At 47.2% G+C, this 61,624-nt stretch overlaps 1 protein-coding gene across 1 annotated transcript; it reads right to left on the bottom strand.

Moving 5' to 3' along the window:
- Positions 1-2,409: 2,409 nt before the first annotated feature.
- Positions 2,410-37,438, bottom strand: TGFBI (transforming growth factor beta induced). The gene is made up of 17 exons (XM_024246946.3): positions 36,950-37,438; positions 32,331-32,429; positions 22,041-22,105; positions 19,660-19,820; positions 19,140-19,304; positions 18,734-18,880; positions 16,572-16,713; positions 13,085-13,297; positions 12,124-12,261; positions 11,382-11,527; positions 10,426-10,562; positions 9,446-9,576; positions 7,026-7,150; positions 5,300-5,402; positions 4,657-4,736; positions 3,549-3,573; positions 2,410-3,050 (listed from the first exon to the last, which is right to left on the bottom strand). The coding sequence occupies exons 1-17, from the start codon at positions 37,081-37,083 to the stop codon at positions 3,010-3,012; spliced, it is 2,052 nt and encodes a 683-aa protein (XP_024102714.1). The 5' UTR covers positions 37,084-37,438; the 3' UTR covers positions 2,410-3,009.
- Between the last annotated feature and the right edge of the window lie 24,186 nt (positions 37,439-61,624).

Here is a 61,624-nt window from a genome sequence, read left to right as displayed (position 1 = left end):
TAAGTAATAGAAAAAATAATGCGCATAGGTGCATAGCCCAATACAGCAGGCCTCTCTGGCCCCATGGCTGAGCTGGCCTCTCAGTTGGCCAATGTGGCCAGGTTTAGGCCACCCCTGTCCCCTGTGTGGGAAAGGCATACCCCATCCTGGGAGGCCTCAGGGCCCAATGCTGAGGGTCTTTGCAGTCCTCTCTACATCCCAGAAGGCTTTGTACTCCCAGAGTGACAGCAAAGACAGAAGTGGACTAAGAAGAGCCCATTCCCCTTCTTCCTCTCCTTCCTTTCCTTGGTTGGGGCTCAGTGGTCAAGGCTCAGGCAAGGCCTAGGCGACCTCCTTCTAGCTTGGGCTACCCTCTGGCCTTCTGTTGGGGTGAGGCACACCTCCCTCCCCAAAATCACCCACCCCTGGAAACACACAGTGCTGGCCCCTCAGCTCTAAGGGTCCATCCTCCAGATGGCAGCCCTAGTGAATGCTTAGCCCGAGTCTTCATGAGAAAAGAAGGGGTGTGGGTGGTTAGGAACCAAAAAAGGGAATTTGACCTTCTTTGGTGGGAGGGGAAGGCTGCGCCTGGTCCTCAACCACAAGGAGGATTGCTCTCCAGGGAGAGTTTGGAGAATAGAGTGGAGCCCACATTACTAGGTGGTGGGGCAAAGTCACGGCAGGGAGAGCAGGGACAAATGAAGGGGAGAAGTGGAAACACACATCTTAGTGTTTGGCATTTATAATGGATCCTGTAGTGATTTTTACTTTAAATTTAAGGGTCTTTAAAACTTATGCTGATCACTTCTTTGGTTTCCGAGGTCATCTTGGTAAAGTGCAGTGTGTGTATTTTGGGTGCTCAAAGTGAAGCATAGCATAGGATACCCAGCATGAGCAAGGCCCTCACTAGCCGCCCAAGCCCGCATGGCTGCCGGGGAGGTGGGAACAGCAGGACAGAGCTATGGGAGAGTGACAGGGACCGAATGCACACCCAAGGTTAAGCCTTACCTCTCAGGACACCTTCTCCCTTGGTTTCCTAGCCTGATGCCTTCCCCTTCAGGTAAGTTCCTTCCATTCCTTTCATCTCTTCCCACTTCTGGGAGCTCCTAGGCATTCCTGCTTCCAAATCCTTCATTATCTGTCACAGAACCACAGTGCTATCCTCAGAGTCACTAAGAACACACAGGCTGTAGTGCCATTATCTGGTTGACAATTCTCTTCCCCTCCATCAGTAGAGAAGCCTCATGAGAATGACATGTCTATTCCTCAGGGTCTAACATGGGGATGCACATAGGTAGCCCTCAACAAATATTTGTGGAACCAATGGATGAATGATTTTAATGGATTGATGTCATATCTGTCTTTCCTCAGACTGGAAGCTATTTAAGAGAGGGCCTCTGTCTGCCACTACCATTGCTGTATTCCCAGCAGCAGTGGACTGACCAGCAGTAGTGCTGGGGATATATCTTTGGGTCATTGGTTCTATGAAGTGAAACGAGCTCCGCCTGCTGGAGTGAATCAGCCTTGCCAGAGGGTGGTGTGGGTGGGAAGGAGGTCTGTCCCATTCTCCAGGAAAGTGGGCCAGCCCACCTGTGGGAAAGACACAAATAAAGGCTCTCAGGTGCATTGATCCTGAGCAGTCCCAGACAGCAGGATAAAAATAAGGCCACCTAATGCTGTACCAAGCATTTTATATAGATCATCTCATTTCATCCTCACGACGGACCCATGAAGTAGATGTGACAGTCATCTGCCTATTACAGAAGAGGAGACCCTGGGAGGTCACATGACTGGCCCCAGGCCACACAGGTAGAGGGCAACAGCACCACAGCCACATGATACCACCTCCCAGAGTGCTGAGGATATTCTGGATGCCAGAGATTACAGGAGCCGGGGAAGGAATCTGAACGTGGGTTGGCACAGAGGGGATGGGCCTGGAAAACCTGGACTTGTTCTGTTGTCAGTGGTGGTCCCTGAGAGTCAGGAGGTGTGGGTTCCAGTACCAGCTCAGCTATTTTACATGCTGCCGGTGGTTCTCCCTTCACCGGGCCTTGGTTTCCTCATCTATATAATGGGATTGTGCTGGCAACCACTTCACAGGTTGGTGCTGAGGACTCAAAAGTCCAGCACACAGGCAGGGGATCACCATGCTGGAGGGAAGGGACTTCCAAGTAATAAGAGGAATAAAGTGCGGGGTGAAGGCAACACTGAAAACTTGAAACCCCAAGACCAGAAGAGGGTGAAATGAAAACCTGTTTGGCAAAGACAGGCTCAAACCCCCATGAGTTGTCTGGGTGTCTGAGGGCTGGCTGCTGGAATCTCCCCAAAACCATCCCTCAGGGCTCCTTTCTGAGCTTTTCCAGAGCGGAACTGAGGTGTGGAGGAGCATGACGGCCTCAGGCCAGCACACTGTACCATGCACATGGGACGTACGTTTCTTTGGTTTTATTATTACAAACACACCATGGCTCGTCACAATAGGGAAATCTGAGCTCTACATGCTCTACATACCATTTCTTTTCTACCTGGACAGGGCCCCATAAAAGCCTCCAAGCCATGTGTAGATGCGAGACACATTTGACAGAACAGTTCAACTCATAGCTTATAATGATGCCATTTCTCCAGCTGTGCAAGGGCTTTACAAAAATTGTGCCAGGACTTCCCATGAGGCTGGATTGCTTGATTCATGTTTTATGAGCCCCACAATACTGAAGCTCCTTTTCCAGGGACTTGGCATAGGCAGTCAATTCCACATTTGGGATAGGTCCTCCCTGGAAGCGAATGTCAGGCAGTGACATCCAAGTTTCTGCATGCAGTGGGTTAACAGCCATGTTTAGGGGGAACACGATTTAAAAAGTACATCTCTCTCCCTCCTCCCCCACCTGTACAAGGCTCACATCTCATTATGGTGCGGCCCATGTACATTGAAGTGTGATACTTGGTTTTCAAAACATTCAAACAGTCTCTGTGGAAATCTGAGAGAAATTGGCGGGGAGCTGCCGTGGTGCATCCCTCCTGTAGTCCTTCATGCTAATGCTTCATCCTCTCTAATAACTTCTGATAGACAGGGGCTGAAAAAGAGAAGTTTGTAACGTCAAATAGGTGCAGATCTCCCCATGTCTGTCTAGGACACTGTCAGAATCTCAAGGACCAAGGCCAAGCAGCCTCCTTCTGCCATGCTCTCCTGCACACAGCAGGTGCTTTGTGGTTTGTGAAACTTCACTCTTTACTCAAGGCCCGATGTTCTGGTTTTCTGTACCTATCAACTTGGAACTAGATCCTCACCATGGGCTCCTGCCAAGCCCTTTGCAATATTCTCAGACTTCCTAAGCTGAAAACTCACATTAACCCTAAAAGGTTGTTACTCTTATTATCTCCATCTTACAGAGAAGGAAATGGGGTGCTCTGGGACTGACCCCAATTCACCCTGCTGTTCTGACTCCAAAGGCCAGGCTTGTTTTACTGCACCATGGTGTTCTTATCTATATACAGCAGATGGCAGGCTTGGGCTTGCTTGGGGGTAAGGCCTAAACAGGTCTGCAATGACTTCAAACCCAGACCAGACTTACCTAGTCGCACAGACCTCTGGGAAGCCTGAAAGAAAACACAAGGTGTCAGGTTTTCTAGTGAAAGTTATACCTGCAACTGCTTATGACAATGGCTTTGCCCATTGCCACCCCTACTCAGAAAAAATGCTGGGGCGAGGAAGAGGAAGGGGAAGGTGGAACTTATAGGCACCAGGGAGTTCCTCAGGTGGCCTTGGCAGACATAAGTTGTGCAAGCCCCTATCAAGTGTGGCTTCAGGTGGACATTCCTAGGAGACTCCCAAGCCAGGCTCTCCCACTGAGACTACAGCCTAGAGTTGAGGGAGCTGGGGCTGCACAGAGGTGGCCTCAGGAGGAGGAGATCAGGGCCAAGAATCCTTCTCGAGGGCACTAAGGAGACCCCTGTGTACAAAAGTAAAGTGACACAGTAAGCTCCAGGCCTCTGGGCTCAGGACAGCTCCCTGCAGCCTCTCCTCTTGAAGTGCAATCTTTCTGTAAGGAACCTCACATTCCCAAGAGGCTCCACCTGACCCGAAGCAGCAAAAGAGCCAAGCAGGGCACTGAGCACCAGGCAAGCTGGGGAGCAGGAAAGGAAGCTCAGAAAGAGCCAGAGAGGGTTTGAGAGGGAGGTGGGGCTGGGGCAAGGAAGGGATGGCTCCACACACATAGCGAGCCCAGTATCCCTGTATCCAGAATCCACACAGTGCCCAGGAGAGCCCCAGCCTCACCCAGGATGGGCAATGCCATGGACAGCAGAAGAGTGACCCAGAGGCCCCGGCTCAGGGCAGGCCTGGCCACTGTAAGATGAACTTGGGATGGGCTGCCCTCTTGGGCAGATGGCTTCCAGAGCTATGTCTGTTCTCTCCAGCAGTGACTACCCCATGATCTGAGGCTCAGAGGCCTCTGTGTGAAAGCCTGCGCTTTGGCCCATGAAAGCCTGGGAGTTGCCTGGGTTCTTTACTCTGAATTTGACACACGCTGGGGCTGAGGATGCCCCAGTGGGAGTGGGGAGAAGTTTTAAGAGAGCCCTGGGAAGCAGCCAAGGAAGACAGGGGCTGGAGAGGCTCCTCTATGGCCCAAACAGAGGACCTGAGGCTGCTCAGGCTAGGTGCAAACCTAGCAGGCATCTTACCCTGGAAAACGCTGATGCTTGTTTGAAGATTTCAAGCGCAGAGTCTGCAAGTTCATCCCCTCTTTCCTGAGGTCTGTTGGCTGAAGAGGAGAGAGAAAGCAGGTTTGACCAGAGTGAAATCATTAGCATGTCATTCATAACAACCGTGACTGAGGGGCACCGGTGGGCTTTCTGGCTCACATTTCCAAAGACATATTTTCTCTATAATGTTTCATAACTCATGGTAGAACTTGGCCCATGGGGAGAGAGCACCAAGAAAGGTGAATGCACACATGAGGAGAGGAAGGACTGAGGTTCAACTGCACTGGAGGCAAGGAACATACACTGAGGTGAGATGCTGTAAGAGGAGTGCTGGGAATCGCGCGGACAGCATCCACACGAATACAGAAAACTGGGCTGTGTCCGAGGGGAGCTAATATAGCTGGGCAACTCCGCAAAGAGCAATGTGTCCTCACATTCCTTAGTGTGGTGTATTCAAAACCAACAGCTCCCAATTCACTCTGCAATCAGTCACATAGGCACAGTTTAACTATCACAATTACATGTTATTCTGATCATTGTTTAGAACAGTTTTTCTTCTCTCCACCAACTGCCACATGGAGAAAAGGACTGGCTGCAGAGTCAGTGGGGATGCGACACTTACCTGGAGGCTGCAGAACATTGGTGATGACATGGACCACGCCATTTGTGGCCATGATGTCAGGCTCGGCAACAGGCTCCTTGTTGACACTCACCACATTGTTTTTCTAAAAGAAAAACAGAGAGTAGTGGTTGAAAGTAGAGCATTTATTTATACATTTATACATTTATTTTATTCACTCAGCAAGTGTTTACTGAACACTTTTCTTTTTTTTTGTTGTTTTTGGTTTTTTTTTTTTTTGAGATGGAGTTTTACTCTTGTTGCCCAGGCTGGAGTGCAGTGACACGATCTCGACTCACTGCAACCTCTGCCTCCTGGGTTCAAGTGATTCTCCTGCCTCAGCCTCCCGAGTAGCTGTGATTACAGGCATGCACCACCACGCCCGGCTAATTTTGTATTTTTAGTAGAGATGGGGTTTCACCATGTTGGCCAGGCTGGTCTTGAACTCCTGACCTCAGATGATCCGCCCACTTCAGCCTCCCAAAGTGCTGAGATTACAGGCATGAGCCACTGCACCCGGCCTACTGAACACTTTTCATATGCCAGGTCCTGTGTAAGACTGGGGATACTCTGGTGAATGAAACAGTCCCTGCCCTTGACAGACCCTCAGTGTGGTGGATTAATTCAAATCTCCTGTGTGGATTTAGCACATTGCAATTTACATAATGCTTTTTTGTGTGATCCACTCAGTCCTCACAGCAGTGTATGATAAGGAGAGTAGATATTATTGTCCCATTCCACAGAAGATGAGACTGAGACTGAAGACAGGTGAAGTGCCTCTTTTAAGCTAAGTAGGTGGAACAGCTGGAAATGGAAGACAGGCTTCCTGCTCTGGGCAAAAGGCTGTTTCCATTTTGCCTGGGTGCCTGACTTAAGATTTTCTCATAGGAGGCCCACCCAGGGCAAATCTATCTCAGGCCTTCCTGAAGGGTCCATGTGACAAATTCAAGGGGGTAGGAGGCACAGAAGCCTTTGACAGACAGGACCCCAGCATCTGAAACCAGGTGCGAGGAGATTCTTGAATGACCTGCTAAAGTCAAACAAGTCATCCCCGTGCCTACCTCCCTACATGCACATCTTCCTATGCTCCTGGTGAGAAACTGGTGAGCAACGGATGGCTGAAGACCAGGAGAGAGGAGCAGAGAGTAGAAGCCAGCCACACACTGAAGAGTGGTCCCTCCACAGAGGGGTCAGTGGCCTCTGCAGGTGCAGCCAGGGAGATTTCTGGAGCTCGGCTGGCTATCTGCTTTAGGAACACACTTAGTGCAGTTACAAAGTTATATCATCAATGTGCAGAGCAAGGGAAGGCTCACAGAGCAAGTGTCAGAACTCAAAAAGCCTCTTGGGATGGTCTGGTTCATGGTACAACTCAGTGAACCCCTGGGTTTCAGGGGTGGGATGGTATGAGTAGAGACTGATCTCTTCAGTCACGTAACTAGTTGCCTACCACCTCCTTAAGAGAAGGAATATCTAATAGCCTCTTTCAGATGCCAAATCAGATGCTCTATTCCCTTGTAAATCTGGAAGTTCTTACTCATGTCTAACTATGATCTCACTTGATTTCCCTGAAGACCCTCTTCTCTTTTCTCTTTTTCTTTGGACGAATTACACTCAGAGATTCGGGCTGCATCTTGAAGGTTGTGTGTGTATAATGCCATCCTGGGGGTGAGATATGTCCTGGAGCCCTGGTGGCAGGGCACAGCCAGCCTTTGATTTGCAGGACACTTACCAAGCTGACTTCCAGCTTGTCACCTTGGAGAGACTTTAGCCGCACCAGGGCCCCAATGCCTCCACTAACCAGGATTTCATCACCAATGTGGTATTTCAGGATGTTGGCAAGTTCCTTGGCATCTCCTGCAGGTTGCGGGAAAAGGAGATAGAGTTAATCCCAAGAATGGTAATTAGCCTGGTCAAGGAGGGCCCAGAGTAGAAGACGTAAGTGGTCACCCCTGAAATGAAGAACTCCCTGCCCAGAGAATAAGCACTTATTAAGCTCCCACTGTATACTCAACGTTGTGACCCACAATCTGTCTAATGGTCAGAGGACACAAAGCACATGTTCATGACCACAAATCTGCCCCGGCAGTCAGTTGGCTTCTGGGTTAAATATGCTCTCTGGGATGCTGGGCTCCCTGGCTGCTGAGAAGGAGTTAATCCATACTCCTCTGTCAGTATGACTCATGTTTCCATGAGATAAATATTTGCTTGGAAAGCCAGGGACCTTTCCAGCACCGGCATCTGGGACGTTTCATCATCAGCATGGCTCCTGACGGTTATAACACAGTAGTGCAATATTTACACATTCTGCCCTCAAATGCACATTCTGTTTGAGACGGCTATTTCCTGAAGGGAGAACTTAAAAGAGCAGACAGCTGTACTGTGGAGGAGCCATGGAGCCGATGAGGTCAGGGCTGAGGGGGATATTCCCTCCGCAGCATCTCTCCTTGTCACGTCTCAGCATTCCTTTCAGCCCACATCAGTGTCTCCAGCAACTGGGGCAGGCATCTGATTGCCCATAAAGGTGCAGAGGCATTTCCCAAATTAAGTGTGGGAGGTCATTCCGAAAGTTTCCAGCTGCCCTCTCATCTTGGATACTCCCATTACCAGCCAAATGGCTAAATTTCCCCAGGGCTTATGAACAGCTATTTCCAGCATCTTGAAACCGAGAAGGGAGGAAGTTTTAACATATTTTGGAGAGTTCACTTGGTTATTGACAAATCCACATTCGTGCCAGAGGATGAAGCCACTGGGTACCAACTGATTTTCAAACATTCACAACCTGGAGCTGACGAGGTTCCCCTTCCACAAAATATTGCCTGGAAGTACATAGCCACACCAGCCCCTGGGGTACATGGGATGTCCTTTCAATATCTCTAACACCTGGACCAACCTCTAACACTCTCTGTCCCCTAGGGGTGCCTCAGGCCTGGGGGAGGGTGTGTTTGGGAAGCTTTTCCCATCCCCCTTCCTCAACTCCCACATAATTGAAAACAAAAAGAAAGCCAAGCTGGCTCAGGCCACCTGGGGAATATTCCATTCTTGCTGGACAGAGAGAGGATGAAAAGTTTATGTTCAGAATGAACTTCTCCCCTCTCCTTAGGAACATACGTCAGCATCACAGACACAGGCATTCATTTAGCAATAAAGAAAATTAAACAGGACACAAATTCAACTTAGAGCTGCCTGCAACCTGAACTTTCTATTCTGCTCTAGAGCAGGAAGGGAGGTGTAGACAATGTGGGCCTCAAGGTTTGTCAAGGTCCTTCCTCTTCCTCCTCCTTTTCCTTGGTCTCATTTTTCTGTGAGAGTGGAAGCATCTCTCACAGGCATGCATCTGAGCTAATCACTGCAACTCCCATTCCTGCTCCCCCCACCCCCATCGTCATGGCTATTATTGACCAGGCTGTCTGCCTGACCCTGTGTGTGGCATCCTATTTAATCCTCACAACACAGGCTGCAAGATACCCTTACCTTCCTCATTTTTCTTAGCCACTCGTAACCACTAGATCTCCTGCCAAACATCCTCAACTAGATCTCTCAGAGCCATGACTAACTTCTTGGGAAAGCTTTTGTCTGGAGGGATAGTCAATGCAGGTAACTGGCTTTATTATCATTGTGCTCATAGGTCTCCAGTGGGAAACATGCCTCAGTGACTGGGCTGGTCGCAGCCACCCTCAATTCCTTTCTACTCTTCTCTGCCTGGTTTCCTGCCCAGGAGGCTGAGCTCTATGAACTGCATCAGTGGGCTCCCTCCTGCTCTCGCATCAGCCAACGAGAGACCCAGATAGCAACTGTCTGAGAGGGAGGCTGGGGCACTGAGTGGTCCCCCTTGCATGGTTCTGACAGTGGCTGGCTGCACATGGCTCTGGCTGCTGTTCTGTGCCCTTGTTCAAGGCTCATGACCTCCCTGGTTCCTGCTCTCATCCTCCCATTCCCCCAGGCCTAGGGGTAGTAAAGGCTTCCCAGGGTTGCTAGTCCCTGGTTGGCCTCATCCTTTGCTAGTTCCTTTAGTCCCGCCCACTCTTCCACAAATAGTCTTGTCATTAAATCTCTTCAAGTCAATCCTTGATGTGCCAACTGTTTGCTGCTGGGGCCCTGAGGGATCATTACTTTAGAAAAATGGAGATGTGTACTTAAGTTGGTCTTTACCCAAGAGTCTGCTCCGTTCTCTTGGTGGCAGGGCTCGGAAGGCTTCATTTGTGGGAGCGAAGACTGTGTAGACTCCTTCCCGGTTGAGGGTCTCCGTCAGTCCTGCAGACTGGATGGCAGCTACCAGCATGCTGTAGATACACACACAGAAAATGTCACCTGTCAACAGGTATTTTCCTTAAATACCTCACCATGGCCGAGAGGTATTTTCCTTAAATACCTCACCACTGAGGATAGTAGAGTCCAGGCCACTGGAATGCACACACCTTGGTTTTCATGCCCTCCCTATGCACAAAGAGGGAGTGATTCCAGGCTCCATCTCCTCTCCATCCAGCAAAAATGCTAAGCTCTTTTAAATGGCCAGAGGTCAGAGGCCACAGGAAAAAGGAGGGAAAAGAAAGGGCAGAGGTATGGATGACCCAGAGACTAGCTGAGCCTCCAGGGATATGATTCTGGGAGGGCAGAGAGGTGTGGTCTCCAGGCCCTTGTGCAGGTGGCTGAAGTCAGTGACAGGGAAACATTCAATGTGACAGCACCCCGAGGTGAATGAGCAAGTCAGAAATGGAGATAGCAGGGCAAGAAAACAAACTCACAAGGGTGCTTCAGTTGCAATAAACAGATACTGCACAGAGAGTGAGAGGCTCATCATGCACTGTAAACTATGTGCTCTTGGCTCACTTGGAGCTTTATAATGAGAGAGTGATGTTTTCCTTGCACTTCAGTCATAAAAATGTAGTCCCCCCTCCCTGCTTCCCAAGCATGTGAGGATTACACTCTTAGAAGTAACCCTTCTTCCCAATGTAAGCTTTCAAGGCGACCCTTGCCTTTTCCCCATCCCAAGTCTGGAAGGTCACAGCAGTGCACCGCTAGTGTTAATTGAATCCCCAAGGTAGAAGAAAGCTTGACAAATAGCTGGGGCCCCACATCCACTCCAGCATGACCACTGGGCAGAAGCCCCACCCGGGGATGGAACCAATTACCTAAAGCGATTGTCTCCCTTCAGGACATCCATGACAGTCCCCATTGGGGGGGTCAGCACCCGGTCCATCGTGAACAGGGTCCCGTACCTCCCCCTCTTGTCGTGGGCCGCGATGCAGCTGTTCTCAATGCACAGGCTCTGCACAGAAGAGGGACAGAGAAAGAAAGGACAGGTTATCCTCCCACGAGGGGCCTCCTGATTTGTTCAGAGCATGTAGCAGGGTCATCATCCATGAAGATGAAGGAGTATACATTGGGATGGGTTATTAAGGCTGGGATAAAATGATGTATTTTCTCCAGGAAATAAAACAATAAATGGTCTTCCTTAAGGAAAGAATGGCTAGAGAGGCCCCAATAAAGTCACACAGAGGCCCCATAATGAGAATATCAGTTACACATGAGGTCCATTGACAATGTTGAAATAAATACATTGAACCCATTTATTTATTTCTTTGTTTAACAGATGGTAACCATCTTTAGCCAAATGGTGCTGGTTGGTCCCAGGCAAGAGCTATGTTGAGTTGTACTTCCTATTTGATTTCCAGGGTAACTGTTGGGTTTGAAAACAAAGAAGATACAGCAGAAGAGAGAAGGCACCTTTTGGACCAAGGAGGGCTGTATTTTAGTTTAGGGGGCTTCTCTTCTCATAAGCGCAGAAAGAGTCCGAACTCCATCCCTCCTCCCAGGTGTTAATTCCTGGATTCAAGAAGGACTTATTCCTTCACAATACAGGTTGGATAATTGTGTGGTTTATTCTCGAAGGCCTCCAGAAAAAGAGATTCCAATCCTTCTGCAGGATCTCATTTTGTTATCACTACTTTTCCAGAAATTATTTCCTTCCTTGTCAGCAACCAGTTCTCATGCAAACTCCTGCTTATTGAGGACATTTTTTTTTACACTAATACAAGTCCCACAGTAAGGAGCTTCCCAGGAGCATGATTTAGGACCCAGAACTTACATTACGATAAACAAAAACTCTCAGTTTTTTGCCGCCCAGAGTTTCCAGGGTCTGTCCATGGTATAGATACTTAGAGGCCAGCTGGTCTTTAATTATGTGGTTCCGAAGCAAATTCCTTGTGTGGGCATCAATTGGAGGGGTTCCATCTACAAGAAAGGGTGATGGTTAGCTCCAGAGAGATGTGCTCCTGCAATGAAGAGAGTGATGAGAGATAAATACAGTAAAAAAGCCCATCCCTCCTTGAGTTTGGAAACAGGGATTGAGAAACCAAGTGAAGCTGCCAATATTCCTTAACATCTGGTATCTTCTATGGAGAAATAAAGAAGATCCAGATAATCAAGGGTGTTTGGAGTTTTGCCCTAAGAGGGAAGGGCAGGCACGCACACAACTTGGCCCCCTTCTCTGCCCTCCTGGGGCTGCAGCTCAGCTGTACCCTCACTCTGACCTCTTGACTATACATTGGCAAGTGACCCTGCAAATAGAAAGGCAAGGGAATGCTCTGCTCTCCCAGATGTCAAGTCTTGAGTTCTGAGGAACGGCTCCCCAAAGGCATTCTCTGCACTGCCTAATAAAACAACAGAGCCTCTGAAGTTTCTGCTGAAGTCACATCTGCTTTTGGTTGAGCTGAGTGGAAGTTCTAATGTCCCATGGGATGCTATAAATTGGAGAGTGTTGTGGAGGTGACAGGGTTGGGGAATCTGCCTCCAGGGACAATCTAACAGGGATGCCTTCCCCATGTTACCTCTGAATACAGAATTCAGGGGAGCCAGGAGGGTCAACCGCTCACTTCCAGAGAGATGATTGCCGAGGCCGGCTCGTCTGAAAAGGTCAATGGCTGTGGACACATCAGACTCTGCAGCCAATTCAAATAGCGTCTTGGCTACAAGGAAGGAGAAAGTGGGTTCAAAAGTTAAAAGCGCTGTTTTCATTTATCATTCATCCACCCCAGGGCATGACATACATCAGCAGGAATGTCATCTCGTGAGTCAACAACCCCTCTAAACACTGCTGGGGCCCAGTGGGCTTGTGTCATCAGGGGAACAGTCGCCTAGAAAATCTAACCAGTCAGGAGGAGAGGGAGGAGAGGTGAGCTCAGTTAGGCAGAGATCAGCTTCTGTCCCAGGCCCTGTGGGCTGCTTGGTCAGGGCACATTCTAACAATGGGAAGAAAGACAGTCTGTGTGATGGCTTCTGTGGTGTAGATAAGGCCAGCAACCACACCCATAGAAGCATTTTGTTTTTTCCTATGAGATTCCTTCACTCATGGACAGAGCTCACTGGAAGACTAGAATGGGGCTAGAATTCCTAATGAAACACAAGCCAAAGTCCATTCAGTCATTCTAACTGGGCCAGTGACCATGGGACAGTTTGGGCACTGTTGAGAAAGCACATGCTCTGAGGTCAGCAAATGGCCCTCTTTGCCCATCTACAGCAGGCAGATCTTCTGAAAGGCCTCTGTGATTGAGTCTGTCCCCAGATCCCTTCAATAGCTCCCCACTGCTTCTCCACTGCACTTGCATGCCTGAAGCTCAAGACGAATCAGTCTGGTCACAACCCACACATTTGCAGTGGCCGAGAAGCTGTGAGCTGGGTCCAGGCAGGGAAGTCCCCCAAAGATCTCTGAATTTCCCCACCCCCGCCACAAGAGATGGCAGAAGGGATGTTGGGCCAGGCAGGGCCAAGGCCCCTGGAGGCCTGGCCTACCTGAGTCTGGGATGAGTAGCTCATCAATGTAGTGGATCACCCCGTTGGTGGCTAGGATGTCTTTATTGGAGATGATCGCCTTCCCGTTGATAGTGAGCATGTCCCCGCTGCAGCCCACCTCCAGTGTCGTGCCCTCCAGGGTCTCCACAGACAGCCCCGCAACGATGGCTTCGGCACACATAGCTGACTTCAAGATGTGGTTGTTCAGCAGGTCTGGGGGCCAAACAGACTCAGGTCAAGTCAGTGTCCACTCCAGGATGACCTCAGGGACCACTTGCAGCCTGCCCATGCTGTGAGGATCCTGTTCTCTCAGATGAGGCTGGGGCACCACAGGGCCCAGATCCTCCTCGCCTCCTGCCTGCTGCCCTAGAAAACCAGCTGGGGCCCTGTGGCCACTTTCCAGCTGTGGGACCCTGGGAGAGTCATTTAGCCTCTTTGAACCTCAACTTCCTTATCAGTCAAGTGGACATAAGAATTGCATTCATCTCCTAGGGCTGCTGTGGGGATGACATGAAATTCTGAACCTAAAGCACTTGGCACAGTGCCTGACAACAGAGTAAATGCTCAACAAATGTTAGTGATTAGCTTATTTGTGGCTGAACTTCAGGGATACAAGTAAAACTCAAGAGAGCCTACCACGGGATTTTAGAAATCTACTGACCTTTATAAAAATGTAAACTGTAGTAGGAAAAGATGAAAAGTGTACAAATGACAGTTTTGAGTTATTTGTACACTTTATTTGTCCAGGTTTCTGTTCATTTAGCCCAAGGGTCTACCAGCTGCCAGGATATATCTTAAGGTTTGGTGATCAGTAAGACATGGCCTTTGCCATCCCATTCACGACACCCATAAATAATAAGTATAATCATTTATTTGCTTATCCAAGTGCTACTTTAGGGGGCAGGGCAGGGCTGAGGCCCAAAGGGGGCTCCTGACCCATTGTGACTTCTGCTGGTCTCCATTGCCTCAGAGAGCCCAGACAGGCTGGACGGAGGCAAATGCAAGGACCAGTCAAGGAGGAAGAGCCCCTCCCCACCCCAGGCTGAGCAGGTGGCCTGGACTGCTGCTCACCAAGGTCACCGAGGCTCTATGTCCCATATTCTCACCACAGAGGCGAGTTTCAATCTGATCCCGAGTATGGGAACCAAAACCACACTGTCATAAGCAGGAGGAAGCTCTGAGGCCCTGCAAGGCATGGGGCTGCTGCAGACGAGTTGATGGCCTTGAAAGCCCATGCTGGCCACATTCAGCCAGAGGGAAAGATAAAGGGTGAGAAGGCCTATGGGAATGAGGCCTTGGGGATTGAGCTTCTTAGAGAAGAAAGGTGAAGTCCAGGGTATGGTAGAGGAGGGTGAGCAGGGCCAGGGCTGGAAACCAGTCTTCAAACGGGACACACCACCAGCCCTGGCTGCTTCTCGCCTGCCTGCCTGCCAACCTGCCAGTAACAGCAGGAGACTGTTGGGTGTGGGGCAAGGACCTCTTCCTTCCAGTCTGCAGCCATGGCACCAAACAGAGTGTCCTTGCTCTGAACCAGCTGGTTATTGAGTAGGAAAAGGCAGATTTGCAAAAGGAATGAAGTAGGGGCCTTTTTTTTCTTACAGTTTATAATAAGGAGGGTTTTTTTTGTTTTGTTTTGTTTTTTTCTTTTGAGAGAGTCTAGCTTTGTTGCCCAGGCTGGAGTGCAGTGGCATGATCTGGGCTTATTGCAACTTCTGCCTCCCAGGTTCAAGTGATTCTCCTACCTCAGCCTCCTGAGTAGCTGGGATTACAGGCGGCCACCACCACACCCAGCTAATTTTTGTATTTTTAGTATAGATGGGGTTTTACCATGTTGGCCAGGCTGGTCTTGAACTCTCGGCCTCAAGTGATTTGCCCGCCTTGGCTTCCCGAAGTGCTGGGATTATAAGCATGCCTGGCCTATAGTAAGGAGTTCTGAGGTCTCCAAAGCAAAAAATGTGCTCTGTACAAACCATATTTTAATAGGGAATACAGTTCTAAAAGCCTTTGGGCCCCTTGAGGCTATGTGTGTCCCAATGCCTGCCCTCATTCCCCATTTTGTGCTGTGAGTATCTCTGTCATTGCAGTCACCAAATCAGATCCCAACAACCTGTTTTAAAGCCTGCCATTTCTACTAGGTCTTAAGTTCCTTGGAGGCAAAGGCTGTGCTGTATTCATTATCATGACCTCTGTCCCCAGTGCCGGCCAGGCGCATAGGGGTACCATAATCACCTGGACACGGAACAAATCCCGTCTTCCCATCTGTGCTTTCAGAAATATGCCCTTTCCCATCCCTGCACAGCTAGAAGGAGAACACTTTAAATGTATAGGGTGTCTGAAATGCATTAGACATTTTATACAGCACATTGACACGGTGGGTTTAAATAGATTCAAAAGAAATCAAGTGACCCTAGAATATGTTTGAGAGGAAAAGTGTGGTGGGGTGCATCAGAGACCTGGGGCGTACCCTGCGTTTCAGGGGACTCAGGCAGCAGCTTTGTGCTCATGGCCTTTCAGAGGTCCTGGAGTAGAAAGGGGCAGGGTAGGGGGAAGGCAGAGTCCTCCTTTCTCATCTCCAAAAGGAAAACACGTGAAAACACGTTAGCTCCTTCCTTCCGTCTCCTGCGGCAATAATCAATGCACTGCCTAACTTAGCAGCTTATTGAGGAGGCCATGATGAAATCTGAAATGGAGAGTCAAAAGTTGACTACTATGACTGTTTTTTTTTTTTTTCTTGGGACGGAGTGTCGCTCTGTCACCCAGGCTGGAGTGCAATGGTGCAAGCTCGGCTCACTGCAACCTCCACCTCCTGGGTTCAAGTGATTCTCCTGCCTCAGCCTCCTGAGTAGCTGAGATTACAGGTGCCCACCACCATGCCCAGCTAATTTTTGTATTTTTAGTAGAGATGGGGTTTCACCATGTTGGCCAGGCTGGTCTCAAATTCCAGATCTCAGGTGATCTGCCCACCTTGTCCTCCCAAAGTGCTGATATTAAAGGCGTGAGCCACTGTGCCTGGCCTATGACTGGTTTTTAACTGTAATTTTGGTTTATCCATAAGTCCCCTAGCCACAGAGAAGAATAGTGAAGAGTAGGCATGAGGAATCCATTTCAAGGGTGCCAGTATCTGCCACCCCTACACCTGTAAGCTGTTGCTCTACCTATTAGCCTTGCTCTGGAGCCTTGGCCATTCCAGCCTTTCACTCTCCCTGTTTCTGGCCAGGGCCAGCTATGGGTCTCCAGCTACGCCTCTCTTCAGTCCAGCTGTCCCAGACAAAAGCTGCTGGATTCTGTAGTCAGCCCTCAGAGTAGTGTGGCTGCCAGAGACATGGTTAGCTGAAGCAACAGGACAGGATGACCCTAGCCCATGGCTGCAGTGGATATCCTGAGGGTCACCTCATGGCAGATGGCATGTTCATCTTCGACCAGAGCAGGTCTTGGGCTCAGTCTAGCTGCACAAATGAGGCAGCAGCAGGAGCCAAAGGATGCTCACCTCTCAGGGCTTCTGGGTCGCCCAGGATACGGTTCAAAGTCTCACTAGGGATCTTCTCGAAGGCCTCATTGGTCGGGGCCAAGAGCGTGTACTGGCCGTTACCTTCAAGCATCGTGTTGAGCCCTGATGCAGCCACAGCAGCCTGTGGGGAGGAGAGAAGATGGAGTGCTCCCTGAAGACTCTGGCATTCCCCATAGAAGATGCACACACAGCTTCACTGGTTCCCCGCAAGGGCTCGAGGCTTTTACAGAAGCCCAAGACGAAAACAGAAGCCAAACCCAAGCTCACCCATTACCATGGCCACCAGGGGGCCTTGCTGGGCCTGAGCTCCAGCCAGCCTGGCCATCTTTCATGTCCTTAACCTGCCTTTCCTCTTCCTGCCCCCAAGTCCTTGTCCCTGCTGTCCTCTCTGCTCTTCCTTCTTTTTTGCTTCTCTGATTCTACTCCTTCTTCCACTAAAATATCATTTCTTTGGGAGGTCAACTTGGCACACTTCCCACCCCATCTCACCGCTAGACAAAGGTGAGTCTGTCTGCTGTGCCTACACTCATGGCTTGCAGCCCTTCTCACACTGTCACTCGACAGTTATTAGTAATCATGTACATGAGCCCATGCATGGAAGGATCACACCACCCATTCTCTACACAGCTGCCAGAAGGGTCTTCTAAAGGCCTGAGTGGTTTCCTGCTGCTCCCAGGATGGAGATGGACTCTTTCCCAGGTCTGCAAGTCCTGGAGGATCGGGCCTGGCCACCTGGCCTTGCCTTTGCCCGTTGTATGCCCTTCACATGTGACCTGACCCACTGGCCTCTCCCTTGCCCTTCCTGCCCTGAGCCTTCACTATTGCTCTCCCCTCTACTGGGTGTGCTCTTGCCCCAGCATTTTGTATAATGGACCCATTCTCATCCTTTACACTGCAAATCAAAAGCCACCTCCTCCAGAGAGAACTCCCTGACTTTCCAATCCTCCCTGCACTACTGTCACTCCCTATTTACCTGCCCACTTGACATAAATTATCACAGCCCATGGCTACCTTGTTGATTTGTTTGTTGTCTCTCTCCAGATAGAATATTAGCTCTACTGAGAATAGAACTTTGCCTTCCTTGTTCACCTCTATACTCCTGGCACATAGGCCCACCCGGGAAGTAGCAGGTACCTACTAAGTATGTGTTATAAGAAGGAAAGATGGGCACAATGGAGGGTCAGAAGAGGGAAGGAAGAAATGTTTACCAAATCTAAACAGTAAGAGGAGGTGATGCAAAGGGATCAATTGCTGTTCATGTGCTGCCAACTATGAGGGAACATCATTTTCTTGCAGACCCCTGTCCTTCGAGCGACCCATAAGAAAAGCATGGGAGAGGAGCTTAGACAGCGAGGCTCCCAGCTAACAGCCATCCGCGCTTGCGAGGCCTGTCAGTGCCAGCCGGCCCCAGCATGTTTGTCTCTCTGTGTTGGAGATCTCTAGGGAGGGTCCACCCCACTCCCACTTGTATCCTTTGTGGTTAGGAAGTTCTCCTTGAATCAAGGCAAAAGCCCTGACAGGGCAGCCTGCCTCCACTTCCTCCTGAGCAGCCCTTGCCAAGAGGAACATGCCTTCCCCTCCAGTTGTAAGACAAATGCCTGCTGGGCATGGGGGAAGGAACCGTATTCCTGCGGCCCCAGAGCAGTCAGAAGCCAGGCTGGAAATCAGACCCTTGACTTCTGTGTCCACACTGGTGGCTTCTCTGCTGTTCTAGGCTCCAAGAGAACATGGGTATGGTTGGAACCAGGGTCCTAGGGTGGGGACATGTGATCCCAAAGCACACACAGCCTGATAGGCCATTTATTCTAGTCCCCCATGTGGGAACTGCCACCTCTGGAAGCCACAGTGCAGGTCCAGGGCTCAGAGGACCCTGTGCTGCTGCGGCCACACACCACTGACCTTTCCAGGGGAGGCAAGGAAGGGAACACTTTATAAAGAAGACAGATGGAGAATTTCACAGGTTAGGTCAAGCTGAATGTCTGGTCAATGGATTCTCCATGTTCAAGGGCATTCAGAGGAACCTACTCTATGTTCCCCTACAGGAGCCATCCTCTACCCCTCCTGCAGAAGAGTTCCTGCTAGGCCCCTCTTGGGAGGCAATGTGTCCCAAGCCTGGGCCTCCACCCAGGGCAGTCCCTTACCCGAAGGGTCTCAAAGGTGTCCTCGATCTCGATGATCTGCTGGATGTTGTTGGTGATGGTGGAGATGACCTTATCGATGAGGTGCACCACCCCGTTGGTTGCATGGTGGTCGGCTTTCAGCAGCCGGGCACAGTTCACAGTTACAATCTGCCCAGAGAAGCAGCAAGGATGAGCAGTCAACACAACAGAGGCATAGTCCCAAAGCCCCAGGAGGAGAAAACAGTGTTTTCAAACACAGTAGCAGAATATGGGTTCCACAAGCTGTGGAATAGAGGGCCCAAGGAGAAGCAGGCACAAAGGTGGGGGAGTTGTCTACAGCTTAAACTCCAGAAACCAGCCCACCCATGGAACAGAAGTGGGTTCCTTATGGACCAAGGGCCATGCAGTATGGCTGGGGATCCCCTACCCCATTAGGATAGTGGTGGATCTGGATGTTGGAATTCTGGTACATAGAGGTGAGGGTCATGCCATGTTTCAGCTCATCAGTCAGGACTCGCCTGCCCACCATATGGTAGCGGAGGGCATTGAGCAGCTCAATGTTGACATTGCTGACCAGGGAGTCCAGCACTTCCTAGGAGGAAGGACAGGGTGTCAGTTAGGGGCTGCAGACTCTGTGTTTAAGAGATGGGTCCTTGCAACTCTGGGAAACACGTTCTCAGCCCCCGTGAGCCCAGGCCTCTCTTCTGCCAAGGATCCCTCCTCAGGAAGCACCCAAGTCTTTCTGCCCAGTAGGGCACAGGGGGCATTAGACGCAACCTGGTAAGACATATTTTAGCTCAAGTTCCACAGCCTTTTCTAAGGGGTTAAGGAAAAAGCTTCCCAAAACAGTAGGAAATGACTGCAGACTCCCATTCATCATGGCCACCCCTCGGGGAAGTAAGGCAGTTCCCCATAAGAGTCCCCCGGGCAGACGGAGGTCATCTCACAGCTGGCAAGGAGGCCCAGGCCTCGTTGCTAGGGGCGAAGATGGTGAAGCTGCCGGGCCCCTCCATCTCAGGCCTCAGCTTCTCCGTGCGGTCCGTGTACAGCTGAGTGGTGGTGGATCCAACGACTCCCAGGGTCTCGTAAAGGTTTGAGAGTGGTAGGGCTGCAGGAGAAGAAGACAGACGGACGGATGGCCTCTGGGGGTCCAGCCCAACCACACCCTCCCTTCTCTGCCAGAGAGCACAGTACATCTGCAGGTGGAGAGGACAAGGAGGCATGTGGGAAAGCCCAAAGATAGGCTGTTTCTGGGGGGCTTAAAGCTTGTTATAGTCTTCTTAAAACAACTCGATAAGTCAAATGCCTCTCTACATGAACTCAACTAATTGGTGATTTTTAATCATTTTAAACACAGCAGAGCACAGCTCTTGTTCCCAGACATTTAGATAACAGAGGCAGGAATGGACACTGGAAACAGATATCCTAATTACAAACTAGTCTTACAGATTTACCAGTTTATTGAAACTGGTTCCCTAATGGCTTCTATTAGAATGAGAGACTATTATAAATCTCCAAAGTACTGTGTGTATTTGCAGGTAATAAAATGTTATTTCTTAAAGTAGCTTGAAGTTTAGAAGGGGTTTCTCAGACCTTATAAGACCAAAATGAGTTTCATGTTCATTTGTTTTCTGTTTCTTAGACCAAAATGAGCTTAATGTTCATTTTGAAGGGTCTGAAATTAGGGTTCAGAGGTTGAGCTCCCCTTCTAAGGTCAATCTTCTTTTCCCATCCCATTTCCCCACCTGTCCCTCCACTTGAGTCAGTACCTCCATGGCCCCACCCACACCAACCTCTCCCATCGCATACTCTAGGAACCTTGGCACCAACCAAATTGCCCTCCTTCCTGTTATGTCTCAGTCTCACAATTTATTTATTTATTTATTTATTTATTTATTTATTTTTGAGATGGAGTTTTGCTCTTCTTGCCCAGGCTGGAGTGCAATGGCCCTATCTTGGCTCACTGCAACCTCCGCCTCCTGGATACAAGCGATTCTCCTGCCTCAGCCTCCCGAGTAGCTGGGATTATAGGCACCTGCCACCACACCCAGCTAATTTTTTTGTATTTTCAGTAGAGACAGAGTTTCACTATGTTAGCCAGGCTGGTCTCAAACTCCTGACCTCAGTTGATCCGCCCACCTTGGCCTCCCAAAGTGCTAGGATTACAGGCATGAGCCACCGCGTCCAGCCCAGTCTCACAATCTTTAAGAGACAAGGTCTCACTATGTTGCCCAGGCTGCTGGTCTCGAATTCTCGGCTCAGGTGATCCTCCCCCCTCGGCCTCCCAAAGTGCTGGAATCAAAGGCATGAGCCACTGCACCTGGCCTTAGTCTCACATTCTTAACTAAAAAAAATAGCCAATACAGTTGGCCCTTCATATCTGTGGGTTCTTCACCCACAGATTCAACTAAACATGGACCAAAAATATTTTTTGAAATACAATAAAAGATAACACAAAAATTTAAAAGAGGGTATAACAACTACTTACATAGGATTTACATTATATTTGGTATTATAAGTAATCTTGAGATGATTTAAAGTATATGGAAGAATATGCATAGATTACATGCAAATACTATACCACTTTATATCAGGGACTTGAACATCTGAGGATATGGCATCCTAGAATGGGTCCTAGAATCAATCCCCCGCAGATACCAAAAGATGACTCTATTTCAAAATTAAAACAAAATACTAACTCCCCTGTACAGTCACTTGTATGTGGCACTAAAAGAAAGGCTCTAATAAAATTCACAGGTGCCATTCTGTCTTTCGCCCAGTGCAACCATTTGTGGGACTCTCTGCTGACTCTGGGTGAGCCCACCTGGCCTATGGCTCTTCTCCCTCCAAAACTCCAAAGGGCCAAGCTTAGACACAGAGGGAGATGGGGATGGCTTGGGGTTGCCAGCCCACCAGTGACCCCCTCCTCCCACATCCCATCTGCTCTCTAGCAGGGCTGATCGGAAACTGATGGGCTATCAGGTTGACCCTGCTGGATGTGTTTAGAATCACTCCCAGTCAGAGGCAGCGGCCAAGAGCCTGAGCCTGAGCCTGTGCCTGCTGGGAAGGGCATGGACAGGCCGCAGTTGGAGTCTGCTCCACCAGTGTGGTAAGGAGGCCAGAAGGAGCAGCTCAGGAAATGCACTGTTTCCAGCTTCCATCCTCAGCCCCTTGCATAGAGCCTGGGGCCAGTGGGCACGTGGGGAGAATGCCATGTCCTTGTGCCACCGCCCCCATTCACACTCTGCTGCCTTTTATGTGGGTACTCCTCTCTCCCACCGTTCCCTTCCACCCACACCAACAGGCAAGGCCCGGCAGATTCATTCACCTGCTGGACAGCCCTTCTCCCCAGGGACCTTTTCATATCCAGGGCAGCACTCGTAGCTGATGACTCTGTAACAAGACAACCATATATTGTGTTAGGCAGGGCTTCACTGTTCCTCACAGGTCTTCGGGCCCCTCTCCACAAAGTTGCCTCCACAGCCAAGGAAGAGGAATGGTGGGTGAAACACTCTCCTCTTAGGAATCATTTGCTAAGTCATAGGTCTGCCTTTCCTGAGCAAGAAGAGTCTCACTCCTCTTCTGCTCTGTAGAATGCTCCTGGCGGCTGCCAACACCTACAGCCAGCCAACTTGGAGAACAGAGGACTCTGGCAGCCTAGTCAATGTTGTGACTAGAAAACATAATGCACCAAGGATTTTATCTCAACATTATTCACAGGAAATCCGATGGTGAGTGTTCCCGAAAGGGAACAGGAAGGAACAGAAAGAGCCCTGCACCAGCTCTGGCTCTGAGTCTGTCACTGACCAGCTGGGACATCCTCAGCCAATTTCATCATCTCTCTGGGTCTCAGTTTCCTCACCTGTAAAACACATATGTGTATCAGTCAGTGGCCATTAAATCTCTCATGATTTTCTCGTTCTCTGATTAAATAACCAAAGAGGGGAATATATATACAATCATCAAGTTTTTCTCTGTCTTCACAATCAAATTTTAAATTTTAAAATTAAAACAAAGCTCCTCTTATGAAGACACTTACTTTTTATTTTTTAAATAAAAAAATTAATCAGTAAGAACTTTTTTTTCTAGTTTGAAATTGAAAATATACAAACATTAACCACGGTCTGGAGATCTGAAATACACACCTTTAACGAACCAATACTCTGGGGACACCTAAAACACTGAGAATTTCCAATAATATTGCAAGGAAGGAAGCGTTCTGAAAGCCCACACCTAAGAAAGACTTGCTTAAAACCAAATCCCCAGGTTCTGCTGAAGGCTACCCTGTACCGGCAGAGTGAGCACGATCTCTACTCAACAGGCCTGGAATCAGATGCAAACAGCCAGTCTTTCCCTTTCCTTTCTTCTATATGGATATGCCCTTTGAGACAGGAAAGGACTCAGATTTTAATTGCAGCGGGTTTTACCACAGAAGTGCTCACCGTGGGACTCTCACAGGACGTTTAATGACATCACCAGAAAAGAAACAGGCCGACTGGAAGAAATACAGGCTTTAGGTCTCTGGAGGGGCCTCTGGAAGGTGCTCTCACTGTGCCCAGGACATCCTGCTCTTGTTCATTTAAATAGAGTTGTCTCAGGGAAGACTTAGTTAAATGAAGATGAAGCCTGATTCATCTGTTATCCAGGGGGTGTTTCAGAGACAGATCAGCTAAGATGCTCAGGTGGCCAGGGAGTTGAAGCTGTCACTTTGCTAGAAATGGGCCCCCAGGAAATGACTGAGGAGGGACAAGCTATGCACATTCTTTTTTTTTCCTATTTGCTTCCTCCTCCTTCCTTCCTCTTTTGCTTTTTTCTCCAGTCCTCCTTCCATCCTGTTTCTTTCTAACCTTTCATCTCTGAACTTATAAGGCCTAAACAGGCTACTGTCTTGGGACTGATCTTGACTGACTCACAATTTTATCTTCAGAAACTAAAGTCATCCTCTGCAACTAAAGTAAGATTTGATTGACACACTTTCAAAGGTGGTGTGGTGCAAGAGAAACAGTGCTAGGATCAGGACATTTGGCTTGTGATCCATCAGTAACTAGCAGGGTGAACTTGAAAGTCCATTTCTCTCTCTGGTCTCAGTATCTTGGTCTATGAAATGGGGTGAAGTTAAACTAGATGATTTTAAAAGTTACTTGCAATCTCACACTCACAATTCTAGTCCACATTTCTAGAAGACAGAGAAGAACTCTTTCAAAGGATACTGTCTGCCAACTTTTCCCAGCTAAATCCAGGGAGAGCTCCAAGCCTTGAACCCATAGGACTAGGGGTGCATATGCATGGGATTCTAGGCTTTCTGTGATAAATTCCAGGGCTGTATTACTAGGGCTGGGATGTGGGATTAGGTCAAGTCCCCCCAAACTTAGTTTCTTTCCAAAAGTGTCTGTGTGAAAATCCATGGAGTTGCTGAAGCAGAGTTGGAGGAATAGTGCTATCCTCAAAGTCCTCATGTCAGGGTCCCCTGTGCACACGGGTGCAGTACTCTCCATGGCATGGAGCCCCTGGACAAGCTGGCCAAAGACTCTTTTTCTATATTGTTGGCTTCTGAGTTCCATCCCCAAAATACCACAAGGGAGCTGAACAGCTCAAGTGGCCTCACCAGGATTTCATTGAGGACAAAAGAAAACCAACTCCTCAAATATTAACTCATTGGTTCCTGTGCCTAGGTGTGTGTGTATGCTGAGGGGTGTGTAAAGAATGACACCAGGAGAAATGGAGGTTAGGGGTTTAGGAGGAAGGGATAGATCTAAGCAGAAAAGTCTCAGCTTGGAGTAGAGTAACTCAGGATAGAATCAGAAAGAAAGCTGTAAGGGTTCTGAGGGATGAAGGAGTTTCTTAAGGTCATAGGTAGGTAGTAACAGACCTAGGACTCTTGCTGCATTCCATCAAGTCCAATCCTTTTTCTGTTGCTCTTGAAAATGCACATGTTTGGAGGATAGCAGACAGATTTGGAAAGTCTGACATCTAGAAGACACAGGGGGTGTCTCCAAAGTGATCAAGGCTAGCCCTTGTCAGCACTCACTGTTCCTCTCCATGTGGTCTTTCAGCACCCGTGTCCCACAGTGGCTGGACTACACTCTACTGTCACACATGGATGGCTTATGCAGCACACGCCCCACAACCAAGGCTCAGTCCCTCAGGCCACTGAGTCTTCTCGTGCCAAGGGCTTTTTCCTGGTTAACTGAATGTGGCTTTCAGCCAGGAAGCTCTCTCTTAATCCTCTTGCCTTTCTGCTGCCCAGTCTGGCATCTCTGTCACTCTCTAGGTGTGCAGGGGTTAGCCACGCCTTCAGCCCCAGTGCAGCAGCCTGTGGGTTGAGAAGGTGTCAAAGCTGGCGGTCCACCTGCCTCCAACTGCCCCAACAAATTAGCTCTTTTCTGAACTGGTCTGCATGGCCCCAGAGCAGCAGACAGCAGCTGTGAATCAAAGGCTGAGAAGATTTCAGGCAACTTTGACCAAAATTTTCTGGGCTGGCAGTGGCCTGCTCCACTCTCCCTATACTCAGCTCAGTGTGCCATGCTACCTGGCCCTGGTCCCAGGGAGAGCACAGATGCTGTGGTTGGATGGGCTGGGAGCAATCACAGAGGCATGGGTCTGATGCCATTCCTCCAGGATGAACATAGGAAAGGATGGAAACAATAGGGGGCTTCCCAGCCGTAGCCCCCCAGTTCCTAGGCTTCCCTGCATAGAAAAGACCAATCTGTTGGTTTCTGAATCTGATCTCATCTGCCAAAGCTGTTCTGATTAAAGGCTTCAGGCTTCTCCTCAGCCAGACACAGTCTAATAAAGAAAAACCTCAGGTCAGAAAAAGCAGATCCCTTAGGACAGCGGTCCCCAACTTTTTGGCACCAGGGATCAGTTTCGTGGTAGACAATATTTCCCCAGATGGTGACAGGTGGAAGGGGTGGTTTTGGTATGAAACTCTTCCATCTCAGACCATCAGGCATTAGATTCTCATAAGGAAGGCACAAGCTAGATCCCTTACATGCACAGTTCACAATAGTATTTGGACTGCTGTGAGAATCTAATGTCACTGCTGATCTGACAGGAGGTGGAGCTCAGGCAGTAATGCTCGCTCCCTGCCACTCACCTCCTGCTGTGTGGCCTGGTTCCTAACAGGTCACAGACTAGTACTGGAAGGTGCCTAAATTAGGGAAGGCACCTAATTTAGAAGAAAGTTTAAAGGAGGGTGCAAAGAGATAACGTCAACCCAAAGTCTACGTGTAGGGATGTCTGGGAGGCTCTCCACCAGTTCCTTCTAACATTTTTACTCATGATTGGATAGAGAGAAGTACTGAGATTTCTCTCCCTAAAATAAGTTTCCAATAAGTTAATATAATTTAAAACAACCACTGTACTTCACAGATTTGGCCGGCTTCTCTGGCTGTAAATGCCTTGGGATTAACTAGACTCAAGAAGTCGTTGGAGCAAGGAATGGCCCTGTAGGCCAGTCACCTGTGACTGAAGGTAAACCATACAAGGCATCATAGTTTCCGAGAGGAATGGCAGAGCAAACACAGACCCATAACGTCTAGACATCTGACATGGCCCATGGACTGCTTGCCTGGGATGGTTTGCTTTCTGCCCTCCTGGTCTTGGAAACACAGCTGAGCTGATTCTGAAGCCTCCCAATAGAAAATCAGGGCTTGCTTTAACCTACTGTCTACCAACAAAGGCCTCAACCACTACAGCCCTCACCAGGGGCCAGCCTGGTTAGTGATGAGGACAGAGTCTTCAGAATGTGGATGTACTTTATTTGTGGCAATCTGTGTGCAGCATGTGAGGGCATTTTGGGCACTCCTGGAGGCTGACTGTGTCTCCTCAGTTCCCAAGCTCCTTGTCTGATGAGTGGTCTTGGGGATCCCCTTTACAGCAGTGAGTGAGCAACCTGGAGAAGGTTGATGACTCTGAGACAAAGGCATCCTTCTCTGATGCTGAGGAGGCCTTGTCTCTGGGACCCACAGCCACAGGTTTGAGGCTGTAGACAAGAGACCTGGGGCAGTTTAGCCAGGTCCTACAGGCCTGCTCACTTGTTCACCTCCCAAGTCACTGACACTAACTGCCAGGCTTGATACCCCCTGAGGGCAGCAAAGGGAAGTGGACAGACCTCCTCAGCTTACCAGTGAATGATTTTGACCAGGTTGCATAAGCCTTTTGAGCCTGTCTCCTCATCAGTAAATGGGCTAATAATCATATTTATCTTATAGTGTGATTGTGAGAATTGAATGAACTTACATATAAGAAGCACTTAACAGATGCTTACTGTTTACTAAGTGGTCAGTTGTGAAGCTTCTAAAGAATCTCCAGGTATAAACCTTAAAGTTGAAGCTATGTTAATAACTTCATTGAAAGCAATGCCCTACATGAGACCACTGATAAAAGTACATTGAAATAAAGAAAAATCCATCTATAACTCAACAAATAAGGCCTGTGTTGGCTTCCCATTGCTTTCTGTGACAAATTACCACAAATTTAGTGGCTTGAGATCATGCAAATTATCTTATAATTCCAGAGGCTAGAGTCAGAAATCGGCCTTATGGGGTTAAAATCAAAGGCTGCATTCCTTACAGAGGCTGTAGGGAAGAATCCATTGCTTGTCCTTCCGGCTTTGAGAAGCTGCCTGCATTCCTTGGCTTGTGGTTGCATCACTCAAATGTCAGCTTTCATCATCACATTGCCTTCTCTGACTCTGATCCTACTGCCTCCCTCTTTTTTTTTTTTTTGAGATGGAGTCTTGCTCTGTTGCCCAGGCTGGAGGGCAGTGGTGCAATCACAGCTCACTGCAACCTCTGCCTCCTGGGTTCAAGCAATTCTCCCACCTCAGCCCCCTGAGTAGCTGGGATTACAGGTGTGCACCACCATGCCTGGCTAATTTTTGTATTTTTTTTTTTACTGGGGGTGGGGGTGTTTCACCATGTTGGTCAGGCTGGTCTTGAACTCCTGACCTCGTGACCTGCTTACCTTAGTCTCCCAAAGTGCTGGGATTACAGGTGTGAGCCACCATGCCCAGCCTGCCTCCCTCTTTTAAGTACCCTGATGATTACATTAGACTCCTCAAATAATCCTGGATAATCTTCCCCTCTTATGATCCTTAATTTAATCACACCTGCAAAGTCTCTTTTTCCAGTAAGGGAATATATTTACAGGATTGAAGATTGGGATGTGGACATTTTTGGGAGGTCATGTTTCTACCTACCACAGGGTCTTACCCCAGGTGGCACACAGGTTCATGTAAATACCCAACAGAATAAAATTCCTTGTCAGCTAGTCAGCCTCCTAGTTTACAGGATGGGACAGAACCCTCAGGAAACACTGCCCAACAGAGGCGTTTGGCCGATCTCTGCTGTTTGGTGTATGTCCAATCTCAGTGCCCCCAGAGCAGATTATTTAAGAGATCCCAGCTGGCTGCACAGGGATATGAAACAGGAAAGGAAGCACTAGTATGGGTCTGGGGTCTGCTTGGATGGCTTCTCACCATCTTCTTCTTTTTCCTCTTGGGACCAAGGTTGTGGGATATAAGGGAGGAAAAGGACAGCTCTTCTTCACCTTCACGTCAGCTGTCCCCGGTGCCCTGCCCAGAAGGACACCTACTGAAAAAACCCTGCCAGCTTATGGAAAAGCTCGACCATGCACCAGCTGATCTCTTTAAAAGTGAAATCTTTAAGCATTAATGCAGTGCTGAAGAAGTATTAATATTTTTGCCCCTGGGCAAAGGAACACTTGCTACTAGAGTAACAGGAGTGCTCTGCCAGCTCATCTTGGCTCCAGAGAAGGGCTTCGCACTTGTGAAATGTGTTGCTCATGAAAACAATTTCAAGACTTTTGGAATGAATAGCTGCCACCCATACCCGCTAGCTCCTCCACCAGCCCTCCCTATGCCACGTTTATGATGTCTGAGCTCCTGCTATGACCATTCCAGTCCCATGATGTCAACTTGGACTTGGCTGTTAAATAGGCCTCCTCTCCCTAGGGCTAGCACAAAGGAAGCCTGTCGAGAGGCAGCCAGGCTTCCTGACCACAATTTCCTGCACCTTTGCTCAAAGTGCCACACGTAAAAATTTTATGGCTACTAATCAAACCAGGGCCTGAAATCACAGAGGGGGATGCTGACTGTCTGCCCCCCACAGCCCTCTTTGTTTGATTAGCCATTGTATCACTCTGGTGTTCTTTAGGATCTGAAATAAATGCTAAAGTGAATTTCTGAACAATAAAATTCACAATAACAGCCACTAAATAGGGACCCACTGGTAACCACTTCCTGCAATAAAGTCCATATGTCAGCTTGACGCATTGCACCAGAGACTCAGGCCCTTCTCTCTCTGTAAATGCAGAAAAGTTTTTGTGTGCAGGGAACAGAGCTTCACCTGATGATAGCAGTGGAGTCTGAGGCCTCACAAAAGCAGGCAGATGGCTCCAGGCTCCTGTCTCACCAGGTTGGCTCCTGTATCTCTGTGTGACCTCTCACCACAAAGTCTTCCCCTGTATGCTTGGTACCTCTGTCTGCTTCCAAGGTGAAATTCTCCTTCTGGTTTTGGGACCCTTGACAACCTGAGCTGCCTCCTTTCCCATGACACTTTACTCCTTTTCATCCCAACATACACCTCTGCTCCAGCCTCCTTCTCTGGAGTCTTGCTGAGAAAATTCCAACTGCCTATGGACCCCATGCAGAGACAGTCCCTTTTGCTCCAACCACTACTGTGCTCCCACTTCCCAGTCTGGTCCTCACCCAACTAAAGGCATCTAGGGACCCACTTTCCCCAGGATAACATCAACTCCAGCCAGCACAGCCCTCTCCCCTTCCCACCTGACCACCCATGGCACTGAATTCTGACCTTAAGGTGGTCAGACAGTAGCCTCCTCACTGGTCTTGGTCTCAGGTACACAGGAGCCCTGCCAAGCCACTCTTACTGAGCTCTCTACAAGAACAGAGACGGGTTCCACCTCTTCCTCTCTCTGAGCTCTCTGGATCTTTTCCAGGGCAGCTCCACCTTCCTAAGACTACATGTGATGTCCCAGGAAGGGCCTCTCTTGTCCTACAAGTTTTATATCAAATAATATTTTTCTACCTTCATTTTCTCTTTTTGAAGTTGCCCAAAGCAATGGCCACAAATTCAAGAGTTGAATGTGAATGTCATATCCTTCTGGCTTTGTGAGACTAGGCCAACAGCTGGGACTGGGCATCGGGCTTTGCCTGAGTCCACTCAGAACCCCATCCCCCCACCTCATCCAGACATTTCTTCCTTTTCCTAAAGGACTCCGCTTGTGTTCACTGGGTAAGGGAGCTGCGCCACCACATCACCACATTATCATATCCAAACCTGCCCCCGAGGGGATGACCTGCTCATCAGGAACATTTTGGCAACACACAGCTCTGTTGCTTGTGCCTTGTCCTGGCACACAAAGATACAGGTACGAGAGCCAAGGCGACTCATCACTGACAGTATTGTCAGCCTGGACACTGATAGGGAATGTTATCGAGCTATTGTTAACTAGCTGGGCAAATGTTTCAGCCCAGCGGCACCCCCGAAACAGTGTGGCAGATGCTACCTTGTAGCCAGCTTGTCATCATAAATGGGTCTCCATTTTCAGAGAAACTTGAACTAACAAAAAAGATGGCCCTCTGAAGCCCAGGGCTCTTGAGATATAGAAGAGTTGTTTGCTTGGCACTAGCGCTCTGGTCACCTTCCAAGAAGCAATTAGGTGAGGCCTGGCTTTGTGTTTAATTAAGTAATTAATTAACTGTTAATTTGAGTAGATAATATACACACATGGGAAAAAAAATCAATCAGTACTAAAGGTTTTCTTTTTTTTTTTTTTTTTTGAGATGGCGTCTCGCTCTGTCGCCCAGGCTGGACTGCAGTGGCACGATCTTGGCTCACTGCAAGCTCCATCTCCCAGGTTCATGCCATTCTCCTGCCTCAACCTCCCGAGTAGCTGGGACTACAGGTGTCTGCCACCACGCCCAGATAATATTTTTGTTTTTTTTACTAGAGATGGGGTTTCACCATGTTAGCCAGCATGGTCTCTGTCTCCTGACCTTGTGATCCACCCACCTTGGCCTCCCAAAGTGTTGGGATTACAGGCGTGAGCCACTGCGCCTGGCCCATCTTTTTTCTTATTTTTTAAGTCAGGCATCATGGAAGAATGGGTGGTGTATAATTTGCATAGTCTCCTTTTGTTTGTAGCAGCGAGAATATCGCTGGGTGTCTGTTAGCTGAATCTTGGCAGTGTGTCCTCCTAGCTCACTCAACTTTTAGCTTGCAGGCTGGGATCTCAATCAGGCATGGAGCAAGCTGCCATGGACCTGCCCTGGACAGGCTCTCAGGGACTGCTGATATCTCCCCAGCTCTGCCATGAATCCCAACTTCCCTCAATTCATATTAGGATTGCTAATTGCCTAACATAATCAGGGTCATACATTGGGATATTTATTTCCACATACAGTTTAAGGAAAGAGCATTTTCTCTTCTTTCAGTTGGCTATCAAATTGGAGGAGATGTCTGCTCAAAAGCAATGTCACAACAATAAACTTAAAAATCCCTAACATTGGAAAGTGCTTAAGAGAGTGGCTTAGAGTTTCTTAATCATCCCATTATGTATGGAGACAGGAGGAAGGTCAGGCCTTCACAAGTGGCTCAGGAGATTTGTCACACACATCTTCCTAGCTGTAGGAGACAGCCAGCTTTGAGATCTGTTGACAGTGCCAAAACAGATTAGGTTTCCCCAGAATTGTTAGAACATGCACCTGATTCCACCAGGGAGCTGGGCAGTGGGGTAAAAGCTGCCTCCCTCTTTGCTGATACAGACATCAACAAGCCCTATTGTAACCACACTGGTCCACACCCTGTTGGCACTCTTACTTCTGTTTGTGTGGTCTAGGTTTGCAAATCTAGGGTGATAATAATAATAGTAGCTAGCATTTATTGAGCACTGACATGTGCTGGGCACCATATTCAGTCTCTTATGTACATTATTTCATTTAATCCTTGTAACAACTCGATAAGGTGGGTCCTTTTGTTATACCAACTTTTCAGGTAAAGCAATGGAGGGTTCTAAAGATGAATCAACTGGCCCAGGTAGAGCTACGGTTTGAATGAGGAAGTCTGTGCAAGTATTATATGCCATGCTGTCTCATAATCTGCATATGTTTAGTGCTCTCAGTCTTTTTGGGGTGTTTACCTTAGGACTGTAAGATAGGGATGGCATTCTTTAGTACAGATTCACCAATGGGATTTCTTTTCCAGAGTCACATGCTGGTGGCTTCTCCACTGCATATCTGTATTATTTTATGGGGATTGAGAAACACACACACACACACACACACACACACACACACACACACACACAATGTTTCATGTTTCTTGCAAACCCAAACCAGCCCTGAAAAATGTCAAAATGTCTCCAAGTCTTGTCAGCAGACTTAAAAATGCAAAACAAAATTGGCCAGCTTCCTAAAAATGCCACTCCCTAGCATGCAGGTCCCAGTCACGTTCGCACATGCATCTTCATGGCTTTTTAGGCAACCTGACCTTCTAGAAGGCTGGCCCAGGCCCTGGGGAACCGCAGCCAGTGTGCATACAGCTTGGTCTCCTGGCTGGTTACAGATACTCACGTTGATTTGCCACAGATTTTCCTTTGGTACCACTGCTTGCAGTTGGTGAAGTACTTCCTATTAGTGCCAATAACCTTCTGCACAGCACACACGTTGGGGCTGAAAACAAAAGCAGCAGAGTTAGGAAAATGATCAGCACGTCCACTCCACTTTAATGACTCCCATCATGTTGGCCTCCTTGGGTCACTGGAACTTTCTAGAGATAGAGGAGAGACAGTCATTTCAGTCTTGGTACTGGGGGTATCTTGGGTTTAGACTTTGGTTCTGTTTACCTAGATTCCCATCAGCCCCCATGAAAGCTTCCCCTGCAAAAATTGTTAAAATCTCTCTTACATATTGCTGTAACTTCATGTACATATCCTTCTTTGACATGGGCAATTGATAAGTGTAAACAAAAGCATCTCTCAGGCAGCTCTCCATACAGACATGCTCTGCATCCCTGGACGAGCTGCTTGGCTCCCAAAGACAAGCCATTGTTACTGTCCATCCTATAAACCAGAGGCTTTATAACTGGTTTAAACCACGGCTGGTTGCTGTCAGGACCCTGATAGGGGATGCTCTCCCATTTAACTCTCAGTTGTTCATTACTTAGATTCCAGCTCAAGTCCCACTTCCCCCAGAGAGCCTTTCTCCAATGTCCCAGATGACATGCTGCTTTCCATCCTCTGACAGTGGATACGGTCCTTATTTGATGTTCCAAACAGAATTCCTGTAAGTGATGCGGGGAGGTGGGGGTTGTCTCTTCTCTGCATCTAACACTCAACAGAACCTTGAGGACAAGTGTTCTGCCTTGTTCTGTTGTTCACATTCTAGATGGGGCCTAGCATCCAGGCAGGGTGTAGAAGGAGCACAAAATGAACTTGTTGAAAATACTGCTCCCCAAACTACCCAGATCCAAAGCATCCTCAGGGACCCTGTGAAAAAGCAAAGTGTAAATATCTGGGGGTTCTGCTAAGAAGCCTTTTCCAGAACCATAGGATTTTGGTTTTGCATGTTTTATTCAGGCCAGGTGATTGTGAAAGCTTCATTAGGAGCCCCTAGGGAAAGGAAGCTGCTGTGCTACATGGTCAGTCAGGAGAGGGTTGATCTTCCTGAGCTGGAGGCAGGCATGCATCTGACTGAATCACAAGTCAGAGGAAAGCAAAGAAAACAAACAATACTGAGGGCTTTCACAAGACCTCCGAGCTCAGAGAACTTCAGTTATCACCCAAAGGATGAAGTATTTCTTTAACATCAATTTCCCTGTTACTTTAAGAATGCCATCCACAGACATCACTTGATGTGTGGCGTATTTGTTAAGAAGACACCAATATTGCAGTAAGAACTACACCTACTGTCCCCATCATGATTCCTCTGCAGGAACTTGAACAATTCTCAAATATTCAGAGTCAGGCTTTTGGGTGGGAGTCCATTCTGTCCCTTCATTTCTCTGCCCTGTCTCTTCTACGGTGATATGACTGTCACCTCTTGGCCAGTTTTTTGTTCAACAGGTGAAAGTGAGTGGGCCCAGGGGGGGCAATGAGCATTAGTGAATCCATGTAAGGATCTAGGGGCAAGAGAAGTGAAGGATGGAGAAGGGACCACAGCCAGCAGAGGCCCATGCCTCCCTAGTTCTAGCTGGGGCTGACCAAATCCTCCAGATTTCTGAATACCTGGTTTCTGTTTGCTGCCTAGGATTCACAGGTTAGACAGTCCCTGAACAACCCCTGAAGAGTCCTTGCTGGCCATACTCCAGCCCCTGGTCTTATTTATTGTTACAGAATCCCAGAAGCTCTTCAATCTGATCAAGCAGGAAACAATTACTGTCAATGAATTCCCTGCCACTTTCCGTAGGCGTTTGGCGAATCTTGAGTGAGTCTCTTGTGGATGTGGCTCCAACATTCCTTTGCTGAATGTTTCCACTGCTGCTGTCCTTGTGGCAGCAGCAGAGGCTGGGGGCAGCTGTGACCTTCTCCTTCTCACATCGGGGAGTGTGGGTGGGCTGTGTACATAGGAAATTCATGCTGAAGCTTAATTGAAATGAGCAAGTTGCTTCTGGGCCTCAAGAATAACAGCATTGATGTTCAGCTTAGATTTGAAAACCAAGTGCTTCAGGAAATTCATTTCAGTTTTTGGTTGTTGATGTTTGGAAGTGTGATCGAATTTTTACTTCTCTTTCAGTATTATTTTTCCCCTTCCCTATAGCAACACAGATACAGCTGGGAGTCAAGAGACCACATCATAGTTATTACTCTCCCAACAGCATTCTGTGTCTGAACTAAGTCACTCTCTATCTCACTAAGCTGCATTTCACCACCTGTAAAATGGGAACATGAACAGTAGATCTCACTGTGTTGTGGTGAGGTCGAAAGCAAAAGTGGCAATCAAGTGCTGCGCACAAGCAAGACACAGCTGTTATTTCTTCCTTCGTATCAGGCAGCACACTACAATTCCTTAAAATAGCAAAGTTTTCCTTCCCTTTCTAACAGTTTTCACTTTGAATGAAAGGCTGGAGCTTGAACAACGTTATCCATTTGCACAAGGTGCCACAGCCCTGTGTGCCAGGCCAGGCAGCCCTGTGGCATTAACAGGGACAGTTAGATCAGAGTAAATACAACTGTGCCTGCAACCATTTTGCCATGGTTCATGTGCCTGCACATCCAGATTCTACTGGGAGAGGGGTGCTCCTGTGACTTCTTAGATTACTCTGCCCATCACAGATTACAATAGGCCTTTCCAGCTGTGCTGCAGGAAGCTAATTAAGAGGATTTGCCTGCAGGGGTATGGTGGGGACATTGATCTAATATCTGGAACTCATAATCAAGAGCATCTGCATTTAAGAAAAAAACCCCTATTTTCCAGCTGGTCAGCACTCTTCTGGGCTCTGAAGGGAAAGAGGTTTGCTATAAAGATGGCTCTTGATGGAAAGCCCTCAATACCTTTGAGGATCCTTCACTGTGGCTGTGCAGAGAGATGCCCTTACAGGTGACACTGTTGCAGGGCATGCTATAAGGATCTTCCCCTGACTTAGTGGTGAAGATACAGAAGAAATAGAACCCTCCCAGGCAAATTGAGGCACCCAAACATAACACAATTCATTGGCAAGAAAGGCAGAGAGACCAACGGAGAGGTGGGCAGCGATAATAAAAATGCCAGGTGCTTGCATTTTGATGTTGAGGCCTCATATCCCTCTCGTCTTTCTGACATCCCCCCTCACTCTATTCTGCACACTGCCCAAGTCAAAGGTGATTCTCCCACTTCCAGAAAGACCCCAGGATATCCCCACTATTCTCCTCTTTCCAGGAGGGTGTTGAGGCTGCAGCCGGGCCTGGTTTGATTTCACTCTGCAGGGTGGCCAGATGTGCTCCCAGCAGGCCCTCTCTGCCAGAGCCCCAAACTCCTGAAAGGCCTAGACCATAAAGCCACAAGTAGAGGAAACAAGAGCAACTATGCCCTACAAGGGGCAGCCTGTACCCATACCCAGAGCACTCCTAGTGCAAGGAGCCAAGACTGTCAGGGCCTATTAAGTCAACTCTATCACCTCCAACAATGAGTTTTGATTTGAGCACAGATCTGCCCAGTCTCTTGGAGGTTTGGGCATTGCTTGTGGGTGTGAACGCCAGACCCCGATGGTATTTAGGCTTCCTCTGAGGAGTCACTACAAGATTCTACTCATATATATTTTTACTTAGTTATGAAAAAGAAGTTGGTGCAACCAGGTAGGCTGGAAGCTGCAGCAAAGCCTGGGTATTTGTGACACAGGTATGGCCTAGTTTTTGAGGTAGAAATGTTGCCTGCCCCTGCCTGGGTCAGAATTAGGGCCACTATCAGACCAGACCTTCTGCTTGAGTTTGTCTCCTAAAGCCAACACATCTTCAGGGTCTCAAAGGAATTCCTGCAATGATAGTGTCCTACATTTACAAACCCAGCTATTACTTTAAGACAGACTCCAATCCTGGCTCCAGCGCACAATTCAGGACTGTGGGAAAGTGGAACCACTCAGGGCTCAGTTTCCCCATTTGAACAGTGTGTGTGAGGGCCCGGTGCATTCTCCTGCTCTTCATCGGGCAGGACAAGAAGTGCCACATTGCCCTTGCTGTGCCCAGAGAGTAGTGTTGGGTGCCAGCAGTGTCTGAGTGCAGGGCCTGGCCAGGAGCACAGGAGTCTGGGGCACCTTAGATGCTGCCACCGTGTGTGGCCCAGGTTCTTGTCTGGAGTCGCTGGCCGGGGGCTTGGCTGGGTTGGAATAGGTGTACTGCTGGGTGGGCTTTGCCCTCGGCACCTTCCCACGGTGATTATGGCCAAAGAGTTGCCATTTCCCCCTTTCTCCAGCGGCTGGGAGGAGAAGCTGAAAGCGCTGTCCGTCTCAGGCTCTTGGCCTGAGTCGAAGGTCTCTGGTCCGCTTCCCCACTCCCTTCTACAAAGCGGCGGCAGCCCTCTTTCCCTCCATGGTCCCCCACCTCCCTCCCTCTCTCCTTCCACCGCGTGCAGGGCTGGTGGTCCGAGCGCTCCAAGCTGCAGGCTTTTAGTTCGGGCTTTGTCCCCTGCGACCCCAGCCCACTTCAATGCCCCCAGCGGCTTGCGCTCCGAGCCCCGACGACCTGACCCTCCGCGGCCCCTGGCCAGGCGGCTCGGCTTACCCGTGCTGGCGGCCCCGGAGCCTGCTGTGCTGCAGCACCAGCTGGTAGGGCGACTTGGCGGGACCCGCCAGGGTCGCGGCGGGGCCCAGGGCCAGAGCCAGGGCGAGGGCCAGCAGCCGCACGAAGAGCGCCATGGAGCGGGACGACGCGCACCGAGCGAGCTAGCGACCGACGGGCGAGTGGGCGGCTCCAGGGAAGTGAGAGCGCCTCCGCCGCCCGGGCCAGGTTAAGTAAGCGACGAGCGGGAGGGAGCGGACGCCAGGGGCGGGGAAGCTGGGCCGGCCCGTGCAAGGAGGGCGGGCCGCCTGGCGCCTCCCAACCCGCGCGCCCACGGCTGCCCTGGGCACCCACCCGCTCCCGCACTGTGCCCGTGCTCAGTTTTCCCAGCCCTTGCCCTCACTGCCAGCCCTCCCTCCCTCTCTCCCTCGCCACAGTCTCCCTCGAACCAAGGGTATAGGTCCCTTAGGCCTCCTGTGGCTGCTTCCAAATGGGGACCTTGGGACTGAGGGACAGCTGTCTCTGGGGCTTGGGTCCTGCATGCTGGGGCCTGAAGATTCCCTCACTGATCTTGAGGCTACAAAACACTGCGGGGAGGGGTGAGGGGAGGCAGTGCTGATTCCCAAAACACCATGGCCCATCAGACTTGTTTCTGCACCCCAGGAGCCGACCCCCCTCCCCAGCTCCTCAATCTCTAATCCCTCCACCCCCACCCCACCTGTCATGCTCATTGAAAGACAGATGAGTAAATCCTGTGATCCACAGAAACGCCAAAAATGTGGGGCAGGTTTTGTTGGGCTCTAAGCTGCTTTTGGAGCCCGTGGGGAAGGGTGGGGTCCTCAGCTTGGTACTAACTCATTCCCTTCTTCAGTAAACATCTCTGCAACAGTACCTGCCAGACAGATTCTGCAAAGGCAAGAGTCCTGCCCTGGAGGAGCTCAGGGCAGGTAAACAAATTGTCACATGGTAAAGAGGTGATACTTACCTAAGCATCTATTAATCACCCATCAGTTACTTGGCACTGCTAGCCCTGGGGAGACACAGATGGATGAATAGAATGAGTGAGATCTAAGCCCTTTGTGAAAAAGCTCCAATTTAGGAAGCCCAAATCCGTAGCCCAAGCCAATGATGTTCCATGAAGAGTAGCTGGGGCTTTGGGGGCTGAGAGGAGGCACCTGGCCCTGACAGGGTGATACCTGCTCTGAGGCCTGAAAGATGAAAAGGAGTTAATCAGGTAAACTGAGGCATGCATTCAGGAAACTCAAGTTATCTGGTTGGCTGAAGCACAGGGAGGTGGAGTCAAGGGTAGGGAAGAAGGGGAGGAAGCTAGCAGGGCCCAGACTCCAGCTAAGAGCCTAGCAGGTGATGGGTGGAGGCAAGTGACATGGCCAGTGTCATGAGAGGCTTAAGGAGGCAAGAAGAACAGGTAACCAGGAAGGGACCATGGGAGAGCTTGAACTATGGTGGTAGAGGCAGAGATGGGGAAGGCTGGGCAAATGTGATGGGTGTAGGAGGTAATATTCTCAGTAGAATTTGGAGTCTGTATACAGGGAGAGGGGGAGAAAGGAGAGTCAAGGATATTGTAGGGTGTTTGTGGTCTGGACATTGCAGCAGGTGATGGTGCCACGTTCAGAATGAGGCACATGCAGGGTGCAGGCTTGCCAGGTAGGTGAGTGGTTTGGGACACCCTGAGTCTGAGGTGCTTATGATTCATCCTGGTGAAGCATCCCATGAGGGTAAAGCTGGATATGAGGATCGGGGGCTTGAGCGAGGGACGCAGGATGAAGATTCACACCTGGGAGTCATCCTCCAGTGACAGAAGAGCCCAGGAAGTAGAGAATGTGGGGTTGTAGTCAAGGAGGGGTGTCCTAGTAGGAGGGCGCTGCTCAAAATGAGGAATGCTGCCAACAAGACAGATCTGAATGGCTTTCACTGTGTCAGAAGCAGAGAGGTCACTGGGGACTTGGCTGTGGAGAGCAGATGGCCAAAGCCTGAATATGGTGGTTTGACGGAGAGATGAGTAGCATGTAGAAGCTTGTCTGAGAAGGGAAGGGGTGAGTTAGGATGGAAGCCAGGGAAAGACAAAGACAAGCGGGGCTTGGAGAGGTTAGAACTCTGACAGAAAGAAGGTGGGAAGGAGAAGGGAGAGAGATAATGAAAGTGAGGGGACAGGAGCAAGGGGAAGCAGGAAGCAGAGTGGTGTGGGCACTGGAGGAGGAATGGCCTACTGAGAGCATAAAGCAATTGAGGGCCTGTGTGGGGAGTGGCCAAGCTAGTGGAGAGGAGGGAACAGGTGTATGGGAGATTTTAGTGGTAGCGTTGATTAGACTTGGAAACCCCTTGGGCATGCAGGGTTAGGGAGGGGGAGTAGAGCTAACCTCGAGGCTCGTAGCTGGCAGGAAGGGATGCCTGCGCTGGGCACCCTGGTGAAGGTGCACATTTGGGTGTGTGAGGAGAGTGTTCCATTTGTGTTCACATTATGCGTGAACAAGCCACCTGCATTTCCAAGAGGGATGGACAGGAGGGAGCTATATTCAAAGGTCTTGAGCTCAGGATAGGTATGAGGATTGGAGATGCAGATTTGAGTCACCACTACGAGCAGGTGGTAGCTAAAGTCATGCACTGGATGAGCTTCCTCAGGAGCAGGCTGGAAGAGAGGAGAAGGAGGAGGAAGGGGAAGAAAAGGAGAAGATGGGTTCAAATACCAGTCCTTCTACTTCCTAGCTGTGTGGCCTTGGGCAAGTTATTCAGCCTCATAGAGAGGATAATAAAACCTACCTTGCAGGACTCTAAACTAGGTTACATGATACAATTCGAGTAAAATGGCCAATAAATATGCATTGCTATTATTATTACCTCTCCCCAATAATTGTTCTATATAGTAGGGTTCAATGAAACGATATGATAGTTTTGAGCAACTACAGAAATAATTATCTGAAAATGCTCATTTCATTTATTGAAAGCAAAACATTTCTCTGTTTCGGCACGACTGCTTGGCATAGGATAATGGGAAGAACCCAAAGGGATTCAAGCTCAGGCTGACTCCCAGAACAAGTTTCCCCTGAGACCAGTAGAATTTGGCTGCATTGCAGTTTCTAGGAAAAATGCTCCTTCTATGTAAGAGGCCAGGAGCCCTGCCATCTGGTTCCAGCTCTCTCTCTAGCAAGATTTAGGGCAAGTCAAGCAAGTTCACTGGACCTCACTTCTCCAGTCTGCAAAACTAACATTCGATGACTTGAGTTTTTCCATGAGCTCAGTAAAGAGATTGCAGTAATACTTTATTTATGGTTTAGATATCTTTTAAAAATCCCACCTCCATGCCCCACCACCCATCCCCTCTTTCAAACATGGAAAGCAGAATGCTGTGAGTATAAATATTTTCCCACCTGAGGTTGCTGCTTCTTTGGAGACAAGAGTGATGCTGCTGGAGGTAAGAGCAGGGACCCTCCATCCCCAGATGACCCAGAGCCAACCAGGCAAACACAGAGCACCAGAAACCCTGTCATTTGAGAAAGAATTTTTTCCTTCCAGATTAAACAATCTAAACAGGAGAAAGTGAGGCTTGCTTGGAAGAATCCTTACTAGACTTTTTCAAGCACTTTTTAAAAAATGACTGCTTTTACATTTTGTGGCACATGAAAGGTCACCAAAAACAGTTCAGGTTTTGACAATAATCCTGTAGGGTATGACAACAAGCTTTTTGCATCATGATAAATTAGTAGTTCCAACAAGTTCTTCACAAAGGAACCTAGGAAAGAAACTGGTTCTGGGCCTCTTGGTGGGAGAGCTGGCATCTGCTGCCCAGCTGACCTCGGGCCTGCCTTTTCCTTACTCCCTAAAGTTCCTGGTGATGCTTGGGCATACGTGGAGACAGAAGACACAGTCAAAATCATTTTCAGAGGCCACCATGTAGCTAAATAAAGAGCTCTTAAAATTCAGCTCCCCAAGACTTGCTAGGGAGAAAAAAAAGGTGAGTTTTGGCAAGAGATATCCAAACGAAAAGACATGAATCAAATTTGGGGGAAAATTGCCATCCCTTGTATAACACACAGAACTTAGAATGGTACTTCATATACAGTAATTATTTTTTCCATGGTACAAATAAAGGTAAGAAACATCTCAGTTTACTAACATTAAGTTGTGATTGTAGTACCATTTAGGGGATTTTGGATTGATTTCTGAAGGATCCACAATCTTGCCACTCAAAATGTGATCTGCAAAACAGCATCATCGGCACAACCCCAGAGTTCATTAGAAATGTGGAAAGTTTAACCAATTATTTATTTATTTATTTATTTTTTCTAGCTCTCATGAAGAAATGTGGAATCTTATAACCTCCCAAGACCCACTGAATCCGCATTTTCACCAGATCCCTAGGTGATCTGTATGCACAGGACTACAGGGTCATGTTAAATAGCTACGAGCTCAGAGGTGGTTAAAACAGGATGCAATTTATGTAGGCATGGAAGAAACGAAATACACCTGAAAATGTGTACCAGTGAAGGGACCACAGAGGAACTCTCATCTTCCGCTGAGGCCCAGCTCACTTTGTGGATGACCTTCAAGATGCCCAGGTACAAGGTCAGTTGTTGCATATTCAGTGTCTTCCACACACTGGACAGGGAGGGGAAATTGGCCTCAGTCACCTTCCATTCTTCTCTCTTTTCAAAGCCTGCAAGGGAGGCTGGGATAATCAACAGGTTTGTAACGGCGGGAACTTAAAACAAACTTGAGGCTTCGGGCTCTGCAATTGTTGGGAACAGAACAGCCGTCGCAGCCCTAGAATGGCATTAGGCCTCAGTGTTTAGTTTCTTAAATGACTTGGCTGTTTTCACAACTTCTCCAAACACTGGCTTTCTTAATCAGGGCCTGCCAAATGCTACTTGTTGGTTAGAACCCAATTTCATTTTCCAGGGAAACTGATTTTTCATGAGAGTTTCATTGATTTGGCTCAGCTAAAATATCTAAGAAGAATCCAGAGGCACTTTTGAGGTTGCTTTAGTTGCCTGACCTCAAATACTTTAGTGGAGGGATGCCCACAGATGATTGTTGGCTTACACATGCCTTTCCTCTGCTTCCCACGAGTTTTCTTGCACGTAGGATAAAGGCCTTCAGGGAAATGGACACCACCCAGCAGCGATTCATTCCAAAGTGCAGAAATCTCTTGCTCCTTCATCCAGCTCCCCTTCTTCATTTCTTCATTCTTGCCCATGGTGCCGCTCAAGGTTGGAAACCTTGCATTCAGTTTTGCCTGTCTCTGCTCTCAAGTCCCCCATGTGCAATCAGTCACCAAGATCCTGCAGGTGTTCTTTCCAAATCTCTCCTAGATGCTTCTGTTCCCTCTTCTGCTACTTAAATACTCCAGCTCCCCACTGCCTTACCTCTCACCACCCACAGCCTCCAGCCAGTCTGACATCAGCTGCCACCCCAGCCATCCATCTCCCAACGTGGCTGGTCTTATCTTCCTAAAACACCACTTCTACCAAAACACTGCACTCCTAGAACACTCCCGATGGCTTCTATTGTTTGTAAAAGAAAATCCAGACTTCTCTGATTGTTTATTTATTTATTTTTTTGATGGACATCTTATCCTCCCCAGCACCCCACCATGTTAAAAAGGAATACAGGCACATTACCAAAAAAAGAAAAACCTTAAAAAATACTGAAAAGGCTAGATAAGAGGAACACACACATCCATAATCCCTATACTGAAAGAACTTCCCACGTATTGCCCTCTTTCTACTGTACCCGGCTTCTAAAGTCCTCTGCAAAATTCCCCCTTTGCTTCATGTAACCTGCTTTCCCTGTGTCCCAGTTTCAGCCTAGGCTCTTGCAGGGCCAGCCTGTGCCTCTTCCACCCACTCAGGCCCCCACCCCCAGCCCTGCTCTGCTCCCCGTGTAGTGAGCACTGTGCTCCTTTTTTGCCTCTACACATGTATGTGATACTCTCCCTCCAAAACCAGCTTTGCTAAGAAGCTTTGCTCAGGCAAATTCCTTCACCTCTCTGGGCTGCTGTTTTTTCAGCTGGTCTCCCTTCCATGGCTCTCCCACTGGATACAGCCTCTCCTTTTTGAAGTCTAACATCCGTCATCACAGTGAGCCCGTGTGTTTGTTCCTCTGATTCTTTTACAGCCTCCTAATAAGTCAGCATGGAGCCCAGTTAGCATTTGTGGATCCATCAGTTGACTGGCTTCCTAAATTCTTTCTAGCATAATTCACATCTATTCTAATAGAGTGGTCGGAATAGACAAAGACATTTGTTGGCTCTGCTGTAGGTGACTGCTCCACCATATGCTGTGGACTAGACTCATTTGCGTGGCCCTCTGGGTCAGGCAGGGATTCTGAAGGGCTTTAAAGAACATTGGACCTGGCTCCCTCCCCAGTTTCCCTAGCACAGGCCTTAAGTCCCAGCACGAAGGAGAAGGAGCGAGCTTCTCTGGGGCCGGTGCTCCCAACATCACATCCTGATCCTTTGGATGCTCCCTCATGCTAGGTGAAAGAAAGTCTCTGCTTCCTCAGCTGCAATGTTGTGCCAGCATCAGAAAGTAGAAAGGGGAAGCAGGGTTGATGCAGCCGTGACTGATGGCTCCATAGCAGCCATTCTGAGAGCCATTTTCAAAATTCCTAAGAATTTGCTGCTATCCTGACCTGATCCACCCTACTCCAAAACACCCTGGACATTCAAACCCATGGCATAGAAATTAATTTGTGCAGCCTAGAGAACTGGTGAGATGACAGCCACCATATTTTGCCTGCTGGTTTTAACATTTTAGAACTTGCTAATTGTCCAGATCAGCACCTTTGCCCTGGCATGAAAGGACAAAAATTAAACCCCATGTAGAGTGCCCCATGATACCCACCCCAGATTTCTCTGGACCCTCCACTGCCCTTCATCTAGTGGTTGGGCACTGGGCCCAGTGGCAGGCCAGCCGTAACACCCCCTTCCCCAGTCTTTCCCAGCATTTTCTTCCTCAGTCTTCCATCCATGGGACTCCTCATATTTCACTGGGATAGGAATGGAGTGAATGCTGTGCTCTACACAAACCACATAGTGCTCTGTAGTTAAGATGCAAACGTTTAGAATGATTTCTGCTTCTAAAGACAACAAAAGCAAGAATTAGCCTCCAAGCTTCCTCCAGATGAGGCTATGTTTAGGAAAGGCTATACGTTTGAGAATGATGCAGGGAAGCAAGCAGAAGGAAAAAAAAAACCACGTATGTGCATGCATGTGCCCACATAGAATATTGGCTTATTAAAGACAAATAAGTTTACCAATGTCAGGTACTAGTCTCAATACCTTTATGCATTAAGTCATTCCATCCTTAAAATACTCTTATGGGTTGAGTACTGTTCTCTTTTCTGTTTTCCAGATGAAGAAGGCAAGGCTGGAGAGGTGAAGAAGTTTGTTGCAGTGGTGACAAAGCTAGTGTGTAGGAGAGCCAGCATTTGAACACAGGCAGCCCAGCCCCCAGTACTTGTCCTACCTAAACCACTATGCGCCCCCTCCCCAGGTAGTGTAGTTGCACATTTTTGGAAAATCCTTGATATGGTTTGGCTGTGTCCCCACACAAATCCCATCTTGAACTGTAGCTCCCATAATTCCCATGTGTTGTGGGAGGGACCGGGTGGGAGATAATCGAATCATGACGGTACTTTCCCCCATACTGTTCTCATGGTAGTGAATAACTCTCATGAGGTCTGATGATTTTATAAGGGGAAATCTCTTTTGCTTGACTCGCATTCTCTCTTGTCTGCTACCGTGTAAGACATGCATTTTGCCTTCCACCATGATTGTGAGGCCTCCCCAGCCATGTGGAACTGTGAGTCCATTAAACCTCTTTTTCTGTATAAATTACCCAGTCTCAGGTATGTCTTTAACAGCAGCATGAAAACGGACTCATACAACCTTCAAACCTTCTCCCTTGCACACATTTTCACTGAGCAAGACTCTAGCAGCTGCTGTGGTAAGTGAGGCAGGCTTGGGGAAGAAAGCAGCCAGCACGCAGCCACTCATCCCCTTCTCCAGACAGACAGGGGACCTGAGCTGATGGACCACTCTCTAGATGACCATGAATCAGCATTCCTTTCAGTGGATCAACTAGAATTGCTTAGTAATCCTCAACAACCTTTAATCCCTCATTTAATTACTGATGAAATATCAATTAAATGTTCCTGAGAAATCTTCGAACTCGTGGCATGGTCATTTCAATGAACATTTGATACACCAAAATCCCAGGACAACAAAAAAATTAAAACGACGTCCAGCGTGCCTAGAAAAGATTTGCCCACGTTAGTTAGCACATTCCTGAAGTAACAGTCTAACTAGAAGTTCAGTTAGTCCTGTTATTCTACATTATTTTTTAAAAATACTACTGACAATGTATGAACAACCAGCTTGCTCCAGAAAGCAGTTCTTGATAGATTCTACCAATATTTACTGAGCTCATGTTAGGAGCCCAGCAGTCGGCTGCTTATTACGGTTCTAGACACAAGTGAGTCATTCTCTGGTGGGGAGCCAGGCACATATACAATGAAATAAGTGCCAAATGCATGGCTATACACAAAAGGACTCCAAAGGGAAGTACCCAACCACACACCACACAACAGGGGTGGGAGGGTAGCAAGGATTGGCGGGGGGAGTTTGGGGTAGCCGGAGGGAAACCAGATTCTTCCCAGAAGAGGTGATTCATCATCTGGTGGACAGTGAAGCCAAGTCAGCAAGGTAGACTGCAACTCATCAAAATAGAAACCGGAGACGGGGTTAGTACTAGAGACAGGATTGCTGGTCTGAATTTCTGGTTCTTGTTAGCACTTTACAATTCCTGAGACATATATAAGCCTGAAAGAAATGCTTTCTACTGTATTCACTCTTAATGGCCACTTTTATTCCTCCCTCTATTGTAGAGAGATCTACTAAATATCTTATGACTTGATTTGGTCCTTCTCAAAAATAGGTTCAAGTCTTCTCTGTGGGCACTTTTCAGACTCCAAAACCAATAAGCCCCGAGGCAGGCCCCTAGCCCCTGTGGATTCTATTTACACCTTCAGGGCACGATCAGCAACTAACATCACATAGCGCTGGTGCTACACAAACACAATTCAGGTTCCTTCTTAACTTTCTAGTTACTTACAGTGAAGGAGGCAAGGAAGGGCAACAAGTGTGTATCTGTGTATGTGGGTCTGTGTGACGTGCAAATAACAGACTCCTCTATCTGTGTGTCCAGATCCAATAAGTACAAATTCTATCAAGCCCTTGAGACAGATAGGACAGAGTTCTGCCAAGATGGGGAGGGGCACAGAGCTCAAGGCAAAGCTTAAAAAGGCTTGGCTCAGTGATTAAAGTACAACACAATAAGCAACTTTAAAATGTGTTTATTTAGATACAAACTCCATCCAAGACCCCATAAGTTAGACCTTGGCCTGTTTTCATGGAGTGGTGTGACGGCAGTGGTCTTTTTAAAATTTAGTTTCTGTAACTTACTCTGGGGGCGTAGGTTGATCCCTCTAAACCGGTACATTAATAAATAGAGCAGCAGAAAGGAAGGCTGCAGGGTCATGAGACCCAGGCTTGCATGCCTCTTCTTTCTTGATAATTGTTTCCAGATGTGGGCATTGGCACAGCATCAGCTCGATGACAAAAACGAATGAAAGTCCTTTCTCCCCAGCTAACAGCAGGCGGCTACTGGTCCCGGCAGAAGGCCTGCTTGTGTTTTCATTTCAGAGGTCTCACGTGGCTGGAAGCATTTGCCTCTTGCTGAATGTTTACCTGGCATATGCTATGGACAGCAAATGACACAAGAACCTCAGTGCAAGATGTCTCTTGAAAAAGAAGGTGGTAGAAAAGTACATACATCTAATAATCCTAAACAACAGGGAAAGGCATGGGCTGAATTTGGGGTAAAAACATCTCATCACCAAGGAAATGATATGCAGGAAGTTGTCAGCTCAGGGTCCTGTTCTTATCATAGATGAAATGGTTGCTTCCTCTAGTGTTCTTGAGGGGAGAGGTGAGAGAAGATTGTTCCTGACTTCAGGGTGCTTGAGAGAAGTCACATACGCATGACACAAAACAGACATATTAAAGGACTCACTAAGGACAGTTGGGTCTGCTTTCAGTAGAGAAAAGAGGTGCACTTAGGAAGTGGTAGTTTCTGGCATGGTTCAACTGGCCTGTCTCCATGTGTGTGGAATCTCACCTTTGACTTCAGACCTTGGTCATGTACCAACCAGGCTGCATGTGGCCCAAGGCTTGGAGACCAGTCTAGCTGAGCTTAGACTTCTCACATTCTGCTTCCATCCTCCTTTGACTTTTGGGAAAGTCTCCTCCTGCTGATTTTCATTTGCTGGCCAACCCGCTTGCCACAAACCAGGGAAAATCAGCTCTGAATTTTGAAAACTGGAAACATAAATTCATTTGGCATAAACACAGCTTTCTCCAGCAGACACACAGGAAGTAAGCTTACCTATGTATGCAGTGGTATCATGGACCACCTTAGAGCCTATCATAACTAGCATTCAGTTGGTATGGATGGTGTAAGAATAAATTTCATTGCTCTCTAGGACACAAGGAGCACTTACTTATGGATTTGTGGGAAAAGTTTGCAGCTAGGAATGCTCTAAAAGATTACCAAAAATCTTTGTTTTCATGCCTCAAAATAAATATCTGATCTCAGCTGGTTTTGCCTTGTTGGTGACCACAGCTTATTTCCCGGTGTCATTTGCAGGAGTCAATTTTGTGGACTTGATCAGAAAGCCTTGAAGGGTGTGAAAAGAGGACAACAGATGGCTAGCAAGGGCCACTTTGGGACAGCAAGAAAGGCCGAGTCCATCTACTGGTGACTGGATCTGACCTGTCCATGATAGAGCCAGAGTCTGAATGGACAATCCTGCTCTCTCATCCCTCCTGCCAACCCCGTGCCTTTCCTTGGTCTTGGACAGGAAATGCAGAATGAGACAAGCCATCCATTGCCATTCATCCATCCCACAGGATCAGAGCCCCAGCCTCAGGGCCACTGGTTATGAGTATCCCTTGCAGGTGAAATGCTCCTATTAATACATAACCCTGAGTTTGGGATAATGCATGAAAAGATATTTCAGAGCATGGCTTCCTGTAGATACATGTCTTAAGGGCCAGTAGGTGGATTTTTTTAGCCCCTTTCTGGCTAGAAGGGATTCTATACAGTGCTGCCCAGGCCCAGGGAATGTATGAAATGAGCTCCAAGGAAGCTTCGGAGAGGTCTCCTTTTCTAGTAAGTTCCACACCCACTAAGCATTTATTAAAGTGTCAGCTGTGGATATTGCACAGTCAAGCAAATAAGGGGTAAACACAAAAGATGTAGAAGGTCCTTCATGTCTTCCAGAAGCACACCATTGTCTGGGAAGGCCAAGGAAAGGCAAGAAATCAAGTTCAAGACTGGAAAACATACATTTTTGTAGCCAATTTACTAAAATATTTTCAGTTCTCTGAACCTAGCATGCTTTTTTTCCACCTCCGAACCCGTGAACACAGACCTTTGTTCTTGCTGTCTGGCTTCCATGTGTCCATGAGATTTTAATTTAGACCACACTTTCTCTGGGAGGCCTTCCTTGATGCCTTTAGCCTGGGTAGGTGCCCTTTCTGTGGACTTTTACTGGCTCCTTTTCTTCTCCCACCACAGCATCTATCAGTGACATGTCTGTTTTCTCTACCAGATGGCAAGTTTGATGAGGGCAGGGAAAATGCCTGCCTTCTTCACTACCCCATTCCCGGTATTCATTCATTCATTGGTTAATTAACTATGGAGTGCCTGGCATGAGCCAGTCAAATGATGAAAAAGGTCACAGTGAAGCTGTATTAGTCAGGGAAGGCAACTTGGGGGAGGTGCATTTTGAGATTTTCTTTGAGGAAGTTGAAAAGGGAAAACAATGGGAGGCACAAAACTTGGGGGCCTCATGCTACCCCCTCCCTCTCCACAAGATGTCTAGGCTTCCATGGGAATCAAATCTGGGAACCATTACTAAGGGGAAGGGCACTCACATTCATGGAGCTCTTACCACATGCCAAGATTTGCCAGACGCCAACCACATTAATAATACTTGCCATTCACCCTGAGTTGGCTGCAGGCCAGGCCACTTCTTGGGCTGTCTCATTTGATCTTTTCAACAACCCTGCTGAGATGGTTGTCCCCATTTTTACAGATGAGAGACTAAGCCTCAGAAAGAGTGGGATTTGGCCAAGATGGCATAGTGACTAAGCCAAGAGTCATAGCCAGGGCTGTTTGGCTCAAAATCAATGATCTTCAAATATTTTGCTCACAACCCAACTCAAAGAATTGACCTTTTTTGCACATTTTAAAGTTGACTTATAAAGATTTTTTATCATGTGTTTGAATAACTGTAAAAGATGTCAGAGCATTGTATTTTGAATATGAGCATTACATTATGTTTTTGTCAAAATATTGGAACTTTAGATTGAGTTTATGCAGTTGATAGAAAATCTCTGCCATATCTCAACTCTGTCCCTCATACCAGCCTTGGGTGAGTTACTTAACTGCTTCTATGTCAATGTTTTCTGCAAATTGAGAATAAGAATGATACCTACTTACAGGACTATTAGGAGGATTAGATGAGATAATTTTATGTAAAGTACTTAGAAAAAGGACTGCTCCACACTTCTGTATAAGTGTTTGCTATTATTATAAACTCTAATTGAACAATGAGAGGCTGCCTTTTCTAATTCCCCTTTGTTAGAAGTCCTGGCACAATGCCCCATGGTAAGCCGGTAAGAGGGAAATCTTGCCTTCATGAAGAAGGGAGGTTGAGGAAGGGAAAGTAGGAGCATCAGCAGAGGGGAGGCACGTGCTTAGGCTGATCTGTTCTAGGAGAGGGCACATGTGGAAAATGGGGACTTGGAAGTTGATTCTGGTAAAAATTATGCATGCTCCCTAAAAGGTCTTCCTGTAGCCCCAAGGATGTGTGTGTTCCAGTCTGAAGTCTCCATTTGTCCTTGAAGGGCAACAACCACCAGTGAATGAGGCAGCCCTCTCTTACAGGGCCCAACATCCCAGGGAATAGCAGATGAAAAGAGGTCAAAGTTTTTTTTGTAATTTCGCCTCCCCAGAGAAGTGAAAATGCAGGCAGGTGCTGTGCTGATGTGGCATGATCGAGTGCCACTCAAAAAGTGGTCTATGGGCCAGCGTCACTAACATTGCCTCGAGCGTTCTAGAACAGGCCTCAGCCCATTGAATCAGAATCTGCTACAACCAGTGGTTCTCAACCCTGGCTGCAACTTAGAATAAGTAATCATGGGGAGCTTTTAAAAAATCCTGATGCCCAGGGCCACACCCTAGGCCACTTAAACCAGAATTTCTGGTCATGTGGTCCAGGCAACACTAGTTTTTAAGTTTCCCTGGTGACTCTGATGTGCAGCCACAATGGAGAACCACTTTCATTTGTAGCAATGTTAATACAGAACTTCAAATGTGGGCTCCTTCCCTTCTAAATAATAGCCTTGTCTGCGGTAGCTCTTCTGTGCATTCTGCCCACCCGTTCGCCGCCGCATGCTCATTCTCTTACCTGGGCTACTGTGGCAGCCTCCAGCCCTTCCCACCCAAAGGAAGACCTTCCACAACATGGCCTTGACTTTCCTTCCAGACTTTTCTCCAGACACTCCCCTCCATTCCAATCCAACCTGATGATTCTCTCTTCTCTAAACGTGCCTCAAAGTTTCCCACATGCCCACCACAGTCTGCTGTCTTCTGCTCCATTTCTTGCCCAAATTTCTGCTCCTTTGGGGGATCATGTTAAGATACCTCCTCCATTGGATCCCCTCTGCCTGGTTGTGACCTACATGTAGTGTTTCTTCCCTTATACTTTCTACTTCAGATTCACATTGTATGCCTTCTTTCCCCACTTCACCCCATCCCATTAGCCTGTGGGCTACAAGAGCAGAGTAGGGACCCACTTCTCTTTATTTACCCTGAAAGACCTGCCACTTGCCTGGGCACACAGAGCTGCACCCCCGCCCTGCTCCCTCCCCAGGCAGAGACAGGCTCAGGGAGCCTTGCAAACCATCGCCACTACCGCTGGTGATTACTTGGCATACTAATTGTTCCATTAAATTAAAGCTCTTTAAAAATTACTACCCTAAGGGGAGTGGGCAAAACCCACATCAGGCAAGTTGCTTTAAACGTTGCCTAGAAATGAAAAGCTTTTTATCATTTGTAGCAATGTTAATACAGAACTTCAAATGTGGGCTCCCTCCCTTCTAAATAATAGCCTTACTCTTCCTAGAACAAGATGGGTTCATCAGCACAGCCGGCAGCAGCTGACCACCAAACTTCAAAGGAAATATTCTCCAATCACTCCTTCCAGATCCATCTGGCAGTCTGAGCCTGGCCTCAGCTCAAGTCCATGATAAATGTTCCTTTAATGCAGAGACTTGCATTTGGGCTTGGACTCCTCCTCTGTTTTCCCTTCATGCTATGGAAATCATTTAGTAATTTGTCCTCATAAAAATCAAGCAGAGAACCAGATATTTAATGTCTACAGACAGTGCGCAGGGCGGAGACGTCACCTCACCATCATTGCCATTTATGTGCCTTTCAGCAGGGCTGACAAAATGCCTTCCTCTCCAAGGTTCTACAATCCAAGCTGCTGTTCTTTCTAGTTGCTGGTGACCTTCACTTTCATTTCTTGCCCTTGCCAGACACCTATTTCTAATATGGATCTGCCTTCCCATTTTGTAGACAGGATTCTGATAAGTATCAGTGTAGGTTGAATTCAAGACTCGTTTCTTCTCTGAGATAAGAATTTGTACTGATGGGGTTGCAGGCATATGGCAGGATTTATTAAAGAGCCAGATAATTTCTTTCATTATTATCTTCTTAGTCCCAAACCATAGGTCTCAAGAGAAATGTTAGAAAATGTTACTTCCCTAGTACACATAAGAGAATAGATATTTAGCAGAGACAGAAATGAGTCAGCCTCTCTCCCTGTGTCTCACCTAGGCATGTGGTGTTAAGGCCAGTACCCCGCAGGGCCCCAGATTAGAGTGGGGCAAATTTACATTACACATTTAAAAGGGCCTCTTGAGTGTTAGGCTTGGAACAGACTGCAGAGGCTGCTGGGTGGCTTCCCAAGGAGATCTTTAAGAACATATAGCCATCTATTACACTTGGCTGAGGACAAGCCCTACGAAGAGGAAGGATGGGGAAAAAGATTTCTGAAGGCTGCTGCTACCTTGGGGTTTTTGGGGGTCATTTTTTTGTTTTTATTTGTTATGGATACAGAATAGTCGCATGTATTTATGGGGTACATCTGATGTTTGGATACAGGACATACAATGTGTAATGATCAAATTAGGATAATTGTAGTATCCATTACCTCAAGTGTTCATCATTTCTTTGTGTTAGGAACATTTCAATTCCACTCATTTAGTTATTTAAACATACACAATAAATCATTGTTAACTATAGTCACCCTGTTGTGCTACTGAACACTAGATCTTATTCATGCTATCTAACTGCATTTTTGTAGCCAGTAACCATCCCCACTTTACACCCCCCCATTCCTGCTGCTCTTCCTTACCTCTGATAATCATCTGTATCTCCATAAGATCAATTTTTAAAAAATTTTAGTTCGTACATATGAGTGAGAATATGTGAAAAATGTGTCCTTCTGTGCCTGGCTTATTCCACTTAATGAAACTAGACCCTTATCTCAAGACTTAAATCTAAACCTGAAACTATGAAACTACTAAAAGAAAACATTGGGGAAACTCTTCAGGACATTGGTATGGGCAAAGATTTCTTGAGTAAGACCTCGAAAGCACAGGAAACCTAATCAAAAATGGACAAATGGGATCACATCAAGCTAAAAAGCCTCTGCAGAGCAAAAGAAACAATCAACAAGCAAAAGGACAACCCACATAATGGGAGAAAATATTTGCAAACTACCCACCTGACAAGTGATTAATAACTGGAATATATAAGAAGCTCAAACAACTCAATAGGAAAAAATCAAATAATCCAATTAAAACATGAGGAAAAGATCTGAATAGATATTTCTCAAAAGAAAACATACGAATGGCCAACAGGTTCGTGAAAAAAATGCTCAACATCACTAATCATTAGAGAGATGCAAATCAAAACTACAATGAGATATCATCTCACCCCAGTTAAAATGGCTTTCATCCAAAAGACAGGCAATAATAACAAGCGCTGGTCAGGATGTGGAGAAAGGAGAACCCTCATACACTGTTGGTGGAAATGTAAATGAGTACAACTGCTGTACAGAACACTCCTCAGAAAACTAATAATAGAGCTACCATTCAATCCAGCAATCCCACTGCTGGAAATAATTCCAAAAGAGAGGAAATCAGTATATTGAAGAGATATCTGCAATCTCATGTTTATTGAAGCACTACTCACAATAGCCAGGATATGGAGTCAACCCAAATGTCCCTCAGTGGGTAAATGAATAAAGAAAATGTGGTACATATGCAGAGGAATATTATTCAGCCATAAAAGAATGAGATCCTGTCATATGCAACAACATGGTTGGACCTAGAGGACATTACCGTGGGGTTTTGTGATGTATACAGCTGGCCTCAGGCCAGAGCCAGTAGAAGTTGCAGCTCTTCTCTGATTTTTGCTTAAGTGCCTGTATCTCCACAAATGTTTCAGACTTCCACTCTACTATGAGGTCTCACTCTACACAGGAACTTCAGCTCAGAGGAGAAAAAAATAGAACCTTCTAGGCCAAACACCAAGAAACTTTTGTTTGCTCATGTCTGTACACGCATCTCTTCAAAGAATAAAACAGTTGTGGGATATCTAAATTCTGATCTTCCTCTTGTCTCAAAAGATGTTTAAGAAAATGACACCTTAAAGTTAACTAAGAACTCAGAGATTCATATTTTGAGTACAAAATTTTTGATGAGATCTGCAGTTTTGCCATTTATAGAGAAATGCATGAATTAGACACTTACAGTAAGAGGAAGTGGCTTACTAAATATCAGCGTTAATTCTTGAGATTCCATTTAATTGCACAACATTCTACTTCCTCTTCCTCAAGTAACATGAACAAGCAATTGTCTGAAATATTAAACATATAAAACTACAGCAAATATTAACAAATTCTAAAATTGTATATGTGTATTCTTCATATGCAAAAAAATGTGGTATCATAGGAAGAAAATATCATATACCTGAGAGAGCCTTCCCCCTCTCCCCTATTCCTTAGAGATTCTAGGAAACCATTTTTCAAGTTCATTTCTGATTTTCAAAACCACAGGCTGACAACAATAAGTAGTTAGCTTTTAAATCTTTTACTACAGCCACCCAGATTAAATTGTTCCCTTATTAATCTAGGGAAAATAATTACCAGACAAAAGATCCTCTTTTGTCCATTAGCCATGATTTATTTCAAATGCATGCTTTCAGTCCACATTCAATTTTTTTCACATATGTGAACACTTAGATATTGAAATTCTTTTCCTGTCAGCTGTCAATGTGCATGGCTTTTTAATCCAAAAAAGACTCAAAAGATTATCAGATAAAAAGTATTTCAAAGCTTAAAATGAATCCTCCTGTTGTATTCCCAACTACCTTATATCTCCTATCATAAGGTTATATTAAGTGTTTTGGCTGTTTTCCCAAACATCCAGACATGTTTTATGTGAAGTGTGAGTCATGGCAGCTTTGCTTTCATGGTTCAGGACAGTCTCCTTGAAGCGGGGACTAAATGGTGGAATCTGAAGTTGTTGGTGATGATGGATTGGGAACTGGACATTTATCCAAGTGCAGAAAATGAAATAGGAAAATGTTTCTTGCCAGTTTTAAATCAAACGAGCTAATTGTCTTATACGAGTTGTGTCTACTAAGTAGCATGGGATTGTGACAGAGCCTGGAAAGAACAGAAGTTAGAGAGAAGCTCCCTTATGAATGAAATAATTTAAACTCTAGACTAAAATGTGGATTTGTTAGAGTTTCAGAAAAAAAAATTTTACTCTTCTTCCTCCATTTGATGTTGTTTCTATATGGTAAAGAGTTATGATGGTAATTTCCACAGACTGTGAATCTAGCTATTTCCTAAAATGTCAATTTGAATCCAAATGCAAGTTAACATCTGTGTGATGGGACAAAAATGATGAATGCATTTGTTTCTAGAGTCTTTGCTCTTTGACATCCTATCTAAGAAGAGTTTCATTTCTGCCAGACCAGTAATAGGAGATTTTGTGTTTTTAAATCAAGATATCAGGGCAAAGAAGAACCACAGAGCAAGGAGAAAAACATGAAGACTTCTAGGTAGTCTTAATTGATCTGATCCATGGCTGTCCAGTAGAAATACAACCTGAGCTACATATGTAATTTTATACTTTATAAATATAAAATCATATTTTATAAGTAGCCATATTATGAACGTAAAAAGAAACAGGTACAAATTAATCTTAAAAATATTTCTATGGTGCCACTGCACTCCAGCCTGGGCGACAGAGCCAGACTCCATCTCAAAAAAAAAAATATTTCTATGGAAGCCAATATATTTAAAACATTATCATTTTAACATGTAATCAATATGAAAAACATTAGTCAGACATTCTACATTTCTTTTTTTCTCATCCCAAGTCTTCAAACTCCAGTGTACATTTTACACTTATAGCACATCTCAAATCAAACTAGCCATATTTCAAGTGCTTAATAGCCACATATGGCTAGTGGCTACCATATTAGACAGCACAAATCCAGATAATTAATTCCTTGGAGGGAGGCATAGAAATAAAGAAGAAAAGCCATAAGAGTTGTGGATTTAGGAAGAGTTTTGGCAAGGGTAAGAACTTTGAAGAGAGCTGGCTGGAGCAGCTGTGGACTGTCTGGTGAATGTATGGAATTCCTGTGGAGCATGTACTTAGATCCCTTACATAACTTCCTTTTCTTTTTCTTTTTTTTTGAGACAGAGTCTCTCTGTCTCCCAGTCTGGAGTGCAACAGAGCGATCTTGGCTCACTGCAACCTCCACCTCCCGGGTTGAAGTGATTCTTGTGTCTCAGCCTTCCGAGTAGCTGAGGTTACAAGCACACACCACCGTGCCCAGCTAATTTTTTTTTTTTTTTTTTTTTTTTTGAGATGGAGTCTCACTCTGTCTCCCAGGCTGAAGTGCAGTGGCATGATCTCGGCTCACTGCAACCTCCGCCTCCTGAATTCAAGTGATTCTTCTGCCTCAGCCTCCTGAGTAGCTGGGACTACAGGTGCACGCCACCATGCCAGGCTAATTTTTGCATTTTTAGTAGAGATGGGGTTTCGCCATGTTGGCCAGGCTCGTCTCAAACTCTTGGCCTCAAGTAATCTGCCTGCCTCAGCCTCCCAAAGTGCTGGGATTACAGACATGAGCCACCACACCCAGCCATATAATTTTCAAGGAGCAAAATCCTTGAGTTATTTTGAAATAAATTAGGATGGTTGGACTGTGTTTCTTTGAATAGCAACTCCTTGAAACTGGACCACTTGGTGCTGGCTGTATAAGGGTTATATATCCAATCATGGATGAAGGAGAGGTAAATAAAAATGCAGGGTAGAAAGATGCTGATGGTCGTGGGCCATTCCCCATGTGGGAGCAGTGGGCAGAGGCCTGAGCTCTATTATCTGGATCTGTACAAGGAACCTCTGTCCTTGATTTGGCATGAATGACAACCAGCCCAAGAAGACATGAAGCCAGAACATCAATCATATGCAAGAGAGGACATCAATTCGAAGGGCTCATTGGTGCTTTGAAGCAACGATCTGGAAACTCTTGGAGGAGACAGGCACAGCCCACATGGTATAGATCCTGACCTGTGGAGCAGTGTGGGCGGCTACCTGGCTGCAGCAGCAGGAAGCACACAGGATAAAGGACTCCGGCCATCACCTCCACCACCCTCTGGTGCCGCATAATCAGAACATGAATGAACAGGATTGACTGGCACTTGGGCCTTCACACACAGTAGAAGCCCAAGGGCCAGTATAGCCTAGAGCTCTGAACTCAGATCAGATGGAAGTAAGAGGATTCCAAGTCAGCTTGTCAGCACCATTCTTGAGGCCCAATCTCATGGGATCCTCTGAAAGAAATACACTGCCTCGTGAGAGTGATCTATTCACCAAACCATCTTTCTGGAACTGGGGCCTGGCCCCACAGTCCCTCGATAATCCCATGGATGTGATTCCTAAAATTCCTCAGAATATCTGGTTGACCCAGCATAGGCAAAAGAGAGTCAGATGTCCCACTGGGGAGACATGAGGACCAGGGCCCAAATGAGTCCTGGTCTAGGTTTGGGGCACCTTGCCTCACTGTCAGTGATGGCTCCAGCTGGTCCCAGGCATCCAAGGGACTTAGAAAATTTCAAGGAAGTTACCCCAAAGCACAGCATCCCCAGAGGCATGGAGCCCAGGACAGACATGCCACTTCCTGTGTCTAAGGATATTTGGGAGGAAGCCCTCCTAAGAGAGAATAACATCTACAGAAACAGAGAAGCAGAGTGGGAAAGACCAAGTGACAGAGACAGTCCTGCCAACACTGAGCCCTCCATGCCAGTTGTGCCCTGGGAACGACCAGTTTTGATAGCCAACAAATTCTTTTTCTGACTTTAGCTAGTTTGTATTATGCCTCTGTCACTTGCAACTAAAAGAGCCCTGGCCAATGAAGAACAATTCAATGCTTTCAAGACCAAATTTGTGTCTTCTATCCTCATGGAAGCCACTCTCTTCCTCCCTGTCCCACAGCCAAGGACGTTCCTCTCCCCATATGTCCAAACATGCACCAGATGGTGAAGCAGGCAAGGTTCCTCTGCCTCCTGGAAAACGACAAGAGTGGATGTATAAGGTACATCCTGTACATGAAGGATGGGACTCTGGTTTTACCAAAAGGTCTTTTCAAAATGCCTCCATGAACAGATTTGTCCCACCCTCCTGTGCCCAGCTCAAAGTACCTTAGTGGCTCCCCGATGCAGTCAGAGTAACCTGTGTGATCTGGCCCTAGCCTACACTTCAGCCCTCCACTCCCCAGTCCCCACTCCCCACTCCCACTCTGTGCTCTTCAGCCACTCTGGATTCCTGTTTCTTTAACAAGAAAGTTTAGTTCCACCTCTGGGCCTTTGCACTAGCTATCTCCTCCATCTGCAGTGCTCTCTCCCCTTTTCATTATTCAGATTTCACTTTAAAGCAGACAGAAAGGTCTTTCCTGATCCCGATCACTCTCTATTATCTTAAGTCTCTTAATGACTGCTACTATTTGATTTGTTTTGTTGGGTATTTATCATCTGTCTCCCTCTACATTTAAACTCCTTGTGGGTAGGAATCTCACTGGTGTTGTTCACTGCTATATCCCCAGTATCTAGACGAATGCCTGACACAGTAAATGCTCAATAAATATTTATCAATTATGTAAACTGAATGCACACAGGTTACGTTTGTTGACTTGTCTTCTCAGGAATATCATCCTTTCGGCTCTTTAGTAAAGCCTTGGGCTGACTTATTTATTTGGTTCAACGAATCACTGCTGAGCATCCACTCTGCTTAGGTTCTGTCCAAGATGATAACGAGTCCTGGTTCTTAACCTTTGGAAGTTCAGACCCAGGGAAAGATAGACACTAGGCAAATGCCAGACAATGTGGAAAATGCTATGGTCAGGCTGTGCACTAGCACTGGTACTGGGGAAACAAAGAAGAATGTGATCTTTTTGTTGGGTACAAGAGTTCAGGCAGTGAAGTCCCGGAAAGCCACACAGAAAGATCCTTTGGGACCTGTACATGTTCCCCGCTTGCAACACCTCACAGGTGGGAATCACTAAAGCAGTTCTCCCTGCCTTTCTTTCTCCCTAAAGTATTGGTGTATGTGAGTGGGATAAGTGTGAGCAATTTGTCCTGAAAGGAGAGGGAGTTGGAACAACCAGTACTTGAGAGAACTTGTGATTACCCTGTTTGCGTGACAACAGCCAATTAAATTATTTACGCCTCTCAAGTGCATTTTGCATCAAGTAGAATATCTGGTCTTGGCGCTATTTTATAATCTGCTAAGTTAGCTAACTGCCCCTCCTATACCGGGTTGGGGCAAGGAGATGTCTTGGGACAGAGTAGAGTGCTCATGTGTGGAGGGACAGAGTACAGGAGTCCCTGAGGTCCCAGGTCTTCCTCTTATTGCTCCAAGGGGGTTCACACCTAAGACCAGCCCTGCCAAACAGCAGGGTGTCACTCTGCTCTTTACCATGAGGCTGACTCACCTCTACCTGTCAGACAGTAGAGAATGTGGAATTCTGAACAGAAGAAAAAAATATCCACTTGGAGGCTCCAGGCTAGGCCCCAAGGTCTCTGGAACTCAGGGAGTCTCTGCACACCCTGATGCATCAGGAGTTACTCACTTGTGCCTTAGATTCCTTGTCTAAACTTGGCCTAACAAAGGGATCATGGCTCATTGTCAGAATGAAGTAACGTCCAGCTCCTTATGGCTAAATTATGAATCAGTCATAAGAGGGATAATTGACTTCTTTTAAAAGGAAGCCTGAAATCCATTTTCTGCTATATTAGGTGCACACATACACAGAGGCAAGATGACTTGAGTAGATCAGATGTTTGTAAAGTGAAAAGTTATACAATGTATGGGCCAGCTCCTCTAAGGAAATCGAACAGAGACAAGCTGGAGAAGTGGGAATGGGGCACAAGAGACAGCAGCCCTCTGGTGGGACACGAGACTCTCCCTGGCACAAAGGCGGGACACTGGGAAGTATCTGCTGTTTCTGTTCCTTTGGCCCCTAGAGCTGACCATTCAGCTCAAGGTCAGCCAGTCTCTCATTTCTGCAGTGTTTCCACTGAATCACAGCAGCTGAGAAAGATGATGAATGTTGGAGCTGGAGGCACACTGGAAACTAGACCAATCCCTTCATTTGTAAACAAGGCAAGAGAGTTCCAGAAGGGAGCTCTGCCTCATCTGAGGTCACACAGCAAGTCCATATTGGAGTCAGGAATGGGAAGCCAGTGTTCCTGATTCCCGGCCCACCACGCTCCCAGGGCACCCTCATGATAAACCGTCTGGTATTGTTAGTTATTTTCTGTGTGTGTCTGTCTTAGCTCCCTAATGAGACTACTCCCTTGGTTGCTTACAGCATTTTATTCTTTGTGATCCCCCATGGCCCCTTAGTTAGAATTTTCATCAAGACTTTAGTTTTTAAATGATTCTTGGTTAATAGCCTCCTACCAAGCTGCTCCCAACTTCTCCTGAAAATATCCAAGATGATGTTGAAAAAAGTAAAAACGTTATTCTGTGAGTTAAGATCAGGATTCAACCTAAGGCCAGGCAAGAAGCTGGATTGAAAATCTCATTTCAGGATGACCCACACTGTGTGCCAGGGAATCTGCCCCTATAACCAGGAACACAGGGCTGCGCCATGCAAAACTCGGGTGCTTTCCCGGGGGGCCCCCTGGCTGCACGGGACCCCCTCCTCATGGCCTTGGAGATGCACAGGGAGGAACTATGGGTTCCACAGTAGCCAGGAGGAGAGTCCCATCGGCACGGCACTGCAGCCACAGCCCACGATGGCAACGTTGGAGGGAGGCATGCCAGGGCACTGCCCTTTCTACGCATTCCATTTCTGTATCATGTCAAGGAGCTACATGGTGGGGTAGAAGAAGATGGATTTCAGTTTAACAGACATTCAGTAAATGAAAACGTGTGGTCACTAAGAACAGCACTAGAAGCTGCACACCACAATCTGCTGCTCAACTGTTTATTTAACAAGGCTTTGGATAGACAACCAAGATGTCAAGGGCAGTGACAAGTACAAACCCCTAAAACTTCTCTTTTATAAATCAGTGGGTCTAGATAGACCTTTCACTATTTGAGGATGTGTGGAGAGTTGGGGACTGGGGGGAGAAAATCATGAAACTTCTGAAAAAGTACTCAGGTTTGCAATTAAAAATGTTTTTAATGCAATATCTGAAAAAAAAGCACATTAAGTTAACAAGGAGCAGAGCTGACACCATAGAAAAGTGAATCAGTAATGTGGAGGGCAAAAATGAGATCAAAGGAGAAGAGCAAAATGATGAAAATGATGAGGAAGGACAGGATGATTGGGTCCTCCTTCTTTGTCCTGCTATATCCAAGAATTACAGAACTTCTGAAGAAAGAAACCCACACAAGTGGGAAGAAAGCAATAGTCAAAGATATCATTACAGAAAGCAGCCCTTAGTATGCAAATCGAAATGGCCCATAGCATTCTAAGAAAAATAAATTTAAAGGGGGCTGTCTAGAAAAGAGTTCACCAAGCAGGCCTGAAGACTGCAATACTTAGCAAGCCCTGCTTACGGGCATCTGAGAACTCGGCTGCTAAGCAGCTCCCTGCATGGATATAAAACTTTCCCTAAATAAGATTGGCTCACTGTACCTAAACCGGTTTTTACAAACAATGTGGTTTATGCTAAACACCTGCTCTCTTGGAATTTTAGTTCATGCTAGACAGAAGGACCTACATGATCATGATCAGACCCCAGTGAAAAAAACTTGTGTAATGAGTCTCTGATGGGCTTCCCTAGACAGATACATCATGCATATGTTGTTTCATTTTTCTCACTGGGGAAGAGTGAGCTGTGCGTGACTCCTAATGGGTGGGAGAGAGCATGAGGAAACCTGCACATGAATTCCTCCAGACTGCCTGTGCCTTTCCCCTTCATGAGCCA

Source organism: Pongo abelii, chromosome 4 (assembly GCF_028885655.2).
Source record: "Pongo abelii isolate AG06213 chromosome 4, NHGRI_mPonAbe1-v2.0_pri, whole genome shotgun sequence".
NCBI lineage: Eukaryota > Metazoa > Chordata > Mammalia > Primates > Hominidae > Pongo > Pongo abelii.
The sequence above is the reverse complement of the archived record's forward strand: the minus strand, read 5'-3'. Positions and strand labels throughout refer to the sequence as shown.

What these genes read in the sequence shown, in the direction of transcription:
- TGFBI (XM_024246946.3), bottom strand. Translation starts at nt 37,083, where the DNA reads ATGGCGCTCTTCGTGCGGCTGCTGGCCCTCGCCCTGGCTCTGGCCCTG. An exon ending in CTCCGGGGCCGCCAGCACGG is followed by an intron (nt 32,430 to 36,949) that starts GTAAGCCGAGCC and finishes TTTTGTTTTCAG; the next exon opens with CCCCAACGTGTGTGCTGTGC. An exon ending in ACAAGCTGGAAGTCAGCTTG is followed by an intron (nt 5,403 to 7,025) that starts GTAAGTGTCCTG and finishes TTTTTCTTTTAG; the next exon opens with AAAAACAATGTGGTGAGTGT.